This window comes from Zalophus californianus, chromosome 2 (assembly GCF_009762305.2).
Source record: "Zalophus californianus isolate mZalCal1 chromosome 2, mZalCal1.pri.v2, whole genome shotgun sequence".
Lineage (NCBI taxonomy): Eukaryota > Metazoa > Chordata > Mammalia > Carnivora > Otariidae > Zalophus > Zalophus californianus.
The window spans coordinates 131,398,977-131,471,065 of record NC_045596.1 but is presented as its reverse complement, the minus strand read 5'-3'; the positions used below and the strand labels follow the sequence as shown (position 1 = coordinate 131,471,065).

The window sequence follows — 72,089 nt, the reverse complement described above, 5'->3', positions numbered from 1 at the left end:
GCATAAAAATGTCTATTAAAGGATACACTCCCCACCTATATTTCATTGTGAAAGTCTAGTAAGAGAGCAACAATTCACTCTACTTGTAATCAACTTACTTACTATTTTCTGACATTTAAAAATATTTAAGAGTATTGCAAATAATGCTGCAATAAACATAAGCGTGCTTAGATCTCTTCTGAATTAGTATTAAGCGTCCACTGGTACACAAATAGATAAGGAAGATGTGGTGTGTGTGTGTGTGTGTGTGTGTCTGTGTGTGTATAATATTACACAGCCATAAAAAGGACGAGATCATGAGATCTGTGACAATGGAGATGGATCTAGAGAGTATTATCCTAAGTCAAATAAGTTGGACTTAGAAAGATAAATACCATACAAGTTCATTCGTATGTGGAATCTAAAAAACAAAATAAATTCATAAAGAATCAAACAAACAAAAAGCAGAATCATGCCTGTGTTTACAGAGAACAAACTGATGGTTGCCAGAGGGGAGGGGGGATGCGATATTGAGCTAAAGGGGTGAAGGGGTTATGGTTATGGAATGAATAAATCACAGGAATAAAAGGCACAGCATAAGGAATATAGTCAATAATATTGTAATAGCATTGTATGGGGACCAAAGGTAGCTACACTTGTGGTGAACATAGCATAATGTATGGAGAAGTTGAATCACTATGTTGTACACCTGAAAATAATGTAACATTTTGTGTCAACTATGCTGAAACATATAACAAATGAGGCATATGTTATCTAAAGAAACAATTATAAAATTAGTTAGATTGTTAATTACTGCCAGGAGAAATGAGAAACGATTTCAAAAAATTTTTGACTATTTCTTAAAGTACTTTAAGAGTACTTAAAACCTAAAACACAAACAGTACTTAAAACCTTCTATATTTTACTGCTTAAGTCTGAACAATTCTAATTTTTTAATTAAAATTCCATATTTTTAAATTCTTATGGTATTGGTTAAGGTTACCTTTCAGTGACCAGGATATAACATGAAAAGAAACATAACTTTTAGTGTTATATGGATCTAAAATTTAAATTAAAAAAATGTTGCCCTCTTGTGCTTTGTGTACAATGTTGAATGAATAATTGCAATTATTTTCTCAACAAGATCTTCTTCTTTTTAATATTTTCTTTTAAATATTTTCAGTAATTCATTTAACTACAAAAGAAAGTTAAGTAGTGAAACTATTGATTCTTATGCACTTGTAAGTATAAATTTCATTAATAATTCAGAGTACCTTCTTTTTTAAAAAAATGATTTTATTTATTAATTTGAGAGAGAGACAGAGATAGCAAGAGAGGAGGAACAGGCAGGAGAGGGAGAGGGAGGGCGGAGGGCCCCCCCATCCCCTGCTGAGCAAGAAGCCTTGTGCCGGATTTGATCCCAGGACCCTGGGATCATGACCTGAGCCAAGGGTTCAGGCTTAACCGACTGAGCCACCCAGGAGCCCCCAGAGTACATTCTTATAAAATTTTCAGAAGTGAAATATATCATCCAGATCTTTCAGAACCTAAAGGGCTGATCAATTTTCCATTGTCTTATAGCTATAGTTTTTTTTTTTTTACAAAAAGACACTCTAGAGTATTATTATTGTTGTGCATACCATTATCCCTTTCACTCTTTTCTCCCCAATTATCTGTATGTTAAATGCAAATACCTGAGTAAAATGAGGAAAAGGACTTAGTGCTGAGCTGGAATCAGGATACCTCATCATTCGCCTGCAAGAAGTTCCTGTAATCTGAGAAAGGACACAGTGGGCAAAGGGCCTGGGTAGCAAAAGAGAAATTCTTCCCCCGGAGCAAGCCAGAGAGATCTGAGTGGCACAACCACACTTCCAGACCTGCATCCTACTTCATCCCTAAGGATGACCGTGGCGGCAGTGAAGATCACTGTGACAGCAGGCACTGAGGGACTGAGCTTAAGTCTCTACAGCATTACACTGTTGAAGTCCCCACAGTGGCTCTGTGGAGAAGACATGAATGAGGAAATTCATGATTGGAAAGCCTAAGTACCTCGCCCAGTGTCTCACATGGAGCTGTAGTAGAAACAAAAATCTTCTGGTTGACTTTTGGGATCACACTGTTCTAGTCTTTTCACTCTCTGTGTCTTCCACCACATGATCCTCTGCCAGACCTTAGAAGCTGAAATTCCTCCAGGCTTGGTCCGAGCCCCCCCCCCTTTTCTCACTCTATATCTCCATCAAGATAGGTTTAGTGATTGACCATGGACTAAGAACTTCAAAGGGCAAAAGTCTCCATAGATTTTATCTTTTTAGCTCCGAGTACATATATCCCATGGTCACTGTGAAGACAAAAGTAATAGAAATTCCCTGAACTTGTGTATATGTTGCCTTATTATGACAAAAAAAAAAAAAAAAGAATTTACATTTCTGACTAAGGATTCTGAGAAGGGGAGATTATTCTGGGTTGTCTGGTGTGCCCGTTGTAATCATGATTCCTGATATGAGGAAAGCAATTGTGTCAAAATCAGAGACAGATGGTGGGATGAGGGAGGGAGAGCTTGAAATGAAGTGCTTTGAAGATGAAGGAAGGAACCCGAACCAAAGGGTACAGAGGGCCTCTAGAAGCTGGAAAAGGCAAGGAGGTGAATTTTCTCTGAAGTCTCCAAAAGGAACACACGCTGCCAATACCTTGATTTTAGCTCAGTGAGACCAATTTTGGACTTCTTTGTATTGTTTTAGGCCACTAAGTTCATGGTAATTTATCACTGCAGCAATGGGAAATTAATATAGTCTTGTAAAAAAAAAAGATTTAATTAATTAATTTATTTGAGAGAAAGAGAGAGAGAGAGAGAAAATGAGGGTTGGGGAGGAGCAGCGGGAGAGAGAAAAGCAGACTCCGTGCTGAGCACAGAACCCACTGTGGGGCTCGATCCCAGGACCCTGAGAATACCACCTGAGCTGAAGCCAAGAGTTGGAAGCTTAACCAACTGAGCCACCCAGGTGCCCTGGAAAGCAATATAGTCTTATAAATGATGCTTGCACTACATGCTTCAGTCGTGCACTACTTAATATGTTAAACTAATACCAGTAAGTAACTGTCATATGGTAAGAAATAATTCTTACGTCTCAGTTCTGCAAACTCTTTATTATGCTTCTTCTCATGATATTGGTCAACACATATCCTTTTTTTGGGTGTCTTAAATTTTAATTTTAAAAGGACATTGACATGAAAAGTTAATAATTACAGCCTTAAACGGCCGTAGCATAGTTCTATGAATTAAACTGTCTACCTTTCAAAATAATTAGAGGAGAAATGAAATCTTACAGAGGCATTTGTTTGTCAGAACAGGTTTTAATTATAACTAGAATATGAATAGTGAGCAGATTGTCTAAAATATTTAAAAATGAAATATTCTTTTACTTGAAAGTGAATAAGAAGAAAGAGGACTTTAAAATGTGAAGAATTTTCTAGGGAAGATAGTGACAGTGAGAAATTATTAAGAAAAATATTCAGACCCAGCAGAGTCATCACAATAGTGAATGACAAGAACAAAAATGGGGAACTGATGTTAGCTGATTTCAATATTTACTATAAAGCCATAGTAATCAAGACAATGTGGTACTGGTGAATAATAAAAAAAAAAAAACAGACAAATAGGTCAATAAACACAACAGAGAGCCCAGACGTATATCCACAATACACGCAGTTAACTGATCTTTGACAAAGAAGCAATGGCTGTACAATAGAGCAAAGATAGTTTTCTTAACAAATGCTACTGGAGCAACTGGATATCCACATGCAAAAAAAATAAAATAAATTTATATATACACCATGCATCTTTCACAAAAGTTAAATCAAAATGTATCACACACTTAAATATGAAACACAAAACTATAAAACTACCAAAAACTTACATGACATTGGGTACAGTAGTGACTTTTTATAGATAATACCAAAGGCACAGTTCATGAAAAAAATAATACCTAAGCTGGACTTATTTAAATCAAAACCTCTGCTCTGCCACAAACAACGTCAAGAGAATGAGAAGACAAATCACAGACTGCGAGAATATATTTTCAAAAGACACATCTGATAAAGAACTATTGTCCAAAATATACAAAGAACACTTAAAACTCAACAATGAGAAAGCAAGCATTCCAATTAAAAAATGGGCCAAAGACCTTAACAGACATTTCAGCAAAGAAAATGTAGTAATGGCAAATAAGTATCTGAAAAGGTGTTTTACATCATATGTAATGAGGGAAATGCAAATTAAAGAAAACAAAAAACACTGAGATACTACTACACACCTATTAGAATGACCCAAATCCAGAACACCGACAACACCAAATACTATTGAAGATGTGGAGCAACAAGAATTCTCATACATTGCTGGTGGGGACGCTAATAATATAGCCACCTTGGGAAAGAGTGTGGTGATTTCTTATAAAATTAAACTTACTATATGATCCTGTAATCGTGCTCCTTGGTATTTACCCAGAGAAGTTGAAAACATTTGTCCATAAAGATATCTGCACATGGATGTTTACAGCACCTTTATCCATAATTTCCAAAATTTGAAAACAACCAAGATGTCCTTCAGTAGGTGACTGGATAAATAAACTGGTGCATCCAGACAGGGGAATATTATGGAGTGCTAAAAAGAAATGAGCTCTCAAGGCATAAAAAGACATGGAAAACGTTAAGTGCGTATTACTAAGTGAAATAAGCCAATCTGAAATAGCTACATGCTATAGGATTCCAACCATATGACATTTTGGAAAGAGTAACGTTATGGAAACAGTAAAAAGATTAGTGGTTGCCCAAAGTGTGTGTCTAGGGGGAGAGAGAATTTTTATGGCAGTGAAAATACTCTGTGAGACATTGCAATGATGGGTACATGTCACTGTATATATTTCCAAACCCATTGAATATACATTCAGAGTGAACTTTAAAGTAAGCCATGGACTTTGGATGATTACGATGTGTCAATGTAGGTTCACTGTTGGTTAAAATGTACCATTCTGGTGAGTGATGTTGATGATCCCTCAGGGAAGCTATGCATGTGTGGGGGCAGGGCCTATATGGAAAATCTCTGTACTTCCCTCCCAATTTTATTTTAAACCTAAAACTGTTATTAAAAAATGAAATAAGGAAAATAAGTTCAAGGGAGAATATGTATTTAAAAATCTTTCAAAATAATTGTCCAGGAAAATGTTTAAATGTCTCCTGTTTTCATTCTCTAAAAGGAATTGAGCTGTTTTGTAAAGTAGTTGAATTGCAGTTCTATGTGTACAAGAAATAGTATGACATAACCCAGAGGTTTACTTCTAGCCCTATGGTTAGGTTCAATTTACATAAAATGGAGATTTTGCATCAGTTAACACCTAGTGAAGAATAAGAGCAACTTAAACTTGACCTCCATTCTGTGGATAATTTTAAAAGCAGAGTAATTTAAAAGTTATAATCAATTATTGGTATTACTTGGCTTCCTAAACATCATGTGATAGGTAGTGGCTTAATGATAAAAACATGCAAAATAAAAGTGACCAGATAACATGAGCTTTTAAAGTTGCTGGTATATAAAGTTGCTGGCTCCTGTATACATGTTAATTAAAATTATTTGTCTGATATATTTGATTCATTAGTGATATTTACAGAATTATATATTATCATGTTTTAACAGGGAAAAAAATCACCTTGTTACAATGGGAAAATTCTTACCTTTATTGTCTAAACACACGAAAGTACTGAAAACATCTGAGTACTTTAAATAATGGATTTAAATGTTTTGCAATGGTGTTAAATGTGAATGGGCTTCTGTTTCTAAAACTGTATTTATTACTTTCTTATATTTCTCCATTTACATTGAACATGTTTGGGTTAAAACAACTTATTGTTGAGAAATAATTGCTTTGAAGACATAATTAAATAGACATGATATTGATTCTTGATTAAATAGATATGATTGATTAGATAGATATGATATTAGATTTTACTTCTAAATTTCTATTTTTCATTAAAAAGGAAGTGAAAAATCAGGGCACCTGGGTGCCTCAGTCAGCTGAGAGTCACACTCTTGATTTTGGCTCTAGGTCATGATCTTAGGGTCCTGGGATAGAGCCCTGCATTGGGCTCTGCACTCAGCGGGGAGTCTGCTTGAGACTTCTCCCTCTTCTTCTGTCCCTCCCTCCACTCATGCTCTCTATCTAAAATAAATAAATCTTTAAAAAAATTTTTTTAAAAAAGTATGTGAAAAATTCCTATCATAAAAATGAAAAACATATCTGTACACGAGAACTTGAATTTTTATTTATATAAACATGTAGATTTGATTATGCCAACTTTATGTATATAGCTACATAAATATGTATACATGTAAATGTGCAAAGAAGAAGACTTATTGAAATGTCTGGGGAAAAAAAGCATGGAAATGTCCTTAATCTTATGTTTACTTCCTATTTACATTAACAAAGTCAACCACACCTTCAGATTTAAAGATTGTTGTCACAGGTTCAGAATTATTTCCCATGCATTATTGTGCCAGAAAATACATGGGGAAATTTATCTCCCATAATTTAATTTTGGAAGATTTAAAATTATAGAGTAACTGCATCCTGATAGAGGTATTTGTGAACGTATTACCAGAATCATTTTATTTTTTTAATTTCTCCATGGGAATATGTTAGAGAAGGAGCAAGGTAAAAATACGAATCTAAATAATCTACCTCAGAATGATTTACTTAAAAAAATGATAATCATGGTAAAAATGTTCCTACTCAAGTGTCTCAACATCATTAGCCACCACCATAGTTCCATGTTTAGGATATCTGAAATGTTATATGAGGTGTGATGTGGAGGGAAGCACTCTTTTGGATGTATGCCTGTTTCCTGGGATTTACTCTGCATCAGCTATGAAAGTGATCCAAAGGTTTAGGTTTATTTGAAGATATAACAACTCTGGCTGACATCTGGTCCAGTTATTTGTGGTCAAAGTACATAATTTTTAAGTGATGTAAATTTCACTCCACACTTTGATTCTACGTTTCACAGTCCACCTTCTTATTAACAGATATCTGCATGTCTTTTAAATATTTCATGACTCCTCTACTATTGACTGATTTATTACTGAATGTCTAAACCAGCTCTATTGAGAAATTTATTTTGTATTTGTTTTCTAGTTTTCTATATCGAGGTATTCTATTAAAAACTCTTCAGAACTCATATTTTTATAAGCCAAAAGCATACATGACATATCATAGAACCTATTAAACTGGAATAATGATTTTATCATGTTACTATTTAACTCTTAGGACTATACATTAGATAAACATAGGTATTTTAGTTTAATGAGAGGCTAGTTCTCAGTTGTTTGACATTTTAATTTAATTTTGGATTACTAAAAGTTTTATCAAGATCAGAATAATTTTTGAGAGCATATACATTTCTATTTTGAAAGGGTTGTTTTGGACAAATTTAGTAGAAATTAAAATTAAATCCTGCAGCTAGAAGGAGTATACTCAGAATCAGACTATGATGATTTTCCTTGACTATGAAGTGTTTGATTCATAAGAAATGATACTACCAAACATGTTAAACAAAAATGAAAAAAAACTTTCTAAAACCCAGGGCATTACTTAAACCCAAATTCCATTTTATTCTTATATTTAATTTTAGATTTTGATGCTAAAACTAAGATAGAACTTGAATTATCTGAACAATATTTTTATCATCGCTTTTTGTAATAATAAAATATGTAGGAAATTACTTTGGAAAGTTTAAGAATCTGCGGCATCTGAGAGTCTTCTAAAACCTCACACAAACCAAAGAGCAGGTTGGTTATTAGGTGTAATTGTTCCTAAGTATTCCTAAGTATTCATCGTGAAGTCAGATTTCATTGCTGAAAGTTTCCATGGCAACAGGAGGAATAAAAACGTCTCTGCTTCACTAGCTCTTAGTTCTTCATAAAATATTGTTTCATTATGCTTTCAGAAATACGCATAAAAAAATAATTCCCATTTTTAAAAAACTGACAGAATTGTGTGCATTAAGAATGGGTCTGTTGTGCTGATACAAACCATTTCATACTTACACAATGCACAAGTTTACTGTTTTTCTATGACTTTCTATTTGTCAACCTTTCCCCAAATTTTCCTCTATAGCCTGTCTTCACTGATCTACATTCATTGCTTCCTTCATCTTAGCTCAATTCAATATCACATGATTATCTCCGTAAATAATGAAAAAGCTTTAGACATATTCAATATACATTCATGATGAAAACCATAAAGAAAATGGGAATGGAGAGATACTTTCTTAACATGATTATATCCCTCCATTACTATTTGGCATTGTAGTAGAAATATTATTAGCCAGAACAATTAAATAAAAGAAATCAGAGATATAAAAATGGGCAATTTAAGGAGTAAAATGGTTTCTATTTGCAGATAATATGATAGAATACCTAGAGACTCCAGAGAATCGATACTAAAACTATTCTACTATTAATGAATGAGTGAGTTGGCCAGGATATAAAATTATCATATAAAATCAACAGTCTTCATATGCACAAATAATAAACAGAAGATATAATAGTAAAGATAATCCCATTTAAGATTGCAACAAAGAAGATTAACTATAATGACATAAATTTAACAGGAAATGTGCAAGATCTGTATGAGGAAAATATTTAAAACTCTTTAAATATATATGTAGATAAATAGCACAGATAAAATAGAAAGTCCAAAACTAGACTCAAATACATATGGAAATTTAATATATGATAAACTGGCATTTCAGTTTACTGGGGTAAAGACTGACTCATTAATAAATGGTGATAGGACAACTAAGGAGCCATATGGAATAAGTTAAAATTCAATTTATCTCATACCATACAAGAGATTACTAGGGATGGATTAGGTATCTAAATGTAAAAAATGAAGCCATGGATCTACAACAAAGAAACATTCATGAATTTCTCTTTAGTTTCAGTGTAGGGAAGGCTTTGTTAAGTGTGATACAAAACCCAAAGTCATTAAAAGAAAAGATTGTTGCTGGGCGCCTGGGTGGCTCAGTTGGTTAAGCGACTGCCTTCAGCTCAGGTCATGATCCTGGAGTCCCGGGATCGAGTCCCACATCGGGCTCCCTGCTCAGCAGGGAGTCTGCTTCTCCCTCTGACCCTCTTCCCTCTCGTGCTCTCTATCTCTCATTCTCTCTCAAATAAATAAATAAAATCTTTAAAAAAAAAAAAAAAAAAAAAAAGAAAAGATTGTTGCATTTGACAACATAAAATAAAAATGCTTGCATAAAAAAAAAATCTCAAAAACAATGTAACTGACTTAACTTGTAGAGAACAATTGCAACATATAAAGCAGACCAGGGATGCCTGGGTGGCTCAGTCAGTTACACGTCTGCCTTAGGCTCGGGTCATGATCCCAGGGTCCTGGAATCTAGTCCCACATCGGGCTCCTTGCTTGGTGGGGAGCCCGCTTCTCCCTCTGCCTGCCACTTACCCTTCTTGTGCTCTCTCTCTCTGTCTCTCTGACAAATAAATAAATAAATAAAATCTTAAAAAACAACAGACCAAAGGAAAATGTCCTTTTTAAAGTGAAGGGACAAAGGACCAAGACCCTGATAGAAAAATGAGAAAAAAAAATTTTTTAATTAGAAATAATTAAAAGAATTCACAAAAATAAAAAAGTTGTTCTTAAAATATTCAGATCATAATTAGAGAAATAACAATTTAAAAATGCTGAGATCCTATTTACCACTTATCTGATGTACAAAAATTATGTATGTAAATATTGAAATTTTGTCAGTGAGGCTGTGGGGAAACAAACTCTCATGTATTGCTAATGGGAATGTAAATTGGTAAAACCCATTTTGGGCAAAATTTGGTAATACTTAACAAAACTCAGGGTGCCTGATTGGCTCAGTCAGTTAAGCATCTGCCTTTGGCTCAGGTCATGATCCCAGGGTCCTGGGATCGAGCTCCATGTCGGGCTCCCTGCTCAGCGGGGTGTCTGCTCCCTCTCCCTCTGCCCCTCTTCTGCTCATGCTCTCTCTCTCTCTCTCTCTCAAATAAATAAATAAAATCTTTTAAAAAGACACTACCTATGCACTTACTCTTTAATCCAGAAACCTTTAAAAACACACACTAAATATACGCCTCCAATAATAAGAATACATATATGTACAAGGTTATTCATCACAGCTTTATTTGTAATTCCAAAATATTGGAAACAACTTAATACTCATATGTAGGAAAGGGATTAGATAAAATATGGCCCATCCAAACAATGAAGTAGTATGCAACTGCATAAAAGAATAAGGAAGATTTGTATGAATTGATATTGAGTGATTTGTAGGACATATTTTTAGGTGAGAAAAGCAAATTACAAAAGAAGCTATAGTGTACTATTTTTCCTATAAGAAATGTGAGGATATGAAAAAGTACATACATACTTGCCCATTTGTGTGAAATAAATACAGGAATGATAAACCAGAAAGGAAGGATAATGTTTATCTCTAGAAAGTGGATGAGAAATTTTTGGAAAGGAGAAGGGAGTGCAAACAGAGATAAGGGGAATGTAACACTCCCCTGAATATATCTTTTTGTATATTTATGATTCTTAGACATACAGGAATGCCTCATAGATATCTCAACTACTCAAAATTTAGCCAAATACACTGCTATGTGGGGGAAACTTATGTGACATAGAAACATTAACAAATGAACCAAACTAAATTACAAATGGATAACCTAATCACATTGAAGGAGTACAGAAAAAAACAGCTAACCTGGTAACTTACCAACCTTCAGTTGCTTACCATAAGGCTAAAAGGCAAAAAAGAGCATTATACAACTGCTCCAGTTTGGTTAGTAAATGTGTTTTTTATAGGGTATGGTTAGCAATTTTTGAAATTATGTAATTTGCATACTCGAACTGGGAAAACAAAAAGGAAATATATTGATTGCATGTAACTAGACTGAATTTCCCTTTTGGAGAAAGAAATTAAATATAAGGAAAGGGGAAAAGCTAAATAAACACTGAGGTGTTTGACTGGAATCAATTATCAGTAGAAACTCACTGTTTTAACAGTCATACAAATAGACAGATCTAGAAATACAGATGTCAGTGTATGCACAGGTTACCATCTATATATACATTCCTACCTCCACTGGTTGTGGCTGAAGACACTGTAAGTAATGACACCCAGAAGCAATGAACATACCTATAATCCAGATCTTGGAAGTACTTAATAAAAGATGTGAGCTTGTTTAAAAAAATGTAGAAGCCATCTGGAAGGAGTGTGAAGGGCCAAAGCTGAAACAACTTGAAGTGGGGGGGGGGGGGAATAGTTATATTGGTTTTTAACCCATATAATAAAATAAACATCCAAGAGTCTATTTTGACATGAACAACTAATTGAATAATTATATAAATGGGGAACAAGGAATATTTTTTCATTACAGAAGAATTTCAGTTAATAAATGCAGGGGGAGAGAAGAAAATAGAAAATCACCATTAGACAAACACCACAATGATTATGGCAAACAAGTCCGTTGATGGATGCTAAAAGTGTTGGGCAAAAATTTGAAGAGAAGCAGTATCCTTACATAGTGCCAAAGATACCTCTCCAGAAGGTGTTTATAAGGAAAAAGAAATACTGGTTTTTAGAGGAGAAACCCTGCAGACACCACTTTAGCCAAACCAGCAAAATTAGCATTACCAGTACTGAGACATATTGACATTATGACCCCCTATCCCATGATGCCCTGAGAGGCACACAGCATCATGTTTACACCAGGCTTGCCAAAATAATACACAATTCACTTGTCATGAGAAAGCATCAGAAAAACCCGAATGGAGGAACATTCTACAAAATAGCTTACCTTTATTCTTGAAAATGTCAAGGTCCCTAGATGTAAGGGAAGAGGATGTAACTCTTGCAGACTGGAGGGTGTCAAGGGCAAATAGCAGCAAAATTAAATGTCAGATCCTGCAGATGACCCTAGAGCAGAAGAAATACATCAGTGGGGAAATAGGTGAAGTTCACCTAAAGTAAGGTCTGTACTTCAGTTAATGGTACTACCTCAGCATTAATTTCCTGGTTTTCATAATCGGACTATGACGATGCAAGATGCTCACCTGAGGAGAAGCTGGGAGAAAGGTATATGACAACTCCCTGTACTATTTTGGCAACTTTTCTGTGAATCTAAAATTAGTTTAAAATAAAAGATTAAAAAAAGAAAAACTTCAAAAACATTCCTCAAACCACATCATTGAATAAATTATTGAAAATTTTTTTCTTTTTCTTTCTTTTTTTTGGAAAATTTTTTTCTTGATGCTACTTTGTTTACAGTAATGGAATTTGTGAAATTCCTCTCAGAAGGTTCTCTTTTTTCTGAAAAACACCAGTGTTTTTCGAGATCAATTAGATTGGCTCCTCTCTTCTAGAATCCCTCAGTTCTTCATCTCAATCCATAAAGATAAAACTTCTCTCTGCAGTTTACATTGAAGTCCCTGTAACTTATCCAGTAGCTTTGTCTGCAATTCCCTTAGTATCATCCCTATTATAAAATCCTGTTTTCTTCTTTTCTTAAGATTTTATTTATTTATTTGAGAGAGAGATAGAGAGCGCAAGCATGGGGAAAGGGGCAGAGGGAGGGGGAGAAGCAGACTTTCTGCTGAGCAGGGACTCTGATGCGGGGCTCCATCTCAGGACTCTGGGATCATGACCTGAGCCAAAGGCAGACACTTAACCGACTGAGCCACCCAGGCGCCCCTAAAATCTTATTTTCTTAACAATTCTTTTTCCAAAATCAAAGTTTTTTTTTGTTGCCTTATGTAAGTTTCTATTTTATTCATTCAAATCACTTTCCTGTGTAAATGAACTAACAGAAGTATACGGATTTGGGGCCATATACATATTCTTCTTTAGGATTTCACTAAATTTCATGAAATAACTGGTTTCTGGGCTATGATGTCTACTTATCTCACATCCATTAAGGCATTTGCCATCAATATTTTCATATATGTCGTGTCTCTTACATCAGTTTTAGGCCTTCTCTGCTTGTTGTTTCTTTCAAAAGGTTGTTAGCATAAGAATTAGAGATGCCATGGGGCTTACCCGCAACCAAGCTGCTTACTGGATTATGGAAATTCATGGCTCTGTTTCCTTGGGACTTACTAAACTCATGTATAATCATCATGTGATCCATGGAATTTCAAATACAAGAAGAAAAAACTCTCTTGCTGGGTCCTCTGTCTGTTGTTCTGTAAACCCCTTGTCCTGGATATTTCTCTCCAATAACTACCAGATTTAATGGCAGATTCTTAATTCTGTTCTTGAATACTTTACATACTTTCATATTTGGTTCACACTGCCATATGGTGGCTAAAAGTAAACAATGATTTTTGTATACCTCCTCTGAAGCTATTTTTCTTTTGGTCCTAGATCATTAATTCCCAACATTTCACAATAAGAAAATCTTGATCACATGCATTCTTGGACACCAGAAACAGTGCTACAGCACAGTTTCCAGAAAATAGTCATATTTCTAATAAATGTTTGTTAAATTAGTGGACAAAGAACATATCTGCTTTCCAGGTTCAATGATTATTACCACTGATACTAGCTTTATTCCCTGTTGTAATAGAAATTGATTATCCCTAAATAATCTTTCAGTGGAGTGATTAAATTTTGCTAGGTCATGTTGCAGTAATAAACTGTATGAGAATCTCAGTGGCATACAAAAATATAGGTTTGATTCTCACGGCTGTTGTATATTGGCTAACAGCTGCCTGCCATTCTACTTTACTTCTCTCCACTTAAAGACCCAGGCTAGACGAATAGCCACTATCTAGGACAGTCTTGGCACAAATGGAAAGAGCAATGGCAGAACAACTTGACATTTCATGTAACTTCTCAGAAAGAGTCCACATCATTTTTACTAGTATTTCTTGGCCCCAAACTGCTACTTGGCTCAGCCTGACATCCTGTAAGGATGGACTCAGTAGGAGAGGAGGTATGTTGACACTAATACAATCTATTACAGTTGCCCTCTTAATTAAACATATTTGCTTTTCTTCCCAAACGCATAAAATATACTCAACCCCTTCCCCAAGGTCAACGCAACTCAAAGGTCCCAGTTTCGGGATATTGTGATAACCTTCATGTTGTCTCTATGTGGATCCTCTTTAATCTGTAGACCCGTTAAGTATAAAGACAATTTTTCTGTCTCCCTTCACACAAAAAAACAAGGGTTGAACAAACCCAGAAAACCACAATAAACACTCCTTTTCAAAAAGAACAGGGGAGGCACAGGGCCATACTTAGTACACAGCAATGCTGTAGTCCCATTTTGAAAATATGAGGGCCCTACCCTAAGGGTAGGCAATGTTCCTTGGCTAAACTCCTGTGCTGCTCCCTAGGACTAGCTCCCAGATTCATGGTTCTCTATGGCTCTTGACCCCACCTTCTGAAAGATATTATTCCTCTTAACCACAGATGAGTAGACATTGGAGAATATGCTATTTTGGAAGAATGCAGAGATCTTTTAACCTGCCTTTTTTTTTTTAAGATTTTATTTATTTATTTGAGAGAGAGAGAATGAGATAGAGAGAGAGCATGAGAGGGTCAGAGGGAGAAGCAGACTCCCTGCTCAGCAGGGAGCCCAATGTGGGACTCTATCCTGGGACTCCAGGATCATGACCTGAGCCGAAGGCAGTCACTTAACCAAGTGACTGGTGGGCACCAAGCCACCCAGGTGCCCCAACCTGCCTCTTGTTTACAGAAGTTTGGGAGCAAGGGCATTCCATAGGTTATTTTAAGTCTTGGACAGGACAGTCAGTCTCTCTATTCAGCCAAGTGGTTCTTTTGACAGTGATACCTTCTCAAAAACTGAGTTGGATTTTTATCTATGTGATTCCAGTCAGTTCTATGTATCAATAATCTCACAATTCTTTTTTGTTTGTTTGTTTTTAAGATTTTATTTATTCATCTCAGACAGAGATAGAGAGACCCAGAGAGAGAGAGAGAGAGAGAGAGAGAGTGAGCAAGAGCAGGGGGGAGAGGCAGAGGGAGAAGCAGACTCCCCGCTGAGCCAGGAGTCTGACGTGGGGCTTGATCCCAGGACCCAGGGATCACGACCTGTGCCGAAGGTAGGCACTTAACCATCTGAGCCACCTGGGTGCCCCAGTAACCTCACAATTCTTTACAAGGTATCACTCCATTATAGATTTATTAGGTTTTTCAATTTATAAGTAGTCCCATGTATTGGTTTTCTTACTCTGGGTGATGATGCTTTATTTATATTTTAGTTACAATCTCCATTTGGTATTGTGTAACAATAATACTGAATTACAGAATTTAACATTAATTACACATCTTATACTAAAGAGTATAGGAATGGCAAGGAGGGAGAACAAATTGGTAAATAGGTACAAATAAATACTTGTCAAAGTAAAGGAAGGGTGTACAACTTCCTTAGTTCTCATTTCTGCAGCCGGTCACATGGGCGTTGTTGGTTATTTGGAACATTCCTCTTCCATCAGTCATCATGCTCTTACTTCAGCCTCAGTCAGTATCTTATCTAGTGAAGTCATCTAAATCTCATTACCTGGTCAGGTGGTCCAAATTTTCTTTTAACTTTTTATTTTGATGTAATGCAAATTTACAGAGAAGTTGCAAGAAGAGTAGAAAAAAACTCCCATATATCTTTTACCCAGATTCACATTTTTGTCTCATTTACTTTTTCATCATCTCTCTCTATTTATATGTATGCATATTACATTTTTGTGAACCATTCAAGAGTTCAGCTGGAGACTTTATACTCCTTTATTATTAAATATTTTAGCAGATATTAAGAACAAGGACATTTTCTTGGCACAATTATCAAAATTAGTAAATGTATCATTGATAAAAGACTATGAGGTGATCCAAACTTTCAATCCTCAAGTTCCTGTGTCAGTATTGGTCTTGCTTCTTTGGCTTTCTGTATTTTACCACTACATTTTACCATGACATTTGCAAGTATTATTATGTGCCCTAGAGAATTTCCTGGGTTGTAGACACCAGTTAGTATCTTAACCCTTCTCATTGCTTGTGGGCAAAACTATTAATAGAGGTTACCTCTATGTGATGAGATGATAGTTGACATACTTTGCTTGTGTGTGGATGTGTGTGATTTCACGTGTCTCATTTTTTTCCATTGACATATAGTTTCAATAGAATTAGAGAAAAAGCATTTTAGAATAATATCCCGATACAGGATAATTCACAAGTCAAAAGTGAAGAGAACACCACATTGCAAGTATAGCCGTTTATCACTCCAGCTCATTAACATTGTGGCTATCCTCTCCCAAACCATGCCTTTTCACTATGCTCCCTCTGGGTGAGGTGTGTCCCCATATGTCTCCTTTTTCCCCTTTCCCCACTCAGTCCTGGCCCCACCCAGATTTCTCAGGCTTAGCCACTTATCAAGTGGTATTTTACTTTTTCCATTCAGAAACAATATTAGTCTGGATTTTACAAAGTTACTTTACTATGAATTCAAGTCTGATCAAGTGACAAGTATTTAAGGAAAATGAATTAAGCAAATATGTGTTTTTCTTTCATAAACGAGGCCCATAAACGGCAGTGAAAAGTATCTAACTTATAAATGAAAAATATCAAAAAACTGCAAAACTGTTATAACTTAATTGGGCTAATTAGATTCTATTGTACCTGTGGATCCAGGTCCTGGCTTCTATACTCACTATCTATATACTTGACCCAGGGCAAGTTGCTTAACTTTTGTGCCTCAACTTTTATTTTCCATGAAAATGGAATCACAGTTATATCTACCAAATGGAGGATTAAAACAAACAAACAAACAAAAAGAATATGTGAGCTAGCTATTGTTAGGTTTGATGACCAAACTCACAAACCTGAGCCTTTTCAGAAATGTAAACTGGTTTGCTCAGGGTTTACTAGTCCTCTTAATCCCAAAACTGTTTTCTTTGGATAAGATGTCTCAAAATGTTCAAGAAGGAACAATTTGAGAATTACTTTAAAGGAGTGTAGGATGAAATACTTCAGAAGTGGGATACAGTGCTCTGAGAAGTTGATTTAGAGCGCACAATGGTTTAAGAGCATAACAACCTCCCTTTCTTCCTCCCTGGTCTCCTTCATAGGATGGGAGAGATAGAGCTGGTGCCCTGGGTTACACAAGATCAGAGGCACTTGAATAACAGAGGACATCTGCTGTGACTTCCCACTTGCCACCATCTCTGGGGCTGGACTGAAGCTTTATTTGGGGGAGCCTGGAGCACTTTGCAGACGCGGACTAGTTAATGTGCAAGTCATTTGTGATTTAGATTGTGCAGATGAAGACTAGAAGTATGTAAAGGTTAAGGACGGGGCCAAGGTTTAGTCGTGACTCAGTTTATTGGGCTCCTTAACTTTATCACAGAGATTACAAAATAAATTGTTCCTATCAGCTATCCATGGGACCAGGAGACATAGAAGGATTAGTTCTAAAAATATTTTGTTTTCTCTCTTGAGATGAGCTTGACTCAGGCAATTCTATCGTGTAATATACTTCGTTACCGTCCTTCAGATGAAAAGAAACTTAATTTACAGGTCTTTTTAAATTTTTGAATTGAAATCATTCTTCAACTACTGCTCTCCTTTGATCCTCAGTAATCACCCAGCCATTCGTCTTTACAACCTTCCCAGCCTCACTTTGCTTGTCTGTGGCATTCCAGGGTGACACATCCCAGTCTCCTCGGAAAGTCAAAAACATTTATTTCAAGATCCAGTTAAAATTCTTCTGTTTTAAAAACCCTTTAGGGAACAGTTACTCTCTGGAACTTGTTTACTTAATTCCTTTCCTACAAGTCCCGTTTGTTTGAGTTTTTGCTTCCAACCTGACTTTCTGGGAGCTGTTGAAGCAAAGAGAAGAGTGTTTATTGATAGTTTCTGCTATATTAATCAGCTTTCTCTCATTTCCTTAATGTGTCAATTTTCTGGCTCAGGACATAAAACCAAAGCAAAATAATATTTTCTTCTGCTCTGTTAATTAGTTTATTTTTCTTCACATAGTATCAGATCCAAGCCCTTATATTATAGTTAATATCTTCACCATAAGGGAGATGATAAAGTAATGGGCAAGAAGTAGAAAATAAAAAAGTATGATTGAAAAATAAAAAGTTATAGAGGAGAAGAAGAAAAGACAGGTAGAGAGAAGGGGGAATATCCTCAGTACTTTCATACCCCCCCAAAAAACCCCAAAAAACAAAACTTCCCTACAAAGTGGCTTACTAACAAATAGATCAAAGTTGCTAACAATAGCTACACCAAAGCAGAGTGGAAACAAAAACCAAAACTTTAGGATTATTTTCAAAATAATGTTAACAATTGCTTTCACAAAGCCACAGGAGAGTGGAAAATAAAATTCAGAATTACTTTAATTAATTAATAGTAATTCCAATTAAGGCATACATAAAGAATGATGGAAATGAAAGTCATGTTTTGGCATATATCACAGGATAGCTTTTACAGAAAGAACCACTGATGAATGCCAACATTAGTGAGCAAAAGTATGAGAAACAGGATATCTGCAGACTATCAAAATGTTTGCCCACAAAATGGTTTATAATTATAAAGAGAAAATAACTATAATAAACTAATAGTAATTAGTATATTATAATGAGGCATATAAATACCATGTACTGCTAAATATCATGCAGGAAGGAGGGCACAGAACCACTTCTGTGGCATTTTTGCAAAAAATGAAACTTAAATAGAAACATGAGAAGATATCAGAAAAGCCCAAATGAGGACAATACACAAAATGGCTGGCCAATATTCTTCCGAAGTGTCAAGGTCATGAAAGACAAGGAGGCTGGGAATTGTCACAGATTTGAAGGACTTTAAGGAGAGCAGACAACTAAGTAAAATGTGTGATCCTGATTGACTCCTGGACCAGAGAAAGGACATTAATGGGATAAATAATAAATCAGAATAAGGCATATAGATTAGTTCATGTCTTATTATTGTTAATTTCCTGGGTCTTGATAACTGTAATATGGTTTTATGAAAACATTAGTATTTGGAGAAACTGGGTAAAGGATATATGGAAATTATTTGTAATATTTTTAACTTTTTTGTAAGTTTGAAATTATTTCAAATGAAGTTTTTTTTAAGAAAGGACTAATGGAGAGGCAGCTTTTATAAGAACATGTGATCTCCAGTAAAATTTTGGAAGTTTAAAGATAAATTCAAGATATCCAAATAAAACTTTTAGAAAGGGCCCCTTTCTTATTTTATTACTTAAGGTAATAAAACAGATGTTCAGTCAGCAAAGAATGAACTCTTTTGGTGTGTATTTCACTAAAGAAGATTATATAGTTTATGAAGTGTCCATGGAGCTATAATGGTCTTGGATGACACTTGGTAAGTCTTCCGTGTTTATTTTGTTTTCTGCGTAACACCAAACTAGAAGTTAAAAATTTTATTTTCATTCCAGAAGAATAGAAAACGTCGAATTCCTTCTAATTAACAACAAACCAATGTGGGCCCACTTACCTGTCCCTTTACCCTAATCTTTTCCTAAAATAGAAAACACACACACACACATACCCCAAACATGCAGTTCCTTGGTGTTCAGACCACATTGTGAAAGGCGTGAAGCTAGAATGTTTCACTCAAAAGGACTCAAAGGAAGATACTAAATAATTATTACTCAAAAAACCCCTCTAACACTACAAATATAGTATTAAAACTTGGTCATTGCTTCCAGAACTTAAATTTAAATTGTAAAAAATTCTATGGTGTAGTTACAACCATAACTCAGTTCTTTATAAGTAATCTATATCTAGCAAAACCTTCCAGGGTATTTCTTAAACATGATTTTTTTTTCCCCAATTTGACCAAAGTGATGCAGATTTTAAGGGAAGTACAATAAACCTGAAAACTGAAAACTGTATTGCCTGAAGTGGCAGATTTTTAGATAGTCACTCATTCTTTGACAATCCCTCTATCATAAGGGAGCATCTATATCCCATAGCCCCTCTCTTGCATCTGAAGGGATGTTGTGCCAGTTTCAAGGCCTAATTATTAAAAGCCTGGCAGCTTCCACTTCCTTTTTCATAGAATACTCACTCTTGAAGTCTAAGCTACTATGTTAGACAGCAACTACCCACTAGAGAGATAATGTAAAGAAGTCATGAGATTGCACAAGGAAGGAAAGTGGACCAACTCAGCGCAGCCTTCAAATCATGCCCACCAAATGTCAGACATGAATAAAGCCTTCTTGGACCCTCCAGACTAGCCCTGGGGCAAGCTGAATACCACCAATTGACCCCTGTTGATTCCTGGAGCAAAAAATTCACTCAGATGATCCCTACCCAAACTCTTGCTCCATAGATCTTGAATATAATGAAGGAAGTATTGCTTTAATCTGTTAATTTGGGGATGGTTTATTATATAGCAATAAAGACCAGAAGACACGGATGTGAGGATGTTTTTTTTTCGTGCCTGAGACTGCAGCTATATGTCCCATTCTCACCCCATCTTTCAAATATGGATCCCGAATGTATTATGCCAATATGCCTGGTATAAGGACTGTAACTTCCAGGATCCCTTGAAGATCTATGTGGTCAAGTGACAAATTCCTCAGAGCTACAAGTAGAAACTCTGCTTCCACACTCTAGAAAATATCCTTAAACCATTTCCCCTTCTTCCTTCCTTGGACTAGTATATGATGTGATTACTATGTTACAACCATCATCTTGGACCCTGAAGAGGAGGACTTTACCCTCAAGGTGTTAGGGTTTAGTGCTGTAAGGATAGTGAAACACTGTGATTTCAAGGAGCTACTGAACTTATTTTCCATGAGGGAAGAACACATATTATATTGTATATTACTTTATAATTTTTGATAAATGAAGCTGAGACTAACCAATGCAGCAGGTAATTAAACAAAGTAAGACAGTAGAAAAGGTAATAATCTAGTTCAAAGAATGGTAACAAGTTTAAAATGTCATATTGGCTGGGTCTCAAGATTCTCATATTCAATTATCATATAAAAGAGTCCTTCATTTGTCCATCTCCATCATTAGTCAAGATCCAGAAGTTAGTTGCATATGTCCTAGCATATGTTTGCCAATTCTTAGACGTTTAATTTGTCTAATTGTGGTTGTATTTTCTATTTTAAAATATTAATTATTTTATTATATGAAAAGCATAGAATAATATAACAAATGATAATATAACCAACCTAACCAAAGAAATAATCACAAATGCAACTGAAACATTTTGTATACTTCTCCCCAATTCCACTGCATTTTTTCCCAGTAATCACTATTGTGAATTTGGGTTATTTACATAGGCTAGCTTTATTCTGTATGCATTATTATTAATAGGCATATAGTTTTGATTTCCATAGCTTTAAATATCATAAAAATACTGTCATGCTGTGTGTATATTCCTGAAACTTTTATTTTTCTTTCTTTTTTTTAAAGATCTTATTTATTTATTTAAGGGGCACCTGGGTGGGTCAGTCAGTTAAGCATCTGCACTATGCTCCGGTCATGATCCTGGGGTCCTGGGAACGAGCCCCACATTTGGCTCCCTGCTCAGCGGAGATTCTCTTCTCCCTCTGTACCCACCCCCCTGCTCGTGCTCTCTCTCACTCACTCAAACAAATAAAAAAAAAATCTTTATTTTATTTTTTATTTTTAAAAAAGATTTTATTTATTTGCAGGAGAGCGAGAGTGATAGAGAGAACACAAGCGGTGGGGAGGGGCAGAGGATCAGGGAGCCCAGTGTGGCTCCATCCCAGGATGCCAGGATCCCGACCTGAGCCCAAGGCAGACACTTAACCAACGGAGTCCCGCAGGCGCCCTGACCTTTATTTTTCTAACATCACATTTTGGAGTTTAGTCATAGATGCATGTAGTTGGTTAATTTATAAATTTTCACTGCTCTCTAGTATTTCCCTGCACAAATATCCTAAATTATATTATTTCATTTTATCACCAATTCATATTTAGATTTAAGATCTGTGACTATTTCAAACCCTAACAACACTCTTGTGTAAGTGTCCTGCACACTATATGCATTTAACTCAGTGAAGCCTGTCATTCCCTCAGCCCCGGGGATTCTAAATTTTATTTTTGAGGTTTTAGAAACAGTTGGAGAGAATAGGTAGGAATCGTGATTTCAGGATTTCTGTCTTCTAATGTTGAATTTGACAGAAATGAATAATCTAATTCAGGACAAAACCAAAGAAATTTAGTACCTGGAATAAAAACTTTAAACCTGGCTGTGGGGAATATTCAAAATATCATTTTACCTTGTCTTAGTTTAGATTTCCTAATCACCCAAAATCTAAGAATGAGAAAAGGGGAAGAAGAACCATCAGTGGATTACTATAATGATTGTGAATTGCTTGTTCAGAAAATTATATCTTTTGATTGCTCAATCACATGGGATTAACTCAATTTTCCTGTCATTTTTATGGAATGGTCTTTTACCTTCTTACCATTAGTGTTTTTGAAAAACTGAATGGCAAGGATGCCTGGGTGGCTCCGTTGGTTGAGCGACTGCCTTCGGCTCAGGTCGTGATCCTGGAGTCCCGGGATCGAGTCCCGCATCGGGCTCCCTGCTCAGCAGGGAGTCTGCTTCTCCCTCTGACCCTAACCCCTCTCATGCTCTCTCTCTATCTTATTCTCTCTCTCAAATAAATAAATAAAATCTTAAAAAAAAAAAAAGAAAAACTGAATGGCGATTATGGAGTTTTAGTGTAATATTTAGATGGCTTTGAAGACAGGAAACATTTGTCATTTTTTTCCATATCACCTGACTGAAAAACTAGACTTTCAGATTGTGGGGAGTGCTGATGTGGGTCCATGAGAGGCAAATTCATATTGAATTCACCTTGTAAAATCCCTCCAGCTTTATGTCTATGCTGCTTTTACTTTTCCAAACTTACCTTCTTCAGTACTATAATTGCTTTATGTCTGCTTACATTGAATTCAATTCTTATATCAAACATTTGTTCCTTTGTTCCAGATTTACCTGGAAGAAGTACAGCAAGTGTTGTGGCCATGAGTAAGGGATAAAAACCATTAAAAAAAAATGCAGCAACAGTGGAGTTATTACTAGGCTCTTCTTAAGGTTCAATGCCATTTCCTGAATGAAAGCTCTCAATTAATTTTTGAAAATTCAAAACTTTATCAGCACCTGGCAGTAATAGATATGAATGTCCTCTGAGGAAAAGGGAGAAGCCACCCAGGGGAAAGGAACTAGATGGAAATATGGGATTTGCTTCATCTTAAAGATACAGAAGAAAAAAAAGAAACTTTTAGGATCCTACTCATTTGATTTTTAGTTTAGCGTTCTTGAGATTCTTTGAATATTGCAATTTTACTTTCATTTCTTCTGCAAGCTTGGTGCAGGTTGTAGAACAGATGGTGAATAGAGAAGAGAAGTAACTCCAGTCTGTCTCAGGGTCCGCTCTGCTGCACTGTCTCATTCAAGTTCCATATCGCTCCTCCACCCTGAGTTTTCACTTCCTTGTGAAGTCCGTAAGTGTCCTGATTTTTAAACAGGAATAATAAAATCCTAACTTAAAAGAATACGGCATATAAGAAAAATTTCCTGCATGTTCATGGGGTCTTTTGAACTCCTATTCCCAAGAAGAGTTTCGAAGTGTAAGTAGAAAACATTTTAAGAGCCTTAGCGAGAGCCTCGGTACACTAAAGCCATAGGAGAATACAGAGTGCCCTGGGGCAAAATTTGTACACAGGTGCACACGCACACACACTTCCGACTTGTATTTTCATGGATAAGCCACCAGGAAAGTGGGACATTTTAAATATAATAATAATTCTCAATGTATTTTGTATGTTTTCTCACTGTATCTACTGTGTATTCTTACCATCTAGGGACATCTTATGGATCAAGTACAAATATGTGTATTGAGGGGCGCCTGGGTGGCTGAGTCAGTTAAGTGTCTTGCCTTCGGCTCAGGTTATGATCCCGGGGTCCTGGGATTGAGCCCAGCATCTCAGCGGGCTCTCTGCTCAGCGGGGAGTCGGCTTCACCCGCTCCCTCTGCCCCTCCCCCACTCGTGTTCTCTCTTGCTTGCTTTGCTCTCTCAAATAAATAAATAAAATTTTTTTAAAATGTGTATTGAATATGAATTTTCAAACTACATCTTTCTCCTGTGTTAAATCATGCTGTTGAAAATCAAGAGAGTAGAGTTTGATATATAAAATTTTCTTCAGAAATCTCAGGAGTCAGTTTTCAAAATGGAAAGACTAACTTATGTCTCTGATGCTTGTGTTTCAAAGGAATGCAGAGGGAATAGAAGATGTGAATGAAGTTAATAGGACACGGGTATGAGGTGGCTTCTAAGATGGATGATTTGATGATGTACCAGAGACCCTTCAGGAAGCCTAAATTAGTACACATTTTTCTCACCCTCCTACACTGCTGTTGTCCCTACATTTTTCAATGAGCTGAATCATCAGAATAATTTGATATAATTCAAATTAACAATTGCATTAAGTCAATGTAAATATTTATAATGAGTTGAAGTCAGTGCTTGGCAAATAGCAAGCCATATGTGTTTATAAATCAAATAATAAAATTAAATCCAGAGATGAAGCAATTAGTTTCATGTGACAGTCTGAAGTTGTTTTATTGACAGAAGGTTCTTTCTTCCAGCTAATATACATTAAAGTGCCTAAAATATTGTTTGGCCCTTAAGGCATACTCATATAATGGAAGAGTATTAACTGTAAAATATTTCACAAAACCTATTATTTTCAGTACTTTGCATTTATTTTTTATTAATTCCTGGAATTTGTATAAATTTTTTTATTAGTTCCTTTATGGCAGGGGTTATGGTTTATCTACATTTCTGGATCCTCAATAAATTAGAAAAGTAGTCAGTGCTCAATAAAAATAGCTTTGTGTGTTATAATGTTAAAGCTGATTTGGGAGCTTACAAATAGATTCATTTTCATTTATATTTTTAAAAAGTTTTAGTAATTGCATAAATATGGGGCTAATTGCAATTTGCATTGTTAATTTTTAAAAAAACCTTACTTCCTTTGTTATTTGGTGAATTCCTTATTCAGGAGCAATGCTCTGTGGAATAACATGATGGTGTATAAAGCATTTGTAAATCAATGCGACTCATTGTGGGCAGAAAAGGCAATTCCATACACAGAATAAATACTTATTCCAGTGAGAACAAAATGCAATCCCTTCCAAGGTAGAGGTAGTTCAGCTCTATAATCAGGTATCATTCAGTTCCTTATGGGTAACTAAGATCACATGGGAACTTGGCTCACAGTCAAGTGTTCAGTCTTTACTAAGGCCTAGTAGCAACCCTGAGCTATTTTTCAAAATGAGAAGAGTTATTTGTAAAAGATGGCAGAGCATTATTCAGGAATCTTCAGATTCTTTACTATGATTCACTTGATGGAGCTTCTGTGGCCCTATTCATTGTCAAGCCCCCAAGCCACAAAATACAGATCTTTTCTCCATCTCTAGTGTTATGTTTTTCAAGATGCCATTTAAATGGGATCATACCATAGGCAGCTTTTTGTGTCTGATTTCTTTTACTTAGTAAATTGCAATTAATATTAATCCATATCATTAGGTGAATACTAGTTTACTTTTTATTGCTGAATGGTGTTCCATTACATGGACATACCACAGTTTATTTATCCATTCATCTGTTGAGTTACTTCTTGATTGCTTCATTTTTGGTAATTATGAATAAAACTGCTATAAACACTCAAGTACAGGTTTTATGTACTCACGTATTTTTATTGTTTTATATTTTTAATTCACTTAGTTGATAGTTAGTTGTAGGCTTGCTGGGCTGCAGGGTAAGTGTATATCTTACTTTATAAAAATAAAAGAACCTGCAGTGACTGCCTCATTTTGTATTCCCACCCCAAATTAATAAAATTTCCCCTTGCTCTTATCTTCCCTAGAATTTGATATTGTCCATTTATTTGTTGTTGTTGTTTTGCATTTTTAGCCACGTATGAAGTGTTATCTCACTGCGATTTTAATTTGCATTTTACAATGACTAATGATGTTGTGTATCTTTTTCATATTCTCATTTGTCTTCCATATCTTATTTTTGAGGAAGTGTCTATTTATATCTTTTGCCCTTTTTGAGTTCTTTATTTTTTAAAAAAATTCAGGGTTTCATGTGATTTAAGTGTTTCATGTGATTTAAGTGTTTATAAATGATGTGTTTTAAATATTGTTTTAATATATTCTGGATATGTGTTCTTTATCTGATATGTGATTTGCGAATATTTTCTACCATTCTATTGTTTTCTTTGATTTTCTTAATAGTGCTCTGTGTATACAGAACAAATGTTTTTTTAAAAATTTTCAGAAAGTCCAATTCATCAATGGTTTTTCATGAATCATGTTTTCAGTGTCATATTTAAAAACTCATCACAAAATTAAAGTCATCCAGATTTTCTGTTTTCTTACATGAGCTTTATAGTTTAATAATAAATTCTTTGATCATTTGAGTTAATTTTTAAATTAACATATGAGGTGTATATCAAAGCCACAGTGAAGGGGAGGTGAACCCAGGCAGAAACAGGTGGTTTCCTTGCATTGGGGAGACAGAGTTAGGCGTCTGGGAGGCCAAAAAGGCTGGAATTCACAAGGAAGAATGCTAGAGAGCAAAGACCAAAGAGCTACACATTGACCAAACTCCAGAGACCTCTAGAAGTTCCTCTTCTGAATTTTTCCATTGATTTCTGAGGTACACATACATGTGAGAAACCTACCTGAGCCTGGCAAAAGGACCACCTGAAAGGATCAGACACAACCACTCCTCAGGCTCATCTAGCGTCAACTATATGTTCCAAGCAGCCACAGTAGAAAACACTGAAATTGCATCAGGTTCAGAAGCTTTTTATAGTACTTTATAGTATTTTAGTAGTAGGAAATAAAGGAACCCCTAAAATGATCAGGCTGTTTCCAAGTAACTTAACACTGTCCCAGAGCAAACTGCAAGAATATTTAAGGGAATAGTGAGCATCCAATAAGGTAAAAATCACAGTGTCTGGAACCCAGTAAAAAATTATAAGGCATGCAAAGAACTAGAAAATTATTACAATGATGAGGAGAATAATTGATCAGCTGAAACTAACTCAGAACTAAAACATGAATGAACCTCAAAAACCTAAGAATGCTTTCATATATCTATCAAATACTCATGTTGGACACTTTAAATATCTTATAATTTATTTATCAGTTATACCTCAATAAAACTCTAAGGTAACTGTAAGAATGTACACTTTATGATTTTATTTATGTAATATTTTTAAAGGACCCAAGTAAACTATAATGCTTCTGGATATATAATAAGTTGACAAACATATAAAGAAAAGTAAAGAAGTAATTATTATCTATTTGGAGAAGAAAAAAAAGGAGAATGGAACAGAATAGTAGGAAGGCATCTTGGGTTCTGGCAATACCTGTATGTTGACCTTGGTTGTGGTTATACAGTTACATTTTCCTTGGTGCATTTTTAAAATGTATACTGTATTTCACAATAATAAAGTTATAAAATTAGGACTGTTATTTTGTCAATTAAAATGGAAAATACAAAAAAAAATTTGACAATGCAAAGTATTTAAGAAGGTATGGGAACAGTTATTCTAATTCCTTGTTGGCAAATGAAAGTACCAATTAGGAATGAAAAACAATGAGGTTTTTAAAAAGTAAGATTTTGTAGTACTACACACCTACTAGAATAGATAAGATCCAGAACAGTGACAACACCAAATGCTGGTAATAATGTGGAGTGAGTGGAAGCCTAATTTTTGATGGGAGTGCAAAATTGTAGTCAGTTGGGAAGGCAGTTCAACAGTTTCTTATAAAATTAAATGTACCCTAACCATATGAGCCAGCAATCACACCTCTTAGTATTTACCTAAAGGAATTGAAATAATGGTAGATACATGTCATTATACATTTGTCCAAACACAAAGAATGTACAACAGCAAAAGTGAACCTTAATGTAAGCTAGGGACTTCGGTGGTTGTGATGTGCCAATGTAAGTTTATCAATTGTACAAATGTACCAGTATATAGGAGAATACTGATAATGAGGGAAGCTGTGTATATGTGGGGATAAAGGGCATAAAGAAAATTTACCTATATTCCTCTCAATTTTGCTGTGAACCAGAATGCTCTAGCATCTTTTTAAAAAAAAAAAAAAAGGTTTTGATAAACTGCTTTTGTTCAAGAGAATTAGAATACAATTTATATTGTGTAAAGATATTGATTACTTATCTCCTTTGTAGATTTTACCCATTTAGTAATTTATTTTATACATTTATTTCCAAACTTTATTTTTTAAAAGATTTCTTTATTTATTTTAGAGAGGGAGAGAAGGGGCAGAGGGAGAGGGAGAGAAAGTCTTAAGCAGTCTCCATGCCCAGGGAGGAGCCTTACATGGGGCTTGATCTCACAACGCTGAAATCACCACCTGAGCCGAAATCAAGAGTTGGATGCTTAGCTGACTGAGCCACTCAGGCTCCCTATTTTGAAACTTTAGATGAAAATTTATTTTTCATTAAGTAATTGTACATATTACTTCTAAAGTTTTAGATCAGAAATAATATTTGTAAATTCATTTGCTGAAAATGTAGTTTAATATTCATTATTTGAAAGTAAGGTGCCACAAGAACCCAAATACTTTATTTTTGGTAACACGCACATTTTGCCACAGGTATTTTCTTATTAGCAAATGAAAGGCTGCCTTGGTTTTCTGTTTTGTTTGAATTAGATGATTTTGGTTTGAATTTATTATGAATATATATCTTTCTTGAAAATGTGCTAAATATTTGATCAAAATAATTTACTATTTTCCTAGGTTTCATGTGTTTGCCAAGAACTTTTAAAAGTCATATTTTACTTTATTTACAAACTAAAAAAAATTACTTGATATATTTCACAGGTTCTGAAAGAAGATTTCTGAGTAAGAAACAAAGGATTGTTATCACTTGTGGTCCAGCAAGTCCCATGAGAATGATATTGTGTTGGTTTCCTTTTTCCCCAGACATGTGATGGAGAGGGGCCCAGGCAGATGACACAGCCATTAGCTGGGGAACCCAAATCTTTTATGTTGTTGGGTGAACCTAACTATCCTTTGTCCCAAATGGAAACATTATCCTTACTATCTTGAGCAATATATAAATTTTCTATTTGCTCTAGCGGGAGTTACTAGCTCCATCTTGTAAAGCCATTTGTTATAAAACATCTTTGAAAAGATAATCTGGAATAAAAGTAACTAGTGTTTCTTCTTGTGTGATATACAGAACATGAAAGACCCATGATGAATCATTTAACAACAGTATTCATCCATGATTTCCATATCTTCTTGGCTTCAGCTGCATTTTCCCATGAGTACATCCCTGTCAACCACTCTGATTAATTTCACTCACAGTGTCTGGGACCAGATTTGTTCAATTTTTCTCATACAGCATTTAATTAAGGTTTATATCAATAGGAATCCAAAGAGAACCATGAAGCTCACCTATAGTAATGACCGCAACTATGCCCTCCAATGTCCTGGACCCAACCAGTTAAGCAAATGGTCAGGCCTTTCTTCCTAAGTTTCTGTATGCACTTTCACTTGGTCTGAAGCGTTATTTCAAGTACAGCAGGGTGTACTGGTGATTGCACAGCCTCTGCCTGGAACCATAAGGAGGAAGATTAGGACAATTTTCTCATAACAACCCTAGTCAATGAGTTAAGATTGATCTAATGCCTTTGGGGGCCAAGGTAGTGTCACTGATCACTACAACTGAAGTTAGGTGAAATTTTATAGTACTTATTCTCCCATTGGATGACTTCAATTGTAGAGATAACTGCCCATACGGTGCACATATAAAGAATGACTCAGCACCCACTGAATTATCTACATGGTTCACTCTGGTCAGTTAATAAGTGTACAGAGATTTCCTCAAATGCCTTAAAACTGTTAAGTCTTCCAAACTTTCCTGAGGGCCTGTGTGTGTGTGTGTGTGTGTGTGTGTGTGTGTGTGTTGGCTATAAAGTTCAATGCTCAGGAAGTTTACAACTCTGTCTTAGCCTTAACTTCTTACTTGTGCAGGGCCTCAAGGTCACCCAGGGATGGGAGACTAGAGTCATCTTAGGCATTTTGTGGGCATATCCACAGTCCTGCACATGCATGTGACTTTCTAGTTTTCCAGGTATACATCAGAGCTTTCAAAGTTCTCTATGGATATCTCATTCCAGAGAACTTTCTACAGGTTTGCCAGATGCTTGTTTGCCCGGACTAGCCTACACTTCAAAAAAATGCTGTGTTAAACAAGTGCTGTTGATTTGGGGGAACAAATCCTTGGGATAGGGCTTCCCCTGTTCAGCAAGACCACTTTTTCCAGAGATCTGAAAGGCCTACTGAATAGTGACACTGTTCGGAGACTGGGAATTTTTCAGGTCTCCAGTCTCATTCTTTCCCTTCTGGTGGTGGCCAGGCTATGTTAACAGCTACTATGCTGACGAGACTGCTGGCTTCGAAGACTACTGTGGAGCTGGGGAAAGAGAGATGGGAATAAACTAAGTTAAAATGCTACAAATTCGGGACACCTGGGTAACTCAGTTGGTTAAGCGGCTGACTCTTGATTTCGGCTCAGGTCATGATCTCAGGGTCCTGGCATCGAGCCCTGCGCCGAGCCCTGCATCAGGCTCTGCACTCAGTGGGGAGTCTGCTTGAGGATTTTCTCTCTCCCTCACCCTCGGCCTCTCCCTCCCCCATGCTCACGTGCAGGCGTGTGCTCTCTCTCTTTAAAATAAATAAATAAATCCTTTAAAAAAAAAGAAAAGAAAAGCTATAAATCCTGCTGTTTGCCCTGAGGTTCAGCAGCTTCTCTTGAGTAAATGCTCCTCTGTTGTTGGGTTTTTTTTTTTTTTCCCCCAAAACTCATTTAATACCCAGAGTTCTGAAAAAGTAGATTTTGAAATATTGTCAACATTTTGATTGTTTTTGTTGAGTAACAGATTTACAGAGGATACCATTCTCATTCTTTGAGTTTTGATCGTAATTTGATAGAACTCATTCTTTGAGTTCTATCCTAATTACTTTTCAGTGTCTTGTGATAGTTGCTTTCTGTATTCTGTTGCCCAGTGTTTTCAGAGGCACAATTATTGCTAATTGAAATCAGTAAGAAAGATATGCTGGCATATGATCACTCTGTCTTAACTGCAACTGGGAACTCGACAGCATGTGCTTTATTCAAATCAAAGCAAGAATATTATATATAACAGACTTACTCTATTCATCACTGACTCATAAACAACAAAATCTAATTTTTTTTATTTTCAAAGGCCTAAATAACCAAGATTATTGTAAATATGTTTATGCATTAAGTGTTATTATACTGAAAGACTATTTTTCCTTACAATACAATTTTATAACATATATTCAGTCAAAGTTTAATATCAAAATAGTTTTAGTTCATGTAAATGTTTTGATTTGATTATTAACAAAAATGTGAATAATATATGCATGTGTAACAAAATAAAAATTTTGCTGAACTATATAAAAGGTCCACATTAGACATTGCTTTCCAGGCACTTTTAACTATTCCATTTCTGGTTGTTATTAAGTAAAACGTATTTTTGAAAAAAGGGATTTGTTAAGTGGTATAGGATTAATGGATAGATGTTCACAAACTTTTTTCATTTTCCAAGGTTTGAAAGAGTTTTGTAAAAATATACATTCTATGTTTAGCACATTGTCTGATTCTAGAGTGGAGCTCCAGAACTTGCTCTAGTTTAGGTATCCATAAACTAATGTATGTTGATGTATAAGAAGGCCTGTATGTCAGATAGGGGTGTTGTAAGGATCACAGTTTGAGAAACATTGAGACAGATGCTAGAGTAGTTATAGCGCTCCCCAAACATTCTATAATGAGGGCAAGGAAAACGTCCACAGACGTACATTATTTAATATCAATCTTAAAATTCATTTGTGTTCAATAACATCTATATTTTACTAATAAAAAGGATAGTAAAAAACAAAATATAACACTATGTATGAGAAATATGTCTTAGTCAAAATTTTATGTCCATTGGTTTATTTGTCCTTTGCAATAACCATTTTGGATGGAAAAAAAAAAAAAGATTTCCTATTCAAAAATTCTAGAATCTGAGGTGCAAAAAACACAGAAGTAGAACACAGCGGTAGTGAGACTACCAGAGAACACACGTTTTATAATTCCACACAACAGATTGACACATTTCTCTATATTTTACAAATTTAACATGATTCCTCTAAAATGTTTCAAAAAAACATTGTATGTAAATGCTCTGATGATCAATAAGAACCACAGATTACCATAAATAATATTCTGCAAATATTATTTTTATTCATAAGCAAAATGGCTTGTTGTGAAAGAATAAGGAAAAATGGGATTTATAGGGAGTGGTGTTATCATCTGGCACACTTCATTTCTGGCATTACAGATTATATAATCTTTCTCCACCTAGACAAACATGTATTATTATAATGCCATTTTGATTATTTATTTATTTATTTATTTATTTATTTATTTATTTATTTAATAGAGAGAAGGCATGCCCCTGAGTGTGGGGATGGACAGAGGGAGATGGAAGGAGAGAATCTCAAGTAGACTCCACACTGAGTGGGAGCCCAACCCAGGGCTTGATCTTAAGACCCTGAGATCATGACATGAACTGAAACCAAGAGTGGGATGCTCAACCAACTAAGCCACCCAAGAGCCCCTGATTATTGTTTAAATTAAGATATTCTAACCTTGGCAGAATTAAGAACATTCTGTCATTTCAGGAGAAATGGAACGTATATCCTGAAGTAAGTTGGGACTTACTATATTTCTAATTTTATGACACAAAATTAAAACTATAATCAGGAATTATCAGGAAATCTTAAAATATATGACAAGCTAAAGTACTGTGGTCTGAATTATAAAAAAAAAACTATATCTGTTCTTTATTGCACTATATTTTTTGAGACACAAAATTATTCTTATTTTCATTACCATGATGAAATCTTAAAAACTATTTCTCTGAATGCTTCTTTTGGTTTTTTATTATGCTTTTGGTTCTATTTTAGACCCTGAATGCTTTAATTTTCATCTCTTAGCAGTTGAGGGACAAAATTAAAGGAATTGTAGGTGAAAGAAGTGATAGTTTTTCCATGCTCTTGGATAGACATCAAAGGAAGAGGGTTTTATTTTATTCCCTGTGATTTTCTTTGGGTTTGGGAACCAGCAAGTATCATCAGAACACAAAACTTCCAGTTCAAAACGAAGAAGAAAAAAAAAAGTGCTTCACTCCCAAAAAATCATCTCAAACTGAGGAAAGGTTTTGAAAGGGATATTAATAGATCTCTGCACACAAAAACAGCTCTGAATGAAAGAAAATGTTTTCATTTTACAGAACTGTTTGCAATGATAAGAATGCAATGTTTGCAGACAAATATATGGCAAAATCATACTATTTTCTGTAGTTGTCAATCAAACAGTTGTACCAAGGAGAAAGAGTGCCTCAAAGAACTCATGAACCAGTAGCTGAGTGAAGACAAGCATAGCTGACTCTAGTTTTAGATGCAGCTTTTCCCCTGGAAGGGTCCCTTTGCCAATGGGGAATAAATAGAGGAATTCTTAGTTCCACATTTGTGAAGTTTTTTTCCAGCCACTGCCAGCCAGGAATTCTCATTATTGCTACCAAGAATCAGATATGATTGTTTTTAGTGATACAAGGACATTCATTTCTTCAAGGATTTGGTAGAATGATTGAGGATGGTTACTATTCCCCAAAGCTTTCTGCTTCTTCAGTCTGACTCAAAGCAAATATACAAGAGCCAGTAATGAAGGTGTATAAAGCTCTTAAGAGGTCATCAAGTTGATGTAAACATACCCATACATAATTGAAGATATGAAGATATTAATTATAGTTAATAACAGTCACTGACATGAGTCCATGTTCATCTGTACTGTTGCCTTATTTTCATTTTAAATATAAATGTATAAAATATTTTCTTCTTAGATGAATGGAATGAAATGAGTACAATTTCTTACCTTATGCAGGTAGTCTATATAATAGTTCGAGACACTCTGTCATTTTGGATAGTTCTATCCCACACACTAGGGAAATCTAACGTCCTATTCAGCAGTGACATGTAAAGGACCAACAAGTGGCAGGGTATAGGCACTGAACAATCACAGTGTGGCACAGCCTTATCACAGTGGTCCTGGCTGCAAATGACCAGCAGGACTGTACCAGGGTTACACCATACCAGGTGGTGTGTCAGTCCTGGTCCTCTTGAGGTATGTATGAGTTCCCAAGGCCTCACTTTTCAATAGCTCCAATTTTCTGCTTTTGCACAATGACTGCTTTCTACACTCTTTTGTGGCTTTTCGTTTAATTCTGCCAAAGCTGTATTAGTCAAATAACCAAAGCAAAAAATGAATTTATTAGGTAGCCATTAGTTTACAGAATCTATGGATCTATGGGTAATCTCAAGATCCAAGAACCAAGAAAAAGAAGTAAAGTAACAGAAATCAGAGCTGTTGGTTAATGGATGGCCCTGTTGCCATGCAACCAGGAAGAAATCTTGCGCAGTCCCTGTATCTATGCATTGCTTGCTGAGGTTTCAGTGTCCTGGGCTAGAGCATTTTCTTTGCTGAACCTCGGTCCACTGGAACTTGCATTATTACACCAGAAAACCATTGGCTGAAAATTTCCCATTATACTATCCTGCTGTTAAAAAGTCCTCAATTTTTCCATTCCTTACTCTACAATCCTCCCTACTTGCTAGATTCCTCTCCCTACCAAGAAATCCTGTACATTTATTGAAAATTTTGAGCCTTATTCCAATTCTTTCCTTTTAAGGCTTTTCATTTCTCACCTCATGGATTTTTTTATAATATTCCTAAAAATAAATACATACATACATACTTAAACACATAAAGTCATTTTCTTCCCTCAAATGAACTTTCTTCTTTGTTCAATTGTGTTAGTTTTCCTCATCATAAAATTAGATGATCTACCTAGTGATAGTGTTGGGTTGCTATCTTCCTAGTGATTGTGTAGGATTTTATGACTGTGTGTGTCCTAAAAATACTTTCAATGGGAAGTGGTGTAACAGGGGGTGGGGAACATCGTTTTGTCAATTTTTCATAGTAATGGTCATTTATCCCTTCTTCTGTTTATGAAACTAATAGTAAATTTCTTTATTTATGTCAAGGAGTTTGCAAGCAATGAAAACATCTACATTTAAATTTTTAAAATAGTTTTTAGATTATTAACATGTGGAAAATTAAAAACACACAAGTTTGAGAATAATAAAATTTATAAATATTTACTATTAAATACTGGATTTAAATGCTTTGTAATAGGAAAGCATTTATTAATTGCTTATCTGTATATGATATTAAACTAGGAAAAACTTAAAAACAAGTTAACTAATGCAGTCTGGGCCCAGTTAGTCTGTGGATGATTAACCCACTTGCTTTGAGCATGGTGCTAATGAAGCCCAGATCCCAGGTTTGATCTCCCTGTGGGCTGGCGAGTTTGGCTCTTTGCCATCGCCGCATATTTCACTTCTAACTTTCATAAGGAACTCTTACACACAAGTCTGCTCGCAGGAGGACAAACAAGATACAGAATATAGATGCACATTTCCAAATTCATCAACTCAATTGGAAAAACAAAACATACCCTCTTCTTGGGGCAGGTCAGTAATCTTCATTGGGCAATAATACTTCCGCTTGTAACAGTATTGCCATTGTTAAAAATGAACAAACCCTGTTTATGCAGAATGTTTGATAGGGCAAAAACAGCGCCTTCATGGATGCTATAAGCATTAAAAGATACTTAAACTCTGTACATCTATCCATTTCATTTATACATTGATAGGGCACTGAAAGGTAGAAGATAATTTGAAACATATACTTCAATAAGGGCTCTCTAAAACAGTTAATTACATATAATTTAGCTGTTGCCTCATGGTTGAAATGATTTTTGTATGTGAAGCTTAGTCATATTTGGTTTGCTTCAGTTTCAATTTTTTTTTTTTTTTTTTGGAGAAGTTGGGGGGAATGTGGGAGGAGGGGCAGAGGGAGAAAGAGAGAATCTTAAAGCAGGCTCCATGCCCAGAGCAGAGCCTGACTGGAGGCTCGATCTCACAACCCTGAGATCATGACCCAAGAGGAAATCAAGAGTAGGAGGCTTAACCAGGCACCTTAGTTTCAACCTTTTTTGAAATTTTGTGTCAATGTCAAAAATTGCTCTGGCTGCACCTTTCTTAAAGCACAGCATTCTACAATTACTGGTTTTGTTCATTTTTAAATAAATCAATACATGAACATGTGAATTAGAGTACAAGAAATATTTCAAAGGTTAAAAGCTAGTTGTCTTGAAAGTTCTATCTCTGTCAAAAGATTTTTTGTTGCGTATGTGTGAGCCATTCTCCAAAACTCTCTGTATTCTTGCATATCTTGCGTGAGGAACTTGTGTGGGTCTTTAATAGTATTATAAAGATTAGTATGATACAGCTTAATATATTTTGGACATTAGAAGTTCTCTAATTTATGGGGGGCTGAAAACAGGTATTTAGCCAAATAACTCAGGTTAAAATTAAAAGAACTCCCAGGGTTTTGAAGTATTATGCTAGTTTTTTTTTTTAATTTTCTGAAGCCTGAAAAAAATGGTTTATTTCCTCAATCTTTAATTTCTGTACCAGATGTATTTTGGTAACTAATAGGAAGCTATAAATTTTGTTATTAATTATGAATGTCTTATGAACTCTATCTTTAAACATAGTTCTGGTCAATAAAAATTCATCTTTGAAAGATTTATTAAGCTTGACCAAGGAATTAGTAATCAGTTCAATGAAAAGTGATTCAACCTGCTTTACATGGACTAGACTATTTTTAATGATTTCTTTCTAAATGCAACTTCCATTAAAAAATAAATATCTTACTCCTAAAATAATTACATACTTTTAAAAAGAAAATATAGTGGCAATATGATTTAAATATAATAAAGAGAGGGCTGGTGTGGGCTATATGTAGGATCCAAGTTTCTAAGCATTGCTGTCTTATGTTTCTTTTGATCATCAGGGGAAATTCATGATATTGGGGATGTCATAGGGAGGTTTTCATAATGCAAAGCCCCACATGCACAATTCAGGAATATGATATTAAAGAAAGATAGAGTGATGTTATAGAAATTAAAGGGTAATTCAACCATTTCTATGATTTCAACTATCATTTTTTAAGAGAGTGGGAGGGGGGGAGGGAGCAAGGGAGAGGGACAGAGAGAACCTTAAACAGGCTCCACACCCAGCCTGACACAGGGCTTGTGTCTTATTTAATATCTCTCATCAGGATTAAGTCACTAGGCACATGCAAAACCAAAAACAAACAAACGAACAAAAAATAACTGCTGAAAAAACATCAGCACTTACTTCAAACTTTAGTAGTTACATTAATACCGTGATAGGTGAGACATCTTCATTTGCATACCACTCTGTAAAGCATGGCGTCACTTAAAACAATTGGCTGTTCTAAATTCCACTCAGATTTTATTCCAAGTATTTTATGCATTTGTCAAAAGTGAAGGGGTAGTGGGCAATGAATTGGCTTCGTTAGCAAAAGAAGATTTTTAAACACTTAAAAGATTCCAATTTTATATTATCGTATGATGCTTCAAATAGAGAAAAATAGTTATTTACGATAATTGTTTGAGGTTTTAATCCAAGCTACTAAATTGAGTCTTTGAAAATTTGAATGGTATATTAAGTTGAGTCAGGGCTTCCACCTTGAAAATTAAATTTTTATTTGCAGCGATAAGAATACTAATTTCCTGAAAGCACAACATCATGACACAAGCATTATACTTGCTGAATTAAGAAAACATTGGAATAGGAATGTACTTGGAATTGACAGTGATGCACACAAAGCTCATAATTTTGCCATACAAACCGCAGTACTCTATCAATCTAAATATAAGCAGGTTGTGAAAATTTGCAAACATTTCTGTATATGCACAGCAAATAAACTCCAAAAATTAGGTGATGAAGCTGTTATTAATACAAAAATGCCTGTGCCACAGCAGTCGATGCTGTCTTTGCTACTTATTATCAATTAAATATTGGAAGTGGTTTTGTCTCATAATTATTGAAAAGAAAGCTTTCAAAACAAAAGATATTAAAATGTATTCCTTTAAAAAATAAGAAAAAAGATGAACAAATTAATCTATGAGAGGCTGAACTGTTTACAAGTATAAGTTTGAAATTTTATTATTGTGATTTGGAATACTTCATATTGTGGGAAGAATCTCTTGGATTTCCTATATTTATCGGCCAAGTTTATATTCTATACTGATAAATAGAATGCATTTGAATGGGATTCTGATTTCCAGCATCTATATTTCCCTAAACATTCCAAATAGTATTAAACTTCAAAAACTTATTTTATAAATTTTGACTCATAAAAATATTTGTTGAAGAAATATGGAGGCAAAAAATGATGGGACAAAGTATTTAAACATTTTTAATATAAAAAATTAGAATTAAATATCTTCTTCATTTAATGTTTTTTAAATTTTTCCTTTTTTGGTATTCAATAATTTATCATTGAATATAACACCCAGTGCTCATCACATCCTATGCCTTCCTTAATATCCATCAGCCAGGTACCCCATCCCCTCACTCACCTTCTCCATTTAATATTATTTCCTCTGAGCTTATTGGGTGTTTCAACATCTGTTGAGAGACTTTATTCAATTAACAATATTATGACCTGAATAGGCAGTCATATAAAAAGTACAGCATAAGGAATATAATCAATAATATTGTCATAAAAACTATTATGACCTGCAGAAGAAAGATCAATTGAAGGCAATTATTTTGAATTTTTTAAATAAAATAAAAGTTTGAAGATTACATGAGTTTTATAAAAATATAAAAATAAATAAAGCATATTTTAAAAATATATTCCCAGATAAGTATCAGTTCCATTGTATTAAAGACATTTGATTTATATATATAAGTAATTTATATATATAAATATTATATATTATATATTATATATATTATAAACACACACATCAAGAATAATGATTCTGCAATTCTGCCTATGGTATTTTAAATTAATGTTCAAATAAGCAATAAAAATGAACCCATTTTCAAAATTTAATGTAGGCAGTTTTAGTTTTGAAAGAATCTTATCTTTGAAAATAATTTGTGAAAAGAACTATTTGAGGGGCACCTGGGTGGCTCAGTCGTTAAGCGTCTGCCTTCGGCTCAGGTTATGGTCCCAGGGTCCTGGGATCGAGCCCCGCGTCGGGCTCCCTGCTTGGTGGGAAGGCTGCTTCTCCCTCTCCCACTCCCCCTGCTTGTATTCCCTCTCTCACTGTGTCTCTCTTTGTCAAATAAATAAAATCTTAAAAAAAAAAAACTATTTGAAGATCCATGGTAAAATAAAACATGTCATCAATAAAGAACTATTTAATAATATTGTATGATTTTAATTATTTTTAAAAGATTTTATTAACTTGTTTGAGAGAGAGAGAGAGAATGAGTGAGAGAGAGGGAGAAGTAGACCCCTTGCTGAGCAGGGAAGCCTGACTGGGGGCTCGATCCCAGGACCCTCTGATCATGACCTGAGCTGAAAGCAGCCACTTAAACAACTGAGCCACCCAGGGCCCCTGATTTTAATTATTTTAACACACTCTTTCTCATTCAAAAATGTCCTGACTTGGATGATGCATTACATAATCACAATGTTCTTAGTCATCACTTCCTCCATCAAGTCTAAATTAAGAGCCAAGGTACCTGATGGAATATTTGAGACAATATTTTCTCACATAGTGTAATAATCAAACTTTGAGCACTACACAATTTTAGAGAAGGAAAAACTGGGTAGACTATCCCAGACAAAGCAAAATTAATAAAGAGAGAGAGCAAAAGTTTAGAATTAGCCTAAAAAATATTGTCAAAGAGGTGAAGGAGCATATGTGTAAAACTAAGAAAGAAGCAGTCATGAAGAAAGGCCAACTGTAAATATAGTCTCTGAGAAATATTGCGGCTGAAATACAAATTTAGTGGATGGATTGAAGAATAGTCAGCATAGGGCACAAAATAAATTTAAGCATGAGAATATTGGGTTAATGAGAGACTATGGACTCTGAGAAACCAACTGAGAGTTCTAGAGGGGAGGGGCTGGGGGATGGGTTAGCCTGGTGATGGGTATTAGAGAGGGCATGTTCTGCATGGAGCACTGGGTGTTATACACGAACAGTGAATCATGGAACGCTACGTCAAAAACTAATGATGTAATGTATGGTGATTAACATAACATAATAAAATAAAATTAAAAAATATTGGGTTAGTATCTTTCAGAAACCATTGGAAAGCCACAAAGAGAAATATTAAAGGAAAGTAAACAAAAGTGTGGGTGATAAGATAAAACAGAAGTGTTGTGATCTCTAAATTAAGAGACCCCACACAAAAGTAAGAGTGGCAGGAAAGAGGGATGCCTAGGTGGTTCAGTCGGTTAAGCGTCTGCCTTGAGCTCACTCAAGTCATGGTCTCAGGGTCCTGGGGTGGAGCTAGCCAGCATCGGGCTCCCTGCTCAGTGGGAAGCCTGCTTCTCCCTCTCCCTCTGCCCGTCCCCCCTGCTCATGCACTCTTTCTCTCTCTCTCTAATAAATACATAAAAAATCCTAAAAAAAAAAAAAGAGTGGCAGAAAATAAAATATTTAAGGAAATGGACTCACTGAACATCGGCTCAGAGTTTCTCCTAGTTAAAGAAAAGTGAAGTCAGATTGAAAGGCTTCCGATGCTGCCATACAAAACAGATTTAAAATTTCTACATATAGACACATAATATTAAAACTAAAGATTTAAAAGATAAAAGCTTTCTGAAAGAAAAAGCCAACCATCCATAAAGAAACAAGATACAGATTTATTTCAATTTTCTCATTAGCAATAGCTGAGTGAGTAGGAGAATAAATATTTTCACAGGGCTGAAGGAAAAGAAACTCGAGTTAAGATATTTTTTTAATCCCACGTAACTTCCATTTAAAAGTGAAGACAAAAAAAGAATTTCAGCACACAGAGTTTCAGAAATTTTAAACTCGTATAAAAACTCTCTTGGAAAATAATCTTGGATGAGGTAGTCCAGCACAAAAAATAAGTCCAGAATTCTTCAAGATAAATGGATATGTGAGATATGCCAGGTGTCGAGTTTCTAACATTATTCTATCTTGAAATACATCAAATGCAATGTCTTTTCATAACTAAAATGTGACTGACACATAGGTCAAAAGACAAAAACAAAATCCAAACAACAGATCCAGAAGATATAAAGATGAAAAAACTGACAAATATATTATCATTATTTTTCATAATATAAAAAAATATTAATCTTGCAATGTTATTTCAAAATTATTAAGCAAAGCTTTATAGAACTTGGGTGAAGAAAATATCTGTACAGTCAAAAATATTTCTTTCATATAATGATAGATGGAGTGAGTAAAAGCTAAGCAAAAATATTTAGAAGTTAATCACCAAGTATAGCTGTAAAGATGGCTTATGGTCTGTACAATAAAAAACTATCAAATGTAATTTGTGTAAAGAGAAATTTATGAAACACTTTAGACTTTAATGAAAACAAACCTACTACATGTCAAAATTTGACAGATACAACCAAAACAGTACTTACAGGGAAATTTATAATTGTACATACATGTATTAAAATAAGAACAAGTGACACAAAGAACTGAGTGATCCTATTGGAATAAACAGAAGAAAATTTTAAAAAATTAAGATAGACATAAGTGAATAAATGCATTAAAAACACATAAATAAATTAAAAATAGAGAAACTATCTTACAGCTTAAAAACCTGACATTGACAAGAAACAGTAGGGAGAGGAAAATTAAATTATTTAGAATTACAATATGAACTTAATCTTGTTTCTACTCGCTTCTTTCTCTAATACGTATTCATGTAGAAATATATATGTCAAATATATTTTCATAAGTATGTATGCATATATAATTCCAAAGACACAGCAGAGATTAGAGCAAAAATAATATACAAAATTGATTAGTTACACAGTTGAAAAAAGCATAAATAGATACACTTCAAAAAGAATATAAAATGAAAATCGACATAAGAAAAAAAGAGAACACCAAAAGCCATTTATGTAATTAAAATAGGAATAGAAGGTTGGAATATGCAATTATTAAGCTTGAGTTACTAGATATGAAGAATGATTTGGTACAATTTTTATTTTCATTCATTTATTTCTATATTTCTTAGTTGCAGAAAACAGAAATTGACCCTGGCATTTAAAAGTACTGGTTATATTAAACTTCCTTCCCCAGACCAATGGAATTTATTACTTTTGGTGAAGAGTGGGCTAATCAAAAAGGGTAACAGCTCAGTTTTTTCCCCATTCACAGGTCATTGTTTCACACTTGTTTTTATTAGTTGTGGCCCACTGTCCTGATTCACCCTTATCCTGTGGTCAAGTATGACCATTTCTAAATTTGTCCAAAAATATTTACACAAAGGCAGATTTGTCCCACCTGGTATTTGTGGTCTTTGTTTTTCTTCCACATGATTTCCTTTGTGCTTATTTCTTCTGAACTTAACCCTGTTTGTGCTTGTTCCCATCTCTAACATTTATTCATGGAGAAATGTTAGGCGCAAGCCATGACAGCTCTTACAGTTTACCCACAGAAGTGTGAGGTCAAATAGACTTTAAATCTAACCCACTTATTTACCAACATCTTTAGGGACAATAAATATTATGCAAGAGATTATCTGGTAAATGACATTTTTGTCAAGAGAAATGTATCAAATTATGAAATTATATAACAGTTTTAAATATGATGGATGTGTCCTGCAAGCATAGTTTCTACACTACTTAATTGTTCTGTTAATTGTAGGTTAAAGACTACAATAAAGTATATGAAATTCTCTTTCCAACATTGAACACTAAATACATAAGGAATGTGGCAGTATTGTGAACTGTCTCTATTTTTCCCCCTGAAGTTTGTCCCCATATTAACTTGGAATTCTCATCTTTAAATATGCATTTTTTGAGAATGACTATAGAAGGAGTATTTCCAGAATTTCGCTGTTCTAATGTCCATATGTGTTTTTCTTTTCCTTTTTTTCTTTTCTTTTCTCTTTTCTTTTCCTTTCTTTTCATCCCTTTCCTTTCCTTTCCTTTCTTTTCTTTTTTTTTTTTGAGACCATGATTTTTGTTTTTAAAGGAACTGTTATTTAGAACACCAACTTGTGAAGGATAAACTCCATTTGTGAAAGAAAACACAGAGCAGAGGTAGCCCTGAAGCTGAGGAACAGCTTTGATTGCCGGAAGAATTTTCGAGTCCACAGCTTTCAGATTAACTTTGCACTGCTCTGTAATCTCCTATTTCTCTTTCCCTGTGACAAAGACCTCACCTTCCTGGTGTTTGGGTGTACACAGCTTCTTCTTCTTGAAGTAAGCTTCAGTGAGACGTTGTGGGATTTTTCACATTGCTGATACCGATTTTGGTGCAAGCAGCAATCACAAATTTCTGGTGTGTTCTACACAGAGGAACTCAATTGAGGACCAGAGATCTGGTTACAAGTAGCAAGCCACTGCTCAGTTTCTTCAGGAAAACCACCCTCTTGCCTCTTTGGCACTCAGTGAGGATGATCAAAATGGTGCCAGGAATGATGCTAGCTTACAGCTTGCTCACATGCTGACTGACAGGGTTTTTTGCTGTGGCTCAACAGCTTCCTGAGGCACGCCTTCAGTAGGATAATACCCAGGCATTTTGCGAATTTTAACTACTTGGGTACCACCATTCTTGTCACCAACAACTGGTTTCCTGATAGTAGCCAAGAATCTTTTCCTTTTGCTTTTCAACCCTGGTTTTAGCTGCTCAGTATTTCCTCTTGTACACGGTCTTTCTGAATCCAGAGCCGATCAGGAATATCTGCCATTTCCTTCTGACTAGGACAGGGCTTCGGCTGCCATGGGTTTCCCCTCTCTTCTGAGTTTTAGCCTTCTAGAACAACCTTGCCACCAGCATCAGCTTTCTTGGCTTCAGGTTTCTTCTCGTTAATATCGGCATCTCAGCTTTTTCACCCACCATCTTGCAAGATGGAAAAGAGCTTGAGACCATGTTTTTTAACTGGTCAGCACTACAGGGGTCTCTGCAAGATCTGGACTAGTGACAATTGGAGAGAATAAAAGGCTGAATGGGAGAGCCCCTGCACCAAAGACCAACCTCATCTTTGCAGGTCTATATATACTCTACCAGCATCTTATTAGTAAACCACCCCCAAACCCTAAAATACTGGGATTTAATTTAATTTAATTTAATTTAATTTGAGTCTCTACACAGAAGTACTTCACAGTGAAACTGGACACTCCATGGGTAAACATGAGGTAAGTACACTTGTCATTAGATCAATCAGCACCTGTTGTTACAAATACCTTAGTTGCCTAAAAATGAATGAATTAATTAAATTTGAATATAAAATGCCTTAATCTTTCTGCACATGTACATGCTTAGAATGTCAAGCATGAATGTGAATTCCAAAGGAAGTGCTGTTGTATATTTTTTTGCAGAGAAGCAAAAGCTGCTTTTCCCATTCCTACTGTAAGCTGCTTTGAACATCATTTCCAATGAATGTGCCAATTTGGTGAATGGTGTGAGCCAAGGTCTGCTGATTTCAAAGCCAGCTCACATCACTGCAAATATTTCATTTCTGTTTTTTGCATGCAGGATCAAAATGATGAAAGCTGACTTGTTCTCTTATGATCTAGAAAAGACTTAGTTTTGGGTCAAACTCACTGACAAGTTTACCAAATGTTTTCTTCATGTTGTGTTTTCCCTTACTCACTCACTCACTCACTCACTCACTCACTCACTCACTAACTCACTTACTCACTTGGAGAGCTTGAGTTCATTACTATCAATCATTGCATGTACCTTACATTACTCAGCTGGTAGTTTTGAGGACCAGAACTGTGGTATTGGAACAAGGGACTGGCAAGGGCTATCGGGGGGTTGGAGGTCAGGACAGATCTCCAGCCTCAGGAAAGCTTTTGAACCAGAACACCAAGGCAAAAACATAGTCATGAGAATCGAGCGATTATTATGCAGAAACAAAGATATTTAAGAAAAAAATTGTAGCCCAAGTATATGAGCAACATAGACCAATGAAAATGTGTTCCCTGAAGAGGTGTAAGCCTACGGATAGCTGAATGCCTGCAAATCCTTGTTCCAGTCTTGGACTTTGCTTAGTTCCTGTCCAACTACAGGTCCTCATAACATTTCTGGAATCACAGATTATTTAGAGTTTCCAGTGAATACTGTGGATGTCAAATCTACAATTCTCTTTATTAAAGGAAGCTGGAGTCATTATTTTAAGCAAAAAAACACTGGGGCTTTAGAGAGCTCTGGTTCCAGATGGTGACATAGGAAGATACTGAACTCCTCTCCTTCATGGACACACCAAATTTACACCTATTTATGGAACACCAAATTTACACCTATTTATGGAACAGTTCCTCCTGAAGAAGAAAAAACTCTCAGTTTTAAAAATTCAACTATCCTATGATAAGGATAAAATAATATCTAAAGAATTTAAGCTACCCTTATCTTCCCTGCCAAAAAAAAAATCTCTAACGACAGAAGAAATACATTCATTTGGCTTGACTTCTATGTATTAATCAAAACATCAGATAATTGTAAAACTTTTGATTTGCGTTTTGCCCTTTGTGTATAGACCTACTGTTAAGTTTTTTAACATAAAATTTGTCCCCTCACCAAAGTCGTATTCTCAACCTTTCTGCCCTTCCTTATACTGTCTTCATTCAAGACATTCAGAGAGCACAATTCTTTCCCACCAAGTAAAGGATGTCTACCTCTCTCTAACCTCACCCTCTTTCAAGCTCCAATACGTTATCTTTAACCACCTTCTGTCATCTCCCACCTCAAGCTGCCTGAAAAAGGCAGTTTATAATTTATCTCTTTCTGACAAATTTATTATGTAAATAAAAGCACATTAGTACATTTTTCATAATTTAGGTGACTTTTTATTGTGGTGTCAAAAATGGGCCTTCCTATGAAAGGTTATTCTTTCCTTGACCACCTATGCAACATTGCCATAAGGATATATGGGTCAGGTGATCAGTTGAACAGTATGAATTCAGCTGTTTCTGCCATGGCCCATTGGTTTGATAGGTTTCTTTCTTTAAACTATAGTTATTATTTAACATAATAAAATTGCTTTGGCAACATATGAAAGGGTTAAATATGCAAAAACAAGGAAGGAAGGAAGGAAGGAAGGAAGGTGCCTGCAAGAGAGGGAGAAAGGGAGGGAGGAAGAGAGGGAAGAGGAATTGCCTGAACTTTTTATGCTCTCTGTCCACTTTCAAACTGGCTGGCTGTAGGGAAGATAAACAGCAGAAGAAACAGAAAACTAAAGTTGAAAAGAAAGAGAAAAGTCCCTTTGTCCTATTGTTGCTTAGAGGTTTTAGAATTAGAAGATAAATAGAAGGTACTTTAAAAATGATTTTAGATACATGAATTTGGGTTTTGGTCTCCCAGCACATGAGTCACTAGTGACTCCTATCTCAAGATTTCTCAACAATACCCTTAAACTGTACAACCAAAAATGTTTTCAGATTCTGCCCAGTGTCTTCTGGGGGCAAAATCATCCTGCATGGGAAATCACTGCTTCATGTGAAGGCAAGTCTTAGAGAAGGCTGTGGCTTCAGCCCATTGTTCAGCCATCCGGGTTGCACCTAAAGTACTTAAAATACATATATGATCATGCTTAAAAATCTGTCTCCATAGATTTACATGTAATTCCTCTGTGTTGCAGCCTGGTAAGAGGTATTAGGTACTTTAAAATTCTAAGAGTCTAGCATATAGCATATAGCCAGGGTTTAAAACCCTGGCTTGGAGGCAGTTTCGCTGGCCCTAATATGAAACCTCAGGCTAATGAAGAGACTGTATTTCTGTACTCTAAAATCCTTGAAATTTCGGAGAATTATATTCACAGCACATGTTTCATTCTCATGAATTTATGCATTGAATATCTTCTGTCAGCACAAAATAAATCACTGAAATCTATAAACGTCTCCAAAATATCAGGCATCCAGTTTATTTTGCATGGAAGGATATCTTGAATTAAATTTACTGATTCATTAAGTATTAGGTAAAATTGTCTATATGGAGTAAAACTTTCCTTACTACTTGTACAGGACCTCACTTTATCTAGTGTTAAGACAATGCAGGTAGCCAACTTCCTAACACATGTTTAAAGGTACAGTTGGGTGGATGAACAATACATGTGAATATAATGGAGCTGCCAATTTATTTTTTGTCTAAAAGACCTCAACTGCATTTCTTTGACAAATGCTCAAACTATTGTTTAAAAAGCAATAAAAATAGATAAACACAAATCTCAAAGGCTATTTATTTCATACCCAAAGATCTTAAAAATAATTATCTGAAATCAACATGATCTGTGAATTTAGTCAATTCACATGTTGAATCCATTTCTCCGTTTTACTGGATAAAAATGTGACCTGTCTCCATTTTTTATCTAGTGACCCTAAATTTTGGGACTACATGTATTGATATTTTGTTTCCTAACATATTTTCAGCTTCTGCTCTAAATCTCCTCTGAAATTCTTTGTTTTCCTATTGCTTCTTATTTGGATGATCAGCGAACATTTATAAATAGCTAAAAGCCTCTGAAGAGCAAAAATTTTAAGAGATATTTTGGAAAACATGAAAATGTTTAAGTGCAATGTCAATCTTCTGGAAAAAATGATGTTTACTTAATGAAGATTCCTCTAACTGTAATAAGTTTTGAGGGTTAGTAATAAAAACTAAGTGTATTTTAAAGTATAATATACATTTTAAAAACCTTTAGTATTCTTTTTATGTGAAACATACAATCTGAAAATTAACAATGAGAGTACCCAGACCAGAGGCTTGACACCTACTGAGTAGTATTCCAGATGAGTTTACTGATATCATGCTCAAACTACTGCCATAGAAGTGCTAAATTAATGGTATTGAATCAAGTAATTGATCACAGAGTACATATACATTCTTAATATTTGCATATTTGCAAGCCCCACTGTAATAACACATGTGAGATTCTATCAGATCTTTATAATTAAAGAATCATGAAGATTAATTTCAGTCAAAAGTTTACTTATAAAAAAATAAAGAGTTTGAAGTCCACATTTGGTTGATAGAAATTAAATACAGGTCTTAAATAAAAATATATCAATGCCATAAAATGTTCGTTAAGTGGAAATTCTGTCAGTTTTTATTGATAAGAAGTCTATAAAACTTTATTGAGAATTCTTGTCCATTTTGATCCCCCATTTTCTCAATTCCAGTAATACTGTTAACTTGAAATGCATAACTTAAATCTTCTTTCATTATTTTATTTTTATAGTGTTACATTAGTTTCAGGTGTATAATAAAGTGATTCAACAATTTCATATATCAATTAGTGCTCATCAGGAGAAGTGCACTCCTTAGTCTCCATCACCTGTTTAACCCAACCCCCCCACTCCCCTTCCCTCTGGTTAAATCTTTTTTTCTTTTTTAAACCTTTATTAAAATATTCTTTAGTTAATGTAATGTTTGTTATTGTTTTACAGTTTCAGTATGGAGTCCCACAGAAGGGGATGAGTATCCTGACTTTGTGAACTTTGGAAATTTGAACCCATATGCAATCTCACAGAGAAAAAAATAAGTAGAAATCAACTTTAATCTTGAAGATCTACTAAGCTATACTAAATATAATTATATTGATTCTTATGTTTTGTCACTTATGTAATGTAATATATGTTATCTCCTTGTTAATATTTATTTTCTGGTGTAAACAAAGCAAATATAATTTGGTTTCAATAATTTCAGTTAATTTTACAAAGTTAATTATTGTGTAAATGATTAATGTTTAATTGTATATGCAAATGATTCTCTTTTAACATGGTGTTGCTTCCCATGTATAGTGGAAATAGCATTTCACATGGAAACATAATATGATAGGAACATAATCCTGTTTCTGGACACCGGTAGTAACTTTGCTCTTCAGAAATGATACTAGCATGGGTAGGCAGCAATAGTCTAAGCTTCTACTGCAGGTCTGGAATATCCAACATTGCCTCATAACTATTCCTGTCACAAAGCCTCTGTCCCTTTCCCAGGTCCCTTTGGCTCAGTCAGAAATTATCTTTCTACAATATCCAAAATATGATATGTGAACACAGTCTTCAGAATTTTAATTCTGGCTAATTAACTTTTGTGAATTAATGGAATTTTGAAAAACTGCTTACTGTTGTCTTTTTGCATATTAATTTTCCTAAGAAACTAAGTAGCCATGGCCTTCAGGAGTGATTCTGTCCCACACCACTTTAGTCAACATGACTGTGCTTCTCTGGGAAGGAGTTCTTTCTTGTGAAGAGTTGCTCTAAAAGTGAAAAAGAAAGCAGAATTGTTATTTTACCTTCCTAAACACTTATTTGTTCATTAACACATTCAGGGAGTATTTATTCTAGGCTGTATGGTATATGATACATTCTAGGCTTTATATCAGTGAATACAAGTGATGATTCTTTTCTTCGTGGAACTTAGTCTGAGTCTCCCTTTTGTAGCACCTCTACTCTGTGTTTTGTTTTATTTATTTATTTATTTTTAAAGATTTTCTTTATTTATTTGACAAAGAGAGGGAGAGCACAAGCAGGGGGAGCAGGAGAAGGAGAAGCAGGCTCCCCACTGAGCAGGGAGCATGATGCAGGACTTGATCCCAGGACCCTGGGATCATGACCTGACCTGAAGGCAGATGCTTAACCAACTGAGCTACCCAGGTGCCCCATTGCTTTGTGTTTTAGACTCAATTTTAGTATCAGCAGTTACTGGTTGTGACCCAAATTTAACTTTCTGTGATTTGTTGAGAGATATTATTTTTTTTCTTTTTAAACATGTCACTGTTGAGATAGAGTTTTTCACCTAAATATGATTCTGCAAATGCAAGGATAATTGATTTGTAATCAAAATCATTCTTTACTCCTGAAAGCTTGAGGATCGGTATTATGATACTTATTGGTGAGAAACTCAAAGCTATCCTTTCGAGTTTCAGGAACAAAGCAAAGATATCCCTTCTCACCACTCCCTTTCAACACTGAGTGGGGAGTTCTAGCTATTGCAATGAGACAGGAAAAGGAAGTACAGGTTACACAGATTGGATACGAAGAAACAAACTATCTTTGTTTGCAGAAGATATGATCATCTATGTAGAAAATCTGAAAGAATCTACAGGAACATCTTAGAACTAATGAATGATTATAGCAAGTTTTTAGGAAACAAAGTTAATAAACAAAAATCAATCACTTTCCTATATACCAGTAATGAACAAGTGGAATTTGAGATTAGAAAAACAGAGTACTATTTACATTAACATCCTTCAAAATGACACACTTAGTTATAAATTTAACAAAATAAATAAAAGATCTATATGAAGGAAGCTACAAACTCTGATGAACAGAATCAAAGAACAAACAAGTAGATGAAGAGATATTTCATGTTCTTTGATAAGAAGATGCAATAGTTTCAAGATGTCACTTCTTCCTAACTTAATTATACTTCAATGTAATTTTAATCAATATCCCAGCAAGTTATTTTATTGCCATCGACACATTGATTCTAAAGCTTATGTAGAGGCAAAAGATCTAGAACAGCCAACACAATATTGAAGAACAAAGTTGGTATAAAACCACAGTAATCAAAAAAGTATGGTACTGGTAAAAGAAAAGGCAAATAGATCAATGGAACAGAATAGAGAGCCAGAAATAGATCCACATACATGTAGTCAACTGATCTTTAACAAAAACAAAGGAGATACAATAGAGCAAAGATAGTCCTTTCAACAGATGGTGCTAGAATAACTGGACATCCACATGAAGGAAGAAAGCAAGAAAGAAAGAGAGAGAAAAGTAGGAAGGAAGGAAAGAAGGATGGAAGAAAGGAGGGGAAGGGAGGGAAGGAAGGAAGGAAAAGAAAGGAAAGGAAAGGAAAGGAAAAAGGAAAGGAAAGGAAAGGAAGGAAGAAAGAAAAGAAAAAAAAGAAAAGAAAAGAAAAGAAAAAAGAAAAGAAAGGAAAAAGAAATGAATAATGAACACAGACAATATACACTTCACCAAAATTAACTCAAAAAGGATCACCCACTTAAATGTAAAATGCAAATCTATAAAATTCCTAGAATATAACATAGGAGAAAACCCAGATAAGCTTGGTTATGGCAACAACTTTTTAGATATAACACCAAAGTCATGATACTTGAAAGAAATAGTGAATAAGCTATACTTCATTGAAGTTAAAAACTTAACAGGCACCTCACCAAAAAAGATATACTAACTGCAAATAAGCATATGAAAAGATGTTTCACATCATATGTCATTGTGCACATTAAAACAATGGTGGGATACTACTATACACCTATTAGATTAGCCAGAATCTGGAACACTGACAATATCAAATGCTATGAAGATTTGGAGCAAAGGGAACTCTAATTTATTGCTGGTGGAATACAAAATGGTACTCCCACTTTGAAAGACATTTTGGCAATTTCTTATAAAACTAAACATACTCTTACCATACGATTAACACTCATGCCTCTTGTACATTCACCCGTAGGAGTTGAAAACTTGTGTCTACACAAAACCCTGCACAAATGTTTAGAGCAGCTTTAGTCATAATTGCCAAAACATGGAAGCAACCACAATGTCCTTTAGTAGATGAGTGGATTAATAAGCTGTGGTACATCCAGACTATAGAATATTATTCAGCGCTAAAAAGAGAGAGAAAGAGAAGAAAGAAAGGATGGAAGGAAAGAAGGAAGGAAGGAAAAGAAAGACAAAGAAAAGAAAAGAGAAGAGAAAAGGAAGGTCTACATACCATATCATTCCAACTACATAACATTCTAGAAAAGGCAATACTATGAAAATAGTAAAAAGATCAATGATCATTGATTGAAAGGTGTTGAGTGGAAGCGAGACTGATAGGTGGAGCACAGAGGATGGTCAGGGTAGTGAAAAAACTGTATGGTACCATAAAGATGATAGAATAAACAACATCAAGAGTGAATAGTAATATAAACTATGGACTTTGGGTGATTATAATGTGACAGTGTAGGTTCTTCATTTGTAATAAATGTACTACTCTGGTGGGAAATATTGATCCTGGGGAAAGCTATGTGTGTTTGGGGACAAGGGGTATGTAGGAAATTATGTATCTTCCTCTCAATTTTGTTGTGATTCTTAAATAGCTCTAAAAAATAATCTTACTTTCAAAAAGTTATTATTTTTTGTCCTGTTACTATAATAACCCCTGAAAAGACCCATAACTTTTTTAGAATTATAGCTTGAAATTTTAGGCTATTTAAAAAATGGTGACATCAAATAAGTATTTGTTCAATAAAGATTTACTTATTTAAAAATCAATTTAAATAATTAGGTAATCAAAAATATGGCTAAAATGAATATTAACTATAAGCATTTGTATAAAATCATACTTTAAATAATATATTCCTTCACTTACCATAAACCTGCTAAGCAAAAAAGATGCAATTATCTATATTTAGAGGTTCCATTTTTTCCCTTTTTCCTTTAGCCTTCATTGTTTTAAGTAATGCACACTTCACTTATTGCATTAATTTTTTTTTAATTTTCTGCATTTCAAAATGTCAGTGAATTTTTTCTGCTTTATCTCTCAGTCACCTAGGCCACTGCATAAAGTGGGCTTTCAATATTTATTTTTAAAGTAAAGAATATAAGAAGGAAAGAAGGACTATAGACAAAAGAATATAGGAAGGAAGGAAGGAAGGAGGAAGGGAGGAAGGAGGGAAAGAAAGAAAGAGAAAGAAAGAAAAAGAAAGAAAGAAAGAAAGAAAGAAAGAAAGAAAGAAAGAAAGAAAGAAAGAAAGAAAGAAAGAAAGAAAGAAAGAAAGAAAGAAAGAAAGAAAGAAAGAAAGAAAGAAAGAAAGAAAGAAAGAAAGAAAGAAAGAGAAAAGGAAGGAAGGAAGGAAGAAAGAAAGAAAGAGGAAAGAAGGAACGGTCTTGCCCAGTGCCATGCATATATCTGTGCAGTGCTATGAATTGATAAATTTGAATTAGATGGTTTTAACATCTGCCTGAAATAGAGATCTTGTCAATGATCACCTTTATTTTTCCCCCACCTGCCCTGAGACCACTGTGCTCCTGGAGTCAATGATCACCTTTAAAGCGCACCTTCATTTATAGAGAGGACAGTCAGGTACCACATATCAGCATTTTTCACCCAAGGTATTACAAGTCACATTTATGTCACAAGAAATTTGCTGTCATTAACATTTACAATACCTAAGCATGCAAAAAGTCACTTAAAAAATAAATTAGAGCAGATGAAAAATTCTCTCTCTAACATGTACCATTCTCATTCATGTGCTGATATATTTTCCAGAGAGAAAGGAGTGGAGAAGCACCATACATAACCCTGGGTTCATCCATGAGGGATCCTTGTACACATGAAGTCCCTTCATGTATGTAGTTGTGGAAATACAGAGAACTACTGATGTTTCTCCCAGTATGCACTCTTCCAGAGAGGAAAAAATAGGAGTTCTATATGACTCCCGGAGCATACAATGTAGAACAGGAATGAAAAATGTGGGGAAAAGTAGCCAGTGGAACATTAATTGGCCAGAGTCCACAAAAGATTTCCATAACTTCATTCGGGCCTGAAATGAAAAGACAGAAATTCACTTTTGAAATTATTTCCAACATCAGCTTAAGATTTTCATATAAAATCATGTGTAGAACAAATAAGATGCTGCTCAGGATGTTGTTATAAAGATAAATATCTCGAGCAATGAGTGGAAATCAGCTAGGGTCAGCCCTAATTTGCCAAGCTTATGAATCTTTTGATTAGTACTTTATATTCAAGAAAATGTTATTCTTATTTATACAAAAGAGTACAGCAGGAGGTTAGGCAAATGGATTTGGACATTTGGTATGTAATGTATGTGTGTTTGTACATGCAGGAGACATACAGATGGTATAGAATGTGGTTAGAAAAGTTTAAACAAAATGTATTTCAAGTTTGCATTAGAATAAAGTATTAGTAAGAGATTTTCATAAAACCAAATGAGAAAAGTATTTTTAATGCTTATGATTAAAATATTTTAAGAACATGTTAGAAGTCAGTCACATTTTCCAGAAAGCGTTAAGATTTGTAAATATTAAGTACTCCCAAAATATTATATTTAAAGAAAATAAAGTGCAGTTCATATTATTTGTAATTAATTTCAGTTGTGAGAAACAGAAAATCCAAATTACAATACTTACACAAGACAGAAATTTATTTCCCTCATACAAAAATCAAATCTGCAGTTTGGAAGATTAGGGCTGGGATGGTTTCTGACAGTCTCAAGGAGCCGAAGACATTTTATTTTACCAGCCATTTTTAACATGTAGCTTCCACATCATGGTCCAATGTAACTTCCTGAGCTCTCGTTCCCCAGTCTACAATCCAGCCAACAGAAAGGAGAGGACGACAAAAGAGAATGTACCCTTACTTTTAAGGACATGTTGGAAATCATATACACCAATACCACTTACATTCCTAACACTTCCTATTGCAAGGGAACCTGAAGTATGCATTTCCTTATTCTGAGAAGCCAGGCTCCCAGCTAAATACCAGGCCAACTATTATATACAAGGAAGAATGCCTGCTTGAGTACAACCTGCAGCCTTTGACACACATTCTAAATGGCCTGAAGTCACAAGGTGAAAGTGTAGCCATTTCCTGCCTCGTGAGCAAAATTAGGATTCTCCACCATCATCCTATTTTGTATTGCAACAGACGTTTTAATTTCCATGTTAGACAGCCAAATGCATACTTAAACAGAAAACTTTTATATGTGCATCAAAAACAATGGCCTATAGAATTTTTTAGGAAACTTTTTTATTTTGGAATTTCAGATTTAGAGAAAGTTTTCAAAGAAAGTGTACAAAGTTCCCCATCTCCCCCTCACGTTGTTTCCCCTAGATGTTATCATCTTACAGTACATGGCACATTGGTCACAATTAAAAATTGGCATTGATAGATTATTATTAAATAAGTGCATACTTTATTTGGATTTCACTAATTTTTCCACTGATGTCTTCCTGTGTGTGTGTGAGTGTGTGTGTGTGTGTGTGTGTGTGTGTGTGTGTGAGTGTATTCCAGGATCTAATCCAGGATATCACATTGCATTTAGTGTCATATCTTTTTTTTTATAATTTTTTATTGTTATGTTAATCACCATATATTACATCGTTAGTTTTTGATGTAGTGTTCCATGATTCATTGTTTGTGCAAAATACCCAGTGCTCCACGCAGAATGTGCCTTCTTTAATACCCATCACCAGGCTAACCCATCCCCCCACACCCCCTCCCCTCTAGAACCCTCAGTTTGTTTTTCAGAGTCCATCATCTCTAATGGTTCGTCTCCCCCTCCGACTTACTCCCCTTCATTCTTCCCCTCCTGCTATCTTCTTCTTTTTTTTCCTTAAAATATATTGCATTATTTGTTTCAGAAGTACAGATCCATGATTCATCAGTCTTGTACAATTCACAGTGCTCACCATAGCACATACCCTCCCCAATATCTATCACCCAGCCACCCCATCCCTCCCATCCCCCATCACTCCAGCAACCCTCAGTTTGTTCCTGAGATTAAGAATTCCTCATATCAGTGTGGTCATATGATGCATGTCTTTCTCTGATTGATTTATCTCACTCAGCATAACACCCTCCAGTTCCATCCACGTCGTTGCAAATGGCAAGATCTCATTCCTTTTGATGGCTGCATAATATTCCATTGTGTATATATACCACTTCTTCTTTATCCATTCATCTGTCGATGGACATCTTGGCTTTTTCCACAGTTTGGCTATTGTGGACATTGCTGCTATAAACATTGGGGTGCATGTACCCCTTCGGATCCCTACATTTGTATCTTTGGGGTAAATACCCAGTAGTGCAATTGCTGGATCGTATGGTAGCTCTATTTTCAACTGTTTGAGGAACCTCCATACTGTTTTCCACAGTGGTTGCACCAGCTTGCATTCCCACCAACAGTGTACGAGGGTTTCCCTTTCTCCACATCCCCACCAACATCTGTCCTTTCCTGACTTGTTCATTTTAGCCATTCTGACTGGTGTGAGGTGGTATCTCATTGAGGTTTTGATTTGGATTTCCCTGATGCCGAGTGATGCTGAGCACTTTTTCATGTGTCTGTTGGCCATTTGGATGTCTTCTTTGGAAAAATGTCTGTTCATGTCTTCTGCCCATTTCTTGATTGGATTATTTGTTCTTTGGGTGTTGAGTTGGATAAGTTCTTTATAGATTTTGGATACTAGCCCTTTATCTGATATGTTATTTGCAAATATTTTCTCCCATTCTGTCGGTTGGCTTTTGGTTTTGTGGACTGTTTCTTTTGCTGTGCAAAACCTTTTTATCTTGATGAAATCCCAATAGTTCATTTTTGCCCTCGCTTCCCTTGTCTTTGGCGATGTTTCTAGGAAGAAGTTGCTGTAGCTGAGGTGGAAGAGGTTGCTGCCTGTGTTCTCCTTTAGGATTTTGATGGACTCCTGTCTCACGTTTAGGTCTTTCAACCATTTGGAGTCTATTTTTGTGTGTGGTGTCAGGAAATGGTCCAGTTTCATTCTTCTGCATGTGGCTGTCCAATTTTCCCAACACCATTTTTGAAGAGACTGTCTTTTTTCCATTGGACATTCTTTCCTGCTTTGTCAAAATGAGTTGACCATAGAGTTGAGGATCCATTTCTGGGCTCTGTATTCTGTTCCATTGATCTATGTGTCTGTTTTTGTGCCAGTACCATACTGTCTTGATGATGACAGCTTTGTAATAGAGCTGGAAGTCCGGAATTGTGATGCCTCCAGCTTTGCTTTTCTTTTTCGACATTCCTCTGGCTATTCGGGGTCTCTTCTGGTTCCATACAAATTTTAGGATTATTTGTTCCATTTCTTTGAAAAATGTGGATGGTATTTTGATGGGGATTGCACTGAATGTGTAGATTGCTCTAGGTAGCACTGACATCTTCACAATGTTTGTTCTTCCAATCCATGAGCATGGAATGTTTTTCCATTTCTTTGTGTCTTCTTCGATTTCTTTCATGAGTATTTTATAGTTTTCTGAGTACAGATCCTTTGCCTCTGTGGTTAAATTTATTCCTAGGTATCTTATGGTTCTGGGTGCAATTGTAAATGGGATCGACTCCTTGATTTGTCTCTCTTCTGTCTTGTTGTTGGTGTATAGGAATGCCACTGATTTCTGTGCATTTATTTTATAGCCTGCTACTTTACTGAATTCCTGTATGAGTTCTTAGCAGTTTTGGGGTGGAGTCTTTTGGGTTTTCCACATAAAGTATCATATCAACTGCAAAGAGTGAGAGTTTGACTTCCTCTTTGCCGATTTGGATGCCTTTGATTTCTTTTTGTTGTCTGATTGCTGTGGGTAGGACTTCTAATACTATGTTGAATAGCAGTGGTGAGAGTGGACATCCCTGCCGCATTCCTGACCTTAGGGGAAAAGCTCTCAGCTTTTCCCCTTTGAGAATGATATTGGCTGTGGGTTTTTCATAGATGGCTTTTATGATATTGAGGTATGTACGCTCTATCCCTCTACTCTGAAGAGTTTTGATCAAGAAAGGATGCTGTACTTTGTCAAATGCTTTTTCTGCATCTATTGAGAGGATCATATGATTCTTGTTCTTTCTTTTGTTAATGTATTGTATCACGTTGATTGATTTGTGGATATTGAACCAGCCTTGCAGCCCAGGGATAAATCCCACTTGGTCATGGTGAATAATCCTTTTAATGTACTGTTGGATCCTATTGGCTAGTATTTTGGTGAGAATTTTTGCATCCATGTTCATCAAGGATATTAGTCTGTAGTTATCCTTTTGATGAGGTCTTTGTCTGGTTTTGGGATCAAGGTAATGGTGGCCTCATAAAATGAGTTTGGAAGTTTTCCTTCCATTTCTATTTTTTGGAACAGTTTCAGGAGAATAGGTATTAATTCTTCTTTAAATGTCTGATAGAATTCCCCTGGGAAGCCATCTGGCCCTGGGCTTTTGTTTCTTGGGAGATTTTTGATGACTGCTTCAATTTCCTTAGTGGTTATAGGTCTGTTCAGGTTTTCTATTTCTTCCTGGTTCAATTTTGGTAGTTGATACATCTCTAGGAATGCACCCATTTCTTCCAGGTTATCTAATTTGCTGGCATAGAGTTGCTCATAATATGTTCTTATAATTGTTTGTATTTCTTTGGTGTTGGTTGTGATCTCTCCTCTTTCATTCATGATTTTGTGGATTTGGGTCATTTCTCTTTTCTTTTGGATAAGTTTGGCCAGGGGTTTATCAATCTTGTTAATTCTTTCAAAGAACCAGCTCCTAGTTTCGTTGATCTGTTCTACTGTTCTTTTGGTTTCTGTTTCATTGATTTCTGCTCTGATCGTTATGATTTCTCTTCTCCTGCTGGGTTTAGGTTTTATTTGCTGTTCTTTCTCCAGCTCCTTTAGGTGTAGGGTTAGGTTGTGTATTTGAAACCTTTCTTGTTTCTTGAGAAAGGCTTGTATTGCTATATACTTTCCTCTCAGGACTGCCTTTGCTGTATCCCAATGATTTTGAACAGTTGTGTTTTCATTTTCATTGGTTTCCACGAATTTTTTTAATTCTTCTTTAATTTCCTGGTTGACCCATTCATTCTTTAGTAGGATGCTCTTTAGCCTCCATGTATTTGAGTTCTTTCCAACTTTCCTTTTGTGATTGAGTTCTAGTTTCAAAGCATTGTGGTCTGAAAATATGCAGGGAATAATCCCAATCCTTTGGTACCAGTTGAGACCTGATTTGTGACCTAGGATGTGATCAGATCTGGAGAATGTTCCATGGGCACTCGAGAAGAATGTGTATTCTGTTGCTTAGGGATGGAATGTTCTGAATATGTCTGTAAAGACCATTGGGTCCAGTGTTTCATTTAAAGTCTTTATTTCCTTGTTGATCTTTTGCTTAGATGATCTCTCCATTTCAGTGAAGGGGGTGTTAAAGTCCCCCACTATTATTGTATTGTTGTCAATGTGTTTCTTTGCTTTTGTTATTAATTGCCTTATATAATTGGCTGCTCCCACGTTAGGGGCATAGATATTTACAATTGTTAGATCTTCTTGTTGGGTAGACCCTTTAAGTAGGGTATAGTGTCCTTCTTCATCTCTTATTACAGTCTTTTTAAAAATCTAATTTGTCTGATATAAGGATTGCCACCCCAGCTTTCTTTTGGTGTCCATTAGCATGGTAAATGGTTTTCCACCCCCTCACTTTCAATCTGGGGGTGTCTTTGGGTCTAAAATGGGTCTGTTGCAGACAGCATTTTGATGGGTCTTGTTTTTTAATCCAATCTGATAGCCTGTGTCTTCTGATTGGGGCATATAGCCCATTTACATTCAGGGTAACTATTGAAAGGTATGAATTTAGTGCCATTGTATTGCCTGTAAGGTGACTGTTACTGCATATTGTCTGTGTTCCTTTCTGATCTATGCTGCTTTAGGCTCTCTTTTTGCTTAGAGGACCTCTTTCAATATTTCTTGTAGTCCTGGTTTTGTGCTTGCAAATTCCTTTAGTTTTTGTTTGTCCTGGAAGCTTTTTATCTCTCCTTCTATTTTCAATGATAGCCTAGCTGGATATAGTATTCTTGGCTGCATATTTTTCTCGTTTAGTGCTCTGAAGATTTCATGCTTGTCCTTTCTGGCCTGCCAGGTCTCTGTGGATAGGTCTGTTGCCAATCTATGTTTCTACCATTGTAGGGTACATATCTCTTCTCCCGAGCTGCTTTCAGGTTTTTCTCTTTGTCTCTGAGACTCATAAGTTTTACTATTAGATGTCGGGGTGTTGACCTATTTTTATTGATTTTGAGAGGGATTCTCTGTGCCTCCTGGATTTTGATGCCTGTTTCCTTCCCCACATTAGGGAAGTTCTCTGCTATTATTTGCTCCAATATACCTTCTGCCCCTCTCTCTCTTTCTTCTTCTTCTGGGATCCCAATTATTCTAATGTTTCGTCTTATCGTATCGCTTATCTCTTGAATTCTGCCCTTGTGATAATGTAGTTGTTTCTGTCTCTTTTTCTCAGCCTCTTTATTTTCCATCATTTGGTCTTCTATATCGCTGATTCTTTCTTCTGCCTCATTTATGCTAGCAGTTAGTGCTCCCATTTTTGATTGCACCTCATTAAAGGCCTTTTTGATTTTGACTTGGTTAGATTTTAATTCTTTTTTTTCTCCAGAAAGCGTTTCTCTAATAACTTCCACGCTTTTTTCAAGTCCTGCTAGTATCTTTAAAGTCATGATTCTGAACTCTAGGCCCGACATTGTACTCATGTCAGTATTGAGTAGGTCCCTGCCAGACAGTACTACCTCTTGTTCTTTTTGCTGAGGTGATTTTTTTTTTGTCTTGTCATTCTGTCCAGAGGAGAACAGATGAATGAGAGAACAGAATGCTAACAGGTTAACAACGTCTCCAGCAAATATACTGTATACAAATCAGAAAAGACCTGAAACCAGGTGAAAAGAAAGGGAAAGAAAGAAGAGAAAAAAAAAAAAAGGAAAAAGAAAAAGATAAAAACAAACAAAAACAGAACAAAACAAAAAAAAACCCCAGAATATGATCAAATACGATCAGGCTAGTAGTGCATAGATCAGTGCCACACACTAGCTTTTGGGCATATTTTGGTCTGTTAGAAGAAAGTGCCTGCTAAAATTTTAAAGGAAGAATGACTTATATATGTACAAAATAAGGGTTGATACAATGAAGGGATGGCAGATGACTGTAAAGATGAAAATTATAAAAGATTTTATAAAAGGAATTGATAAGATAAGAAGTTGTTTTTAAAAAGAAAGAAGAGGTTTAAAAAAAAGAAAAAAGAAAAAAAAGGAAAAAAAAGGGAGAAAATGTGATCAGGCAGGAGAATAGAACAGAACCATACACTAGTGATTTAGGGTATAATTTGATCTGTTAGAGGAAATTGTATCTCAAAATTTTAAAGAGAGAACAACTTATATATACACGCCAAAAATAAGGGTAACTACTATGAAGGGATAAAAATATGACTCTAAAAATGAAAAATAAAAAATGTTTTTTTCAAAAAGGGGTTGATAAGATGTTATTTGAAAAAGGGAAAAAGAAAAATTCAAAAAAAAACAGTTAAAAAAATTAACTTTGAAAAACTCATGAATTATGGTAAAAAAGCCATGAATTCTATGTGCAGTATTCCCCTAGGGCTGGAGTTCTCCCGTTCTCCTTGATTGGTAAACTTGGTCTTGGCTTGCTGGCTGTTCGGGCTGATCTTCTGGGGGAGGGGCCTGCTTGCCAGGGTTCCCACATGTCTTTGCCGGAGGCGGAATTGCCCCACCCTTGTGAGTCCGGGATAAGCAAGCTGCTCCGGTTTGCTCTCAGGAGCTTTTGTTCCCTGTAAGCTCTCGGTACAGCTTTGGAGGACCAGGGTGAAAATGGTGGCCTCCCAATCTCCGCCCGAAGGAGCTGAGAACTCGGGGCCCCGCTCCTCAGTGCACCTCCAGAGAAAAGCAGTCACTCCCATCTCCCTGGTCTCCGGCCGCACTGCATGCTCACCCGCCCTGTGACCGAGCGTTTCTATCTCTGGCACCCAACCCCGTGTGGAGTCTCCAAACCCAGCAGATCCCTGCGGTGTGCTCCCGCGCCGCTCCTCCCTGGGAAGGAAGGGGAGTCACCCCGGCTCTGCCGCTTGTTGGGTCCCTGCTGGAGGAGTAGTCTCCCGACTGGGCCATGGATCATGGTTTATGGCAACCCCGAGCTGAGAGCCCGCGCCTCAGCTCTGTCTCTGCAGCCGGCTTCCCTGCTCCAACACCTGGGAGCTCTGCCGCACTCAGGCACCCCTGGTCTTTGTGTGACCCCGAGGGTCCTGAGACCACACTGTCCCACGAGGGTTCCACCCCCCGCTTAGCCACTGGAGCAATGTCCCTCAGCGGAGCCGACATCTAAAAGTTCCGATTTTGTGCTCCGCGGCTCTATCACTTGCCAGAAGCGGCCGACGGAGGCCCCCTCCCCCGCCGTCTATCCTCCCGAATATCGCCTCGGATTCACTTCTCCGCACGTCCTACCTTCCAGAAAGTGGTAGCTTTTCTGTTCAGAGTGTTACTCTTCTAATCTTCGATCTCCTGTTGAGTTCGTAGGTGTTCAGAAGGGTTTGATCCCTATTCAGCTGAATTCCTGAGACCAGACGAAATCCAGGTCTCCTACTCCTCCGCTATCTTGCTCCGCCCCCCTAGTGTCATATCTTCTTAGTCTCTTCTGGTCTGTGACAGTTGTTCAGTCTTTCCTTGTTTCTTATGACCTTGACATTTGGAGGAGTGCTGGTCAGGTATTTTGCAGAATGTTCATCAATTTGTTTTTCTCTAAAAATAAGATTGGGCTATGAACTTTGGGAAGAATGCCACAGAGATGAAATGACCTTCTCATCACATCATCCTAGGAGTATATGCCTTAAAATGTTTAAATAAAAATTCCCCCCAAAATGGTCTAATTGAAAATATTTTCTGTCTGGTTTAATTAAATATCAATATTATAAGAATGGCCTTGAAGTGCATAATACAGAAAGTCAGTTTTATTCCTCGTACACAATCCGGATTTTTAACAAAGTTTTATTTAATAGAATTATTTTTAGAGATTTTTTTAAATAACAAAAAAGACAAAAATTAAATTGTATGGTATTGTCTAGAATAATGTACTACCAAAGCGGTTTAAAGAGCTCATTATAGTAACTAGATTAAATATTTCTCCTATAATCTTTATTTCTCTGGTAATTCTCTTAGTAAAGAAGCTTTGCACAAACAGCAAACACTAATTAGTCAAAACCTGTTCAAATCATGATGTATTCTATATTAAAGTATTCAACTTATCTATAATGAGGAGGCCCCTCATTATCATCTTCATCATTATATAACTGTAATTCTCCTCATCTTACCACCATAAATTAAAAAATGTTATCAGATGATAACTAGAGATTCAGGTAGGCAGTGCCTTGACTAATTGCTTTTTGTCTGGATTTTTCCCAGAAATGTATAAACTAATGTAGTAATTACTATAGGCTCAATAAATTTGTCAAAAATCAATGAAGGATCATAGTTTTTCTGGGTCTCTCTAACGTGGGCAATTTTATGGTGACTGCTGGATCGAAGGTGAAATATCTCAAGTACTTTGGGAGATGAACCAAGACAGGCTATGATCCTGATACACAGGATGAGCAATTCTCATTCCCAACCAGAACCTGAGTCTAAATAGCTCCTGTTTCTAAATTATAAGGATCATTATCTGAGTTATTCTGAATACTCTTCTTCACTTCTTTACCACATTGCTACTAATGTACATATGACTGATGAACAATTATATTCTTTAAGTAAAAAGTATATTTTTACTATCAATCATTTAACATATTATTCAACCTTAATAAGTTGAGACATTTTATATTTAAGAAGTACAGTGAATTAGCTTAGATTTAGTGCTCATGATACATTATAGGCTATTTGTTGAGATTACTGCATAAAAGTCAAATTTTTATATTAATATTAAAATCTAGTATAATCAATGTTTAAGAAAGGAAAAATAAGGAGACTTAAAGGTCGAGTAGAGTTATAATCACGTTTTCTTGATTCAAAAACTTTGCCTTCCTTTACTATTAATCCTTAATAATTAAAAAAAGAAAATTATACATACAAGGAAAAAATCACAGGGTCTACAGAAAAGTTCATTCATATAGCATTATTTTATACATGACAAAACACTTTTTTTTTAAGTTGAGCACCAAGTTCCCTTTCTTTATTTTTTTAAAATTATGTTATGTTAATCACCATACATTACATCATTAGTTTTTGATGTAGTGTTCCATGACTCATTGTTTGCATATAACACCCAGTGCTCCATGCAGTACATGCCCTCTTTAGTACCCATCACCAGGCTAACCCATCCCCCCGCCCACCTCCCCTCTAGAACCCTCAGTTTGTTTCTCAGAGTCCATAGTCTCTCATGGTTCGTCTCCCCCTCCCATTTCCCCCCTTCATTTTTCCCTTCCTACTATCTTCTTCTTTTTTTTTTTTTTAACATATAATGTATTATTTGTTTCAGAGGTACAGGTCTGTGATTCATCAGTCTTACACAATTCACAGCACTCACCACAGCACATACCCTCCCCATTGTCCATCACCCAGACACCCCATCCTTCCCACCCACCACCACTCCACCAACCCTCAGTTTGTTTCCTGAGATTAAGAATTCCTCATATCATTGATGACCAAACACTTTTGAAATACAGTACATTTTTATCTCAGTTATTTTTAAAGTTCTTTAAAAATTATGTTGCTCATCCTTCATCTTTATAACATATTGATTTCTTTAAATATCATTATGTTTTCTAAATATAACTTTACTAGGATGCAAGGCAACTGAGTATAGCATTTTGGTACTTACCAAAATGCAGATTTGCATAAAGGTAGCCTGTAAGAATATTAGTAGCCTCCTGTCTTCTTTTGTGTTCACAGAATAACGAAACATTTGGATATCCAATCTCTCTTGGCTTTATGAAACATGTAACTGATATATAAATTTTAATATAAATATAATGCACAATATTCTTGGAATATATAATAATAAGCCTTTAAAAAAGCATGATGAGTTATTTAAAAAAGAATGCGAATAATCCCAGAACAAATGAGGTCTTATCAATTACAAACACTCAGGTATTCCTCAGGCACTCCTTGAAAGCTTCTGCTTGATCTGTACTGTGTATATGCAGGAGTCTGCCCCTGTCTTCTCATGACAGCGTGTAGTTAGTTCTTCTAGGTGCTTTGTATGAATTCTGACTTTCTTCCTCATACATGTGAGGTGAAAATAATTAAATAATCTTGACATGTAGACTTTAAAAGGAGGAATCTATTTATAGGGACACAGCATATCTCTCCTTTCCCAATGGAAAGAATACCATCAAATTGCCAAGTCAGGAGGGAGTTGGCCACCAGCTGGTATTCTTCAGGCTTCCTCTACTCAGTTGTGGTCTCCAGCAGGCTAACTTGGGTTTATTCACATGGTGTCTGGCTTTCAGGAGCAGCAAGGGGTGAAGGTGTAATATGCAATCACTTTTCAAGTTGCTGTATCACATTTTTTTCCTGTCCCATTAACTAAAGGAAGTCACCTGGCCAAGCCCAGATTCAAGGGGTAAAAATATACTTTATCTCTTCATGAGGGAAAAGCAAAGTCATATTCTGAGGAGGGCTGCATGCAAGGATTGGAATAATTGGTGGTCATTTTCAGACTCCACCACATATTCCAGTCCTATTCCAATAGGTCTTAATCTCATTAAAAGGTAAGGTATGATAATTACATTTGCTACAAACTATCACTTAAGTTGGTCCCTGGATCAAATCTGAGGTGTGACTGAGAAAGTTTCTTAACCTCAACTCTCTGGCAGATGATGTATGCTCTACTGTATGGAGGATTAGCTCTTAATATTTGGGTTTTCAACTTAATTAAGTAGCTAAAATAGTAAACTATTTCTTCCCTTATAAATAGTAAATCTAACATAATTACTTCCACTGGGTTGTAAGTTCTTGTCTCCGCCACTTCTTTCAAAATGGCAGCAACATATTTTGAAGCTTTAGCTTTGATAAGGACAAGAATCTTGCTTGGCACAACTAGACTATAATATCCCATCCATATTTTCCAAAATTAGAAGGACTTCAGAGTTTCCATAACTTTGGATGCCAAAGGCTAACCATGAGAACCACAGGAATTTTCACAGTAATGACAACATGCTTGAATCCAGAGTTCTTATTTAGTAGCTCAAAATTTCATTTTGTAAGATGTGTTGAAAATGCATTTTCTCATAGGAAGCAAACATCAAATATTTTTTTTCCTAAACAAATCAGTGATGTTCACAGCATAATTATATTTTAAGAACTAAAGCTCTTTTCTTAAAAGTATAAAACTTTAAAAAATAATGTGCTTTCTTTTCTTTGAGTCCTTCTTTTAAAAATATATCACGCTACGCGAGTCTCAAGAGGATGAGTCAACGTGTTTAAGCTAGCATAAAGTATTTTAGGCAACCCAACATGCATGTGGGGTGGTGGTAAAAATACTGAAGTTCCTATGCACTGCCTTCTTGACACAAATAGATCACTAAAATGGATTATGGATGGGTCAGAGCAAAAACAAAGCAGTCCCAAACCTGCAGATATATGATTAGGGGGTTGTATGGTAAATTTAATCTCTTTTCTACAAGTCGCTAGGAGTCCACAAACATGTTTACTTGATGTAAAAATAGATGAGTTGGCCTCTGGCAGCCGTATTACTTTAGTGTAGACTTAACTGCTAGTGCATGGTTCCTTTCCACTGGAAACAAGCAAACCAACCAACCAAACCAAACTGATGTCAATTGTAAAGGACACGGATTGCATATGAGGCACAAGAGGATAAATGCTAACTATGTGGGAGGAGGGAAGGGAGGCAAAATTAGTGTCTGGGGCTCTGGAGTCAGAGAGATGGTATATAAATCTTAGTTGGGTCGCTTGTCATGTGTAGGAAAAGTGCACTCACTATCCTCAGTAACTTCACTAATTTATTGATTTACTAGCTATTCCCTCCACAAGAATGAAAAACTGAGTGAACCTTGCCCCTTTCCTTACCTAACACATAATGGGTTTCATCAGACTTTTTACAAAAAATGTTTTTAAGGTTTACATTTGTAATTTTTAAAAAAAGTTTTTAAAAATTAAAAAAAATTATATGAAGGGAGATCATGACAGTTAAATTTTTTAGAGCTTTGAGATGTCAAGAAAAACTGAATTATGTAGAATTAATTTTTCTATATGAAGAACTACATATTTTATTTTTATTCTTTTTTATTGAGATATAATTGACTTGTGACACATTAGTTTCAGGTGCACAAGATAATGATTAGACGTTTGTATATATTGTGAAATGTGTACCACATTAAGCCTAGTTAACATCCATCACCATACAAAGTTACAAACTTCTTTTTTTGTGATAAGAACTTTGAAGATGTGCTCTCTCAGCACAAAAAAGTTTCAAATAAACAATACAGTATTATTAATGATAGCATGTTGCACATAACATTCCCAGGACTGACTTATTTTATAACTAAAAGGAAGTGCGAATTTTATATCATCAAAGTTAATAAAATCCTACCATTGTTCCAAGTTAAGCAGCGTGTCATATTCACAAAGAAAAAGATCTTACTTGAGGGACTTTTCAAGTGGTTTCCCATTCTTCACTCAACATAGTACCTAATCTTGATTTCAAAGAGTAATTGGATTGTTACACTTGTTATTTTAGAGAGCAGTTGAGATGTAGAGGGAGATGAGGACGGATATAGGAGAGGAAGGAGATGTAGAGAAGGAATAGAGTTTGAGGCCAGGTACCAGTCGAAATGGAGATAGGGCTACAAGGCAAAGCCAACAGAAACGTAAACATTGTTATAGATATGACACTTCTAAACACATAAGCATATGTTATTAAAATGTTTAAGAACATAAGAGAACCTGGACAACTGAAAATTTTCTACTATTTCACTCATATGATCTCATCTCCGTCAAGAGTGTTCCTCCCCTGACTTCTTGCTAAATTCAAATTGCAAACCAAGGGTTATTAAGTCTTAAGAGTATTTTAAGAGACCATTTTTGAGCAAATATTCCCAAAGCAGCTGAAGTCCAGCTGACTCCTTTTGCTAATTCTCTATGAAATCCCTGCCCTCCTTCTCCCAAGTGAGAACACTCTTTCAGGGTTGTTCTCAAACCTCAGCCTTCTAAATCAAGGCTTATGTCTTTCTGCACTCTAGTTAATTTTCCTCAGTATCTAGGCTTACTATGCTATATTATTATATTCATTATTATATAATTCTTATTATTAGTATTTCTTATTGAAGTAATAACTTTTTCAGCTTTTTGTTCCAATGATATATTTTTGAATTGTTTTTTTTCCGTATAATGTATCTGTAATCATTATCAATTTCTACATCCAATCTTCTTTACCCAACTACTTCATCTTGTAAATCATTCCATGACAGACCATCCACTTCTATCAGTGCTGATAAAAAAAAAAAAAAGAATACAGAGAATTATTGGTTGAATCCCAATTATTGGTTGAACCCAGAGTCTCAATAAACATGTTTGAGTGATTCCACTCACCAAAGCACAAATTCATAAACTGTTTCATTTCCCAGTGGCTATGGCTATGTAATATATCATTACTTTGTGTGGATAGAAAGAAATACAAATGACCTCTACCAAAATACTTACAGTTGCCCATGAGTTGCTGGGAATGTCCTGGTTTATGTAGCACAAGAACAGATCGATTATCTTAAATTTAACATGAAAAATTACTGCTGAGATAATTAGAATGTCAAAGAGCCTCCATTGCAGAAGAAAACCTCCCTTCATGATTTATTCCTGCATTGGATTATCACACCTCTTTGGTAAAAGCCACAGCCTGGGTCTTTACTATCTAATATTTTCAGGCTTTCTTATGTGTGTGTTTTATATCTTTCTGTTGAAAAGGAAAGAAGATCCTCATCTAGCACATGCTCATTCTCTCTTGGAGGTTTGTGCATGGAAAACGGACATTGTAAATCCTCAGGGGTACCAAGCAAGTTCAAAGAACAAAGCCACAACCGAGAGCATGATGTGGCCACCTGCTCATCCTTTCCTCCTCTCAGTGTCTCCCTGGTTGCCCCACCAGAAGGAATAAACAGAAGCTTTTATCCTTAGTGTAAACATAATGAGTCATTTAAAAATGTAACTTAAAAGCTGTGCTTCCCCGTTCACTTATTTGTTCAAGTTATCAATAAATCAAGTCATAATCCACTAAAAGCGTCTAAGCTATTAAATGCTTTAGGTTTACTTTTCAGTGAACTCATATTTTATTCAGATTCCGAGAGAAAGCTTCATATTTGCTTTATCAATGGATAACCATTCCTCTTCTCTCACAAAGTATTTCGTTTAAACTTAAGAAGGCAATTTCAAAGTATGACAAAGATAAGCCAGCCAGAGGGCGGTTTTTATGTTGCATCTGTAACACAGCACATTGCTAAAGATTGATTTCAACAGCGTTGCTCATATTTGTCTTAAAAAAAAAGAAAACTAGAACTGAAACTCTCTGGACTTTCAAAGGAAAGAAGCATTTTTCCTCAATAAACTAGTAGGTAGAAAAGAAACAAATTATTGTGTTTATTAAAGGAATCTTAGATGTGTGACCCATAAAAAGAGATCGTATGACAAATTTAGGTGGTAAGCTGCCCAAACAAACAGATATCGCACATAGTCTTGTTTTCTGTTTATTTTAAAATGTGTTCAAGTCACTACATGACAGGCTCTTCACAATACCATTAAAGGATACTTCAAAAAGCAATTTTTCCTTGAATAGGCCTCAGGCCTTGGAAAAGTATTCAGAGGGGAAAATAGATTCTTAAGCATATAGCAGCATTAGTTTCCATCTTCATGAAAACAGTTTTGTTAAAATCCTCTTTAGACTTTTCAGTTTTAAAATACGTTTATTGTTTTGTAGACATAAAATCAGAAAAAGAGACTCTTAAGACGTTGGAAAGAGAAAAGGAGAATATATTTTAAATTGATAGGTTAAGATTTTTATCGACCTTCTGTTTTTAGAATTTAAATGTCCCTCATGAGTTAATTAGTGAAGTGATTTGAAATTTTAAAAATAATTTATTAATTATATCAGAAAAATAAAAAGATACATTTGTGAAGTTAGTAGGTCTCATTCCTCTGAAGATAAATTTAGGGTCAGAGAAGTCTCAAATTTGAAAGGCAGTAATTAATAGAGTGATATTTCTGAATAGGCATGAAAGGATGAATTCCAGAATACAATTAAGAGATTTAGCCTTAGGGAAAAAAGAAGGACCTTTCATCCATTGTAGCCATGGGGAAACAAGGGATAAATGCAGGGATGCCTGGGTGGCTCACTTGGTTAAACATCTGCCTTTGGTTCAGGTGGTGATCCCGGGGTCTGGGGATCAAGCCCCATATCAGGCTCCCTGCCTCAGTGGAGAGCCTGCTTCTCCCTCTCCCTCTGCTGCTCCCCCTGCTTCTGTATTCTCTCTCTCTCTCTGACAAATAAATAGATTAAAAATCTTTAAAAGAAAAAAAAAAGGATGAATGCAGGTAAAAATATACTTACTTACCTTCAAGACATTTTGGGAAAGTAGAGGAAATTCACAGCTGTTGCCATAGAAAACTATAGAGAGAACTGACTAAGTCGAATAGGAGTATTAGTGGATCTCACTGTTGAAAGCCAGTTGGAAACCATGAAGTTATAGTTGCGCTATCAATAATAGCTGTAGATAAATCAGATAATTTGATCACCCAAAATTGGAGTTTTCCTAGTCAATTCAAGGTAAGTTAGAATAAAAATGAATTTGAGAATAGTATCAAGAGAAAAAATAGTATACAGTGAAATCGAGGGTGAAAGATAATGAAGTGAATGCAGAAAAGAGGAGAAAAAAAGAAAGATCACAGCTGAAAAGTCTGTATGAGGTCAAATATTAAATATTGTGGGTATTCCTGAGTGATAAGCATATATGGTCAGGATATAATAACTTCGAAGTTAATATTTCAGAAGGCTCACAGTGCTCGATTTTTACAAGATATGTGGAATAAACAGCTCAAGCATAGTGAAGGCTAAGGTCACTGACAAAAATTAGGTGAGTAAACAGCAAGCATCCTGGCTTTGGGTAGATTTAGCAAGTGTATGTGAAGTTGTCAGGAATGATTCAACTGGTGGTGAAGAGTAAGACCCAAAAGTATTCAGTGAACCAAAGGGAGAAAGGAGTAGAGCTCATAGGGATGATGAAGCAGAGAGGAAAGATTGCTAATGCAGAAGAGAGGAGATAAAGAAACAAAGTAACATTCACCAGGAAGGAAAATCCTTTCCTGTTTTCACATACCTCAAAACGCGATGCCTTCCTCAGTGTAGCAACTTTGCTCTATATTGATAAGTTTGAGAATGATCCAGAAATGATCCCAAAAAGGAGAACCACTGTTGGAAGGACAAAATGAGAAAAACAGAAAGAAAAACAAAAACAAAACCTGACAAACTGTTGAGAAAAATGAAGGTGTTTTATGAAGAACTGCACACTTCGATAAAGAAATTGTGTATAACTTGAATGAAAGTGGATGCTTCTGGGCAAGCGGATTTTTATTTTTATGGACAGAGAATTTTTAACACCATGGGCAGGGATTTATCATTGCTTCACACTTGATTAAACAGCTGTCTAAAGGTAACAGAACTCCTTGTTGGAGAACTTGCCTGGACTGCATATAACCAATTGTCTGGGTATTTTGATGTTCAAGGAGAATATATTAAATTTTGGTACAGAAAGCATAGTGGCAGCTTCTGGAAACTAATACACTCATGCATTACTTTTGAATATCCCACACATGGTAATTAAGCAAAAATTCATTATTTGCACATGGCTTCTATATTATAAACTTGAGTCCAGATGGTTTTCCTTTTTAAAGACTATTTGATTTGATTTTTTTTTCTGTGAAAGTTTTAAGAAAACTGATTTTCATGTGAAATGAACTGTGAATATATGAATAAATCATATTTTAAAACTTTCTGTGACTTAGTTTATTTAACTTAAGCAAGAACAATGGTGCAGTAGAATTGTGTTGTTCCAGATTTTTAAATACTAACTTCATCAAAAGTAATATCTAGAAGCATAGCGATTATAAAACCTCCAGATAAAACATAATTAGCTTTTAAGACAGATAACCCTCTTGATACTAATGCCTTACCAGCAGCAAAAGAAGGTGCCTAGGTAACCATATAAAGCCACATATATGCTATATGGCA

The 72,089-nt window shown here is 35.5% G+C and overlaps 1 pseudogene; it reads right to left on the bottom strand.

The window, feature by feature from the left end:
• Positions 1–30,535: 30,535 nt before the first annotated feature.
• LOC113925463 lies at positions 30,536–44,201 on the bottom strand (annotated as a pseudogene).
• Between the last annotated feature and the right edge of the window lie 27,888 nt (positions 44,202–72,089).